We start from the raw sequence: 68568 nt of genomic DNA, 5'->3' as shown, positions 1-68568 counted from the left end.
ACTAAGGATTTGATAAGCTATGGCTTGGTACTAGTTGAGCCTTCTGAGCTACTAGTTTGGCTCACTGAGCATGGTAGCTAACTATGTAACTTTCCAATCAGATTTCTTGTGATGCTGTTAGGCTGACACTACACAGTATGATGGTTCCGGAATTTAGAAATCTAAAACAAATTAGGCGACTTGGAAGTTTGATAAGGCTAAGCTGCGGAAATGGATCCTGCCAGAGTGTCACAGGTGGCATTAGGCTGCTATAGTTTATACAGAATGGGAATTCTACCCCGCTCCTTCTGAGAAGGCCACAGAGGTATCATCCTGGACCAGGCAACCTGGGAAGTATTGGCAGCCATTATTTTCTTCTGGAACATGATGGCAGAGCTAGGCCAATTTTCTAACCATATTGCATTTTTGTTGTTGTTGTTGTTGTTGTTTTTGGACCATACCCGGCGTTGCTCAGGGGTTACTCCTGGCTGTCTGCTCAGAAATAGCTCCTGGCAGGCACGGGGGACCATATGGGACACCGGGATTTGAACCAACCACCTTAGGTCCTGGATTGGGTGCTTGCAAGACAAAACGCCGCTGTGCTATCTCTCCGGGCCCGACATATTGAATTTTTAAAAAGACTTTTTTTTTTCCATCTTAACTGGGTCAAAAGGACATCTCTTTCTTTGGTTTACCAGATATCTGTACCCTGACTAGACTTACTCCCACTACCAGCACTTCTCATGCAACAAAAGTTGGGTCTATCACCCCCGTCTCACAAACAAGAACCTATTTGGGGGTTATGGGAGTCCTTACAGTCGGCTGTGTCCTGGGATCACTCCTGGCAGGGCTCAGGGAACCACAGAGAGTCCTGGAGATCAAACCCAGGTCGTCCATGTGCAAGGCATACCATACCTGCTGTACTCTAACTCCAAACTTGCTATCTTTTAAAATGAAAGTAGTTGCTTCAGCTTGGCTTTTGTCTATTGTTCAAACTTACACCCATGCCTGGCTAGTTCTTATCCATTGTCTACACATGCACTTTTACTGTGCAAGTACCAATACACACACTTTTAAAACACCTGATGGTTCCTGGGAATGAATATCTTCCTTGCAAACGTTTCTATATCAAGATTTAAAGCAACGTTTCCAAAGTGTAGAATACTGTTCCCAGTGGGAATGGTGGGAAATTTACATTTTTATTTTATTAAGACTCCCTGACTTACACCCACCAACCACCTCTGTCAACTTCCCTCCACCAGTCCCCACATTCTCCCTCACTCACCAGCCTAATAATTCGGTTGTTTGGACCCTTTTGCTTACACATTCATTGACTGAGATGCATATACCTCACTGCTAATATGCCTGAGACCTCTGCTACATCTTACCTCCCCTCTAACTTTCCTTCCCTGTCCTCATTTCTACAATCTATTCCCATTTAACATCTTGCATTCCCTCGCCTTACTATTTTATGTCACAAAATTATTGGGTATTTGTCCTGACTTCACTTAACATGATCTCTAGTTCCAAGTTGCAGTGGATTGTAATTTGTTTCTTGCACCTGCATAGTATCCATAGTATGCATATACTGCAGGGTATCTATACCAAACTCCCTTATCTACTGTTTTTTGTTTTTGGTGGTTTTTGGGTCACACCCGGCAGTGTTCAGGGGTTATTCCTGGCTCCAGGCTCAGAAATTGCTCCTGGCAGGCACGGGGGACCATATGGGACGCTGGGATTCGAACCGATGACCTCCTGCATGAAAGGCAAACACCTTACCTCCATGCTCTCTCCGGCCCCTCTACTAATGTTTTTGAACTCTTTGGTTGAGTCTATAATCTAGCTACTGTACCAAGTGTGCAATGGATGCACATCTTTTTGAACTAATATTTTTTTGCCTAGGGGGTTTAATTGATGGGTTATATTAACTCTATTCTCACTTATGAGGTATTGTAGAGTTCTTGCCTTGCACATGTGGACAGATAGGTAGAATTTATAATCAAACTGGAAGCAAGGGTTAAAGCACCTGCGTTGCATGTGGCCAACCCTGGAAGTGATCTGGTCTGATACCTTAGGAACCCCCCACCCCCATGCCCAAGCAGTACCAATAAGAATCCCAGAACTCTTCTCCAAAAAGAAGCAATTTTTATTTTGAAAAGGAAGAAAAAGACTATTCTGGTTTAAAGATTTGCCTCCTTTACAAAAGTCCTTTCTCTAAGTAACCTCTCGTGTCTTTTTAGTATGGCTATTCTCTACCATAATTTCAAACAGCGAATGAAAGATGTCGTTCATCATCTATTGTTTTTCCTCCTTGCTCCCAACAGTCTTAGATTTTTGTTTTTTAAATAAATAACTTAGATATACTTCTCTGTAGGCTGTTAAAAGTTTTCCTTTTTTTTTTTTTTTTTTTTTTTTTTGGCTTTGGGGCCACCAGGGCTACTTCCAGCAGTGATCAGGGGACCATGTGGTCAAACCAAGGTTTTTTTTTTTTCTTCCCCTCCATCCCCTGAACCAAGGTCTCTTTAATGCCAAGTGTGTATATTAAATTTCTGAGCTATCTCCCTTGAATTAAAAGTAATTTTTAGGGTCCAGAGTGATGGTGCAGCGGTAGGGCTTCTGCCTTGCGCGCACAGGATGGACCGCGGTTTGATCCCCCGACGTCCCATATGGTGCCCGGAGCCAGGAGCGATTTCTGAGCATAGCAGGAGTAACCCCTGAGCCTCACAGGATGTGGCCCGAAAACAAAAAAAGTAATTTTTAAACCATAGAACTTCCAACTTCCACTTACATTATCATGGCCCTTAAGGAACATAAAAAGTATCAATGAAGTTATTTTATTTGGAGTCACCCATTATGGCTGAGTGAAATTTAACTCTATACTATTTTTGCCTATCTCACCAATGAGTTATGAGCATCAGGTTGGCAACTAAGTTAACTGATACAGAAACAATGTGAAAACCTGTCTCCATCCTGTCCTTGCTAGAGCATGGAAATGAGGGTGGAGGTGGGCGAGGGAGGCCTCTGGATATGAAACAAAGTTGAGCATGATAGAGTGACTTCAGAGGTCAGATGTATCTAGAAAATAACCTCAATAGCCCCACAGATGACACCCAAGGCAAGCAGAGATTTTAATCATACCAAAAACACAAAGTTGACATTTCATTTATCTCCAAAGATATCTGAAGAGATATTCATTCATTGTGGCTGGGGCCACACTCACCAGTATCTTATCTCAATTCTTGCTTGGCTAGATGGCCAAGTGATCTTCTGGTTTCAGGCAGGGTTGGTGGGAAGTAAAGCAATTGCCTTAACCTTGGTTCAGAGATCTTTTAACAATCGTTTTGCCAAGTGATTATGCTGGCCAGTCTCTCATACAACTGTCTAAAACTAACTAGGTAAGGGACTGAGGCTAATTCCTTTTATGAGACCATTTCTCCAGACATTTCACAAACAACAAAAAACAAGATTAACCAGAAAACTGGGTTAAGATACTTGTGTCTTCAGTGTGAAATAAAAACCTAAGAAGCCAGCCCCAACGATCTTTGATCACAATCCACAAAAATTCTTGAGCAATGCAAAGAAAAGCCTTTTACCACACTTGGAATTTTTCAATGAAAAAACTCTTAATTTCATTACTTCCATACCACTTTTTTCTTTTTTATTTAAAATATTATAACCAATTAACATACCAGGTAACATTGTTTACATTCCAGTGGTGCATATTTGATGATCAGGGCATGAATGATTAAAACCACAATAATTATCTCAGCATTCCCTACAATGCGCCCCATTTTGTTCTGTCTAGAGGGAGAGGGAATGGCACACAGGGGAGAATGAAGAAGGAATGGCATATTATAGGGAGAAAAAGCAAATATTCATTATCATAGGTTTTCAGGTTTTAAAACCTATTGTACAGAATAATCTGTAATGAGAAAATAGATGTCACAGTCCAAGTAGACCGCTAGTTTAGTTTAACTTCATTCAGCTAAAAGATTAAGAGCTTCTCAAAAATATACCAAATATCGGGCCTACAAAAGTAATTTATTTCTTCGTAAAATTTTCTAAGATTTATTCCTTTTGTAAAATGTAGAGAATGGACTGATATCACGAGCAGGTTTCTACTTACAAAAACCAGTAATAATGTCCAACAACACCTAACAATTTCCAAGAAATACAACGAAAAAATCTACATTATCTCTCTTACTGATGGCAAGGTATGTATTATACATACTTACTGGTATTGTGTTGACATTGGTGACAAAGTACTTACATATATAATTCACACTCATTAAAGATCTGACAGGGCAATAGCTTACTTGGGAAAGCATAGAAAATTAGTGTGAGGTAGTTCAATAAAAATCTAATTTGTTATTGTGAGAATTGTGCAAAACTAATCCACAAGTAGTATTTCTCAAAAAGTTCAGTAATAAAGAGAATCTAAACCAGAAATGGCCAAAAATTTACTTACTAGACTCTCATTAAGAGCACTTAACTAAGAGCTGTTAGTTTATAATTAATTAGGACTGGTTTTCCTTACAAATTTTTAAATTATACCCCAAACTATACGCTTCATTTCAATGCCCTTTTCATTTCTTGCTACGGAAAAATCAGTTTCCTCTGATTCAGGAAAAGCCTAAGAGAGATCAAGAAAAACACAGCATATACTAAAATGTAAAGGAATTGGCGGCAACATTTCTAAGGTCCGCTAATGACAGAACTGTTGCTCGGTTTTTACAGTAAGAGAAGTTTACTGGGGTCATGGGGCTTCATGCATTCTCTCTATAGCTACAATGTGACTAATGACCAACACTCACAAACTACAATAGTATTTTTGAAAATAGATTATATTTTAACTTCAAAATGTTGTGCAGGCTTGTGCCCAGGCAACAATTAGTTGGGTCTTCATACGTGTAGCACATACTGGCCAATAGTTATAAATCAAGTTTTATCTGTTATCCCCAAACAGAAATTGCCTGCTGCAATTTCTCAGACATCTTCTTCATCTCTTTAGGTAACACAGCAGGATTAGCATAAAACGTAAGAAAAAGGCATACAGGGAGAAGTTGGCTGCTTTTTCATCTAATGAAGCTTCTGTACTATAAAGTAGTTGGTGTCACTGTAGAGCATTCTTCTCAGTTAAAGAGGCTGGCATTTTCTTAGGAAGTCTGATATGAACACAGTTCCTTTATCAATTTAAAAGAATGCATGCCAAAAACAATCAGGAGCTAAAGGTGGGTGACAAAATGAGAACTGTTGGGCAGAGTTGAGATGCTCTACTTATGTATGTTGTGATAAGCAGTCCCATCAACACAATTGTTTTTACCAATGATCAATATATAGAAGATAAATAACGGAATAGTAAGTAGGAATACACAGAAAGTAGTGTAACCAAAAAAGAATAACCTATAAAAAAGCTGAAAATAAATATTAGTCAAAACAATTTTTTCCTGGGAAGCAAGATAATGGCTATATTTGAGTATTTGAATTACAAAAATTATTTCAACGGTGGATTCTGTAAAGACTATTTGGTAGAAATCTTATTTGTATTTTCTCTTAAAAATAACCCACAAATGGTTATTTTAAAGAGGCAAAAAAGCATCAAAAATAAAAAAAGAACCACTATAGATTTAGCGAACGTATTTAAGAATAGAGAAAAGGATGCATTCACAAAGAAAGTCAGTATACTTAAAACGTATCAAGGCAGGTAACATTTGACAAACATGCTTTGTTTTCAGGAAGTAATTTTACTAATTTAGTCTCCACCCCCAAATTAACTAAAACATATTGATTGGCAAGTGGGAGCTGGCATTTATAACAAGTGATACATAAGAACACCTGGTTTTCTTCACTTAACCAAAATCTGTATCAATAGATGCTTATCTTCAAACATAAAACGTGGGAAGAAATGTCTGATAGCATGTCAGTTGTTAAAGTGCAATAGTGACATAATCTCAACCTAGAGAAAATAAAGCTGCTAAACTTGTATTTCTGAAATGTTTTCTCATCCTGTTCTACAGTTCAAAAGTTATTACCTTCAAAACTGTAATTCACCAAGTTAATTTAATATACCGAATAATAACAGAAAAGGGACTGATTTTCAAGAAAAGGCTGATAGCTTTAAAATGGCTGGAAATCATGACTCTGGACCATTATAAACTATTTCAAAGCATATAAAAGGGCTAATGCATCTTAACTTATATACTGCACATTGACAATGACCAAGATAAAAATCATTACTCAAATGAAAACCTATATTCAATATACCAATAACATACCAAGCACTTTCAGATAATGCTTTCCCAGTTCTTGCTCTGGTTGGTCATTGTTTCTAATGGACTTTCTGCCTAGAACCTTGTCACTTATTTTAAGTATGCATTTCAAGTCATCTGATATCCCTTGTTCCAAAAAAGACAAAAGGTGCCTGGGGCATTTCAGACTGCATTTTTGAGATAAATGAGACTTCAATGATACTTAAGAAAAACTCAGTTGTAAGAAACAATTTGCAAGTATAAAATGTAAACAGTTAACACACTAGTCAGGAGCAGCACCATTCTTACACTACTCAACATCCACATTGCATGTTTTATTGAAAATCAGATATAAAAAAAAAGAAGACTCAGACAAAATAACCACCATTTATGCCTGCTCTGCTCACTGTGAAGAAACAGTCCTTAGAAAATGATATCCTATAATATGGCTGTGTGCTACTATTTTCAGATGAACGGTATATTGCTCATTTGATACATCGCCTACAGAAATCTAAGTAGGTTTTAGAACCTCCCAAGAGCTAGTACAAATATGATTATGCTACACAGGTAGAATTCAAATGGCCAGAAACACCATGAGAATTGGTGCTCAACTGACTGACACTTTAATAGGAAACTCGAAAGGTCCAAGGGCCAAAGGCAGGAAAGGGAAAAAGACCAGACTCCAAATCACTGCTGGGTCCTACAGCCTGAGTAGATTAACTCAGTGTATACAAAAACAGGCTCATAGCTAGGAGAAGTGAACCATCTGTTTATTTGCATTGAAATGTATTATTCATGAAGTATCCTCTTGACTTTATGTGATCATAAGCTTGGAGCATGTCACAAATTTGCAGAAACATCATATTCTCTTATTTTACTTTGTCAGTTGAGGTGGAGGGGAATAGAGGGTGATGGTGGCAGATGCCCAGCATATTCAAAGACATGATGTTCTGAGTTACTCTGCTATTTAGACGATGGGACTTTCTGCCAATACTCATATAGAATCAGGTACCAATAGTTTTGTTATAACTAAATTAAGATTGGCAAGTAGCAAATGTTGGAGGTTTTTAAAACACGTTCACCATTTACAGTAGTTATTCTTGAATATAACTGGCTACAGATTATTTTCCCTCACTCCTCAGGGTGTAATTTCATCGATAAGCACGTAACCCTGAAGGATAGCATCATGAACAAGACATTTAAAATAAATTCTAATAAAAAACTATAACAATCTTAAATAATTCATGATATAGGCAAGTCACAACATAATTGCTTTGATAAACAAAATCTTACAAATTCAGTAAAAAAAATCAGCAGCATAAGATAAAGCAAATATGCAAAAATTTAAACCATGATATAATAATTAGGTTTACATTATACAGTTAATTACAGCAAAACATACAAACAGTTTTGTTGCTGTTTTAAAACACAACTTAAATTTTAAATTACATCACTTGAAATTAAAAAAAATAAACTACTTTACTACAAAATGAAATCTACATTTTTGAAAATAATCACTCAAAAATAAGACCACTGAACTGTTTTCGAAGTAGTTCTATTGATGACTAAATGACTCCCCATCCCTCCCATCTTCCCACCCACCCAAGGCCCAAGTAGTCATCTACAGCAGCCCAGAGATCCAGCTGATGCTTCCAGACTGCTGTCTGTATCCGAGGCCAGAGTCGGATCTGTTGACATTGAAGACACATCATTGACAGATGAAGATGACGATGGATGCTGAGAGCCATTGATCACTGCTGCACCTGTGCTATGAGAAACAAAACAGCAAATCAGTTGCAGACAGAGTCACACACTGAACTACTTGTATAGCACTACCTCTCTCCTGTGTTAAATATTTTGAGTTTAAAAGGCTCACTAAAGATGTTCACAAAACAAAATGAATAGTAATTTACAAGCCACTCTTCACTGCAAGTTATGAGATGAGAATTCAAAGGTCTTGAAATCTAGATAAATTGTTAAGTCCAAGACACATGTTGAAGAAAAGATCTTAAAGGGATGTTACTCAAAAAACTTAATAATCACCTTTCTATAAAAATAATTTATGGTATATTCTTACTGTAAATTCCAAACAAGTCTCTGGTACATCTTTTTTATTTAGTGTTCTCAGTGTTATTTGGAGCACTTGTAGCAATGTAAGCCAATGATGACTTGAGAAATGGCCTGAGACTGTGATTTAGTTTGGGTTTAGCAGTGCTACGGTTCATCACTACCCCAGCAGTGTGTCTGGTGCCAGGGATGATTTGAACCTCGGTGAGTGTGACCCCTAGGCACTCCTCCCCCCTGCTCCCACAGCTGAGCACATCTAAAGTAAAAGTTAAAGCAAAAGTAAAAAGTTTAAAGTAAAAGCTAAAGTCTGGTTCAACCCCTATGAAAAACAGTCTGAAAGGTTCTCAATAAACTCAGAATCGAGCTGCATCCCATTTTTGGGTATTATCACAGGTCAGAAAAACATTCATCAAAAAATAAATAATAAAAGTTTGCACATACTACAATTCATCACAGCTCAGTACAAAAGCTAAGAATTGAAAACAACCTAAATGTCCAATAACAGGTGGATCATATATAGATATGGTACATATATAATTTGTTGCAATATGGATAGAACTGGAAGATATTATGAAGTAATATATATTCAACATATATTAAATGAAGTAAAGCAGAAGAAGGATAAATACAGAATGACACTTAGATGTGGTATTTAGAATAACATGAAGAAATGCAATGGTTTAAATGGCAGTTGTTCAGAACACTGTTGGCTTCTGTACAAAGAAGGAAAGAGAGTAAGTGTAGGAGAAGAAAGAAAAATGTGAAATAATGGGAGACAGGAGCCAAGGGGTCTAAAGTGCACTGGTGGTATTAAGGAAGGACAGAACTAAATATCCAAGCTACAGAGTAAATAACAAAATCATGAGACCCAAACTTTAAAGATTTTCTGTTATGATGGCAGGCTGGGGCAGAGGGTGGCATGATATGGACTCTGGGAACATTGGTGGAGGTTGACACTGCTATGGGATATCCAAGCTACAGAGTAAATAACAAAATCATGAGACCCAAACTTTAAAGATTTTCTGTTATGATAGCAGGCTGGGGCAGAGGGTGGCATGATATGGACTCTGGGAACATTGGTGGAGGTTGACACTGCTATGGGATATCCAAGCTACAGAGTAAATAACAAAATCATGAGACCCAAACTTTAAAGATTTTCTGTTATGATGGCAGGCTGGGGCAGAGGGTGACATGATATGGACTCTGGGAACATTGGTGGAGGTTGACACTGCTATGGGATTGGTGCTGAAACATTGCATGTCAAATACACAACTATAACTTTGTAAATGACAATGCTTAATTTTTGAGTTTTGTTCTATTTTATTTATTTTTAAATAATATCTTTAAGTACCATGATTACAAACATATTTGTAGTTAGGCTTCAGTCAGAAAAAGAATACCACACTTCACCAGTGCAACATTCATACCACCAATGCCCCCCATCCCTTTCCTCCCTCGCCCTTGCCTGTAGTATTTGAGACAGGCATTCTATTTCTCTTATTAACAATGACAATGTTTTAAGTAAAAAAGTTAAAAATATAAAGTAAAATTTAAGACTGCTAATAACTGGGGCCGGAGAGATAGTTAGAGGTGGGGCATTTGCTTTGCAAGCAGCCGACTGGGAAGGGACCCAATTTGACTCCCAGCATCCCATATGGTCTCCCAGCCTGCCAGGGGCAATTTCTGAGAGCCGAGCCAAGAGTAATCCCTGAGCACTGCTGGGTGTGGCCCAAAAACTAATCAATCAACCAATAAATCAATGAAGTTTAAAAAAAATTTTTAAAAGACCGCTTATAACATAATTTACATGACTGCCATATTCACTGGTGTCATGAACTATACTGAAGAAACATAGGAAGAAAGCCTCAAAAAATAATATAGCATGTAGGGCATTTCCCATTCATACATATTCTGTGTTTATCAGATTCAATCCTTGACATCCCATACGGTCCGAGTAGTGCCAATAGTGATTCCTGAATGCAGAGCTAGCAGTAACCTGACCATATAAGGATGTGCCCCCCCCCCAACCAATTAAAAAAAAAACACATAAGCTCATGGCACTGAATTTAGATAGCTTCAACTGGCTATAGAAGTCTCTTGCAAGAGTGTGCCCTCTACCAAAGGTGTGAAGAAACCTCATTTTACAGTCCTAGTATTGTGGCATTCAGTGAAATAAGGAGTTATGAGAAGTCCAATGAACTTCTGATTCACAAATTTCCCTTCCAGCATCTCGTAGGAGAAATTGCTCAAGATTTCAAAAATAGATATGTGCTTTCAGAGAGCAGCTACTGATGATGCCTTGTAGGAGGCAAATACAGCTTAACTGGTTGGCCTTTTGAAGACTATTCATGCATGCCAAATGTCTAACAATTATGCCATAAGATATAAAGCTAACATGCCATATACATGGAGAGCATACATAAGAATCCACTCTAATGAAAATAGTTTCATTCTTTAAAAAATTTTTTTCCCTCTTCTTCCTGTTATTGTTTTTTTTTTTTTTTTTTTTTTTTTTTGTGGTTTTTGGATCACACCCGGCAGTGCTCAGGGGTTATTCCTGGCTCCATGCTCAGAAATTGCTCCTGGCAAGCATGGGGGACCATATGGGATGCCGGGATTCAAACTGATGACCTGCATGAAAGGCAAACGCCTTACCTCCATGCTATCTCTTCAGCCCCTGTTATTGGTATTTTTGAATTTTATACCCCCCCCCCCCAAATGAAGCCGAAGGTACCTATGACTTCAAGTAGAAAAATAGGGTAAAGAAATCAGGGACCAGAGAGATAGCACAGCAGCGTTTGCCTTGCAATCAGTCTACCCAGGACCTAAGATGGTTGGTTCAAATCCCGGAGTCCCACATGGTCCCCCATGCCTGCCAGGAGCTATTTCTGAGCAGACAGTCAGGAGTAACCTCTGAGCACTGCCAGATGTGGTCCAAAAAAAACAAACAAAAGAAAAAAGAAAAGAAATCAGACACTGGCAGTTTTCCCATTTTCGTTTGTGTGTGAAAAAAATAAACCGGGGGGAATGGGAGTTTGGGTCACACTTGGCAGTGCCTTAGGCATTACTTCTGGCTCTGTGCTCAGAAATCACTCCTAGCAGGCTAGGGGACCATATGGGATGCTGAGGATTGATCTTTAGTCAGCCCATGCAAGGCAAATGCCCTATCTGATGTGTGTACATTTTTAATATAAATGCGAGGACATAAAACATTTTTTTGAGGACATAAATCATTAATGGAAGTAAAATGTTTCAGTGAACAAATTTTAGCAGTTCAACTTTGTAACAATTATAAATAAACCTGTTAAATTTTTCTGGACAATGCCAGCATCTGGATTTTTAAAAAATAAGTAAACTTTTTATCGGTAGCAACTATATGAATATTTGTAGATTTTTATCATACAGTAGATTCCACCTATACTTTTTCTGAGTTATCCAACATGCAAGTATATGTTTTAATACTGTTGTCTGTCCTCTGTGCTGTTCCTGTAAGTTTATTATTAAATACATTAAACTATATAAAAAAGAAAAGAAACCATACAATGGAATATTATTAACTTGGGTTTAAGAAGATAAAATCATGCAATTTTTATTATATGGATAGATCTGGAGGATATCATGCTAAATTAAGTTAGGAGAGGGATTAACACAGAATGATTTCTCATATGTGTAATATAAAGGAACATAGTAAAAAATGCACAAAAGCTACAGAAAACTGCTTCTTCAGTAGGGTGGGGATATGGAATGTGTATTTATGTGTGTGTTGGTAGTGGGGGTGGGAAACTGACAGTCGTGGAAGGTGTGATGCTGGAATCTTTTACACACAAAACCCTACATCAACAGTTTTGTAATACCATGTCTATCCAGTGTTAGAGAGAGAAACTAGGCACATAGAGACAGGTAGCAGAACTTCAATTTCTGGTAGTGACAAATAGTAGAATTTAATTTTCTGGTTTGTTAAATATCTTTGGGAAGGGGAAGCTGTCAAAAGTGTATTAAGAATTAAGTTGATGGGCCCAGAGAAATAGCACAGCGGCGTTTGCCTTGCAAGCAGCTGATCCAGGACCAAAGGTGGTTGATTCGAATCCCGGTGTCCCATATGGTCCCTCGTGCCTACCAGGAGCTATTTCTGAGCAGAGAGCCAGGAGTAACCCCTGAGCATAGCCGGGTGTGGCCCAAAAACCAAAAAAAAAAAAAAAAAAAAAAAAAAGAATTAAGTTGCTTAAAGTGTAACAAAAAAGATATCTGAAACTCATTTTATTGAAAATCTTACCTAATAAGATGCCAAATATAATACAGTTTTTGTCTGAGCAGGAGAGGTCTAGAAAAATTATTAAAATATTATAGTCTTACTCACATTTAAGACCTAGCTATCAAAATTATTGACTTTTCAAATATAGTTCAAATTTTATCTAATCCATAAAACATAATACCTCTTAATATCTCTATATGCCTGGTTTCCAGTGTCAGTCAGACACCACTAGGGATACCAGAGGAAACAGCATTCTTTATGCTGTTGTTTCATTTGGGCTACATCCTACAGTATACAGGGCTTACCCCTGGCTCTGTACTCAGGGATTGCTCCTGTGGGCATGGGGGCATCCGGGTACCAGGGAACCTGGATTGGCCAAGTGCAAGGCAAGCAAGCACCATGCCTCCTCTGTTCAATGGCTGATAAACAGCTTCAAATACTAGTTCTACATAAAAAGTTTATTTATAATCTCATGTCATTTAACTTCTCCAAATGTTATCTGTAAAATGTGTATAATATCTTTGTTGGGTCTTAAGACTAGTAGTTCTCAGCTCCAATCATGTGGTACTTATTATGTACCACATGTAAATTATGTACCAACATTTAAATTTTCCCTTCAAGTCATTATACTTTTACAGATACTTAAATATAAAATTAACTATGGCAAAAGAAAAATTTAACTTCTGTATCCAGTTTTATTATGAAAGGATGAATCATTTCTTTTTTTTTTTCTTTTTTTTTTTTGGTTTTTGGGCCACACCCGGCTATGCTCAGGGGTTACTCCTGGCTGTCTGCTCAGAAATAGCTCCTGGCAGGCACGGGGGACCATATGGGACACTGGGATTCGAACCAACCACCTTTGGTCCTGGATCGGCTGCTTGCAAGGCAAACGCCGCTGTGCTATCTCTCCGGGCCTGAATGAATCATTTCTAATGAAGATATTATTACTGCCTTCTATCAACAAATCGAAAAACACCAAAATTAGTAACTTGGCAAGACATGTAAAAATGGTACACCTAAGAGCTTTAGACTATTTAAAAATGAACAAAAGAAATGTAAAAAGAAAGTTAATTGTAGTGTAAAATGTTACTTTTGTAAAGCCAAATTAATAATGCCATCAGAAAAAAGTTTCAAATTTCTGTTATTTAATGAAACCTGGTTATCACAGAAAAAATATTTTTAATGAATTCAGTTACTAATAACAATACTTATGATGAAGTATATCAATGTTTTCAAAGTTAACTACAAATTGTATCTTTCGTACTTATAAAACCTTAATAACAGCAATAAATATGGTAAGAACTGAAGGTTCTTGGCCTGAAGGGCAGAAGACTATAATGTAAGAAGAAATCCTAAACAAGATTATATTGTAACCAACCTAAAGGAGAGGGCTGTCCCCGGATAACTCCATTCTTGGTTCTCTCCTCCAAGTCCATAACTTCTTTGTATATCAATTCTGAAAGAGTAAACAAAAAGAAACTTTCAAAGTCAGAATGCAAACCACAGAAGTTATATATGTTTGCTTGTCTGAAATTTTGGGCCACACCTGGCAGTGCTCAGGACTTACTCCAGGTTCTGCACTCAGAAATTACTCTTGCCTATATTCAGGTAACCATATGGGATGTCAGGGATCGAACCCAGATTGGTCGTGTAAATAGTAAATACCTAATTGCTGATCCAACCCCAGTTATGTATGATTTAAAATGTATGGTAAAATTTTTTCTATTTTTTATTTTATTTTTTTGTTTTTTGGGTCACACCTGGTGATACTCAGGGGTTACTCCTGGCTATACGCTCAGAAATTGCTCCTGGCATGCACAGGGATAGTTGTCCTCTTTCTGACTTATTCTGCTTAATAATGATGTCCATCTATCCAAGCTGCAGCAAACTAAAAGAGTAAATCTTTCTTAAGACAGGACCAGAATACAAGCAAGTGTAAGTACAAGCAAACTATTGCCTTAATCCCTATATTATCACCCTGACCCTCATCTTTTCTTACAGTTTAGTATACATCGTGTTGTGTTATACTAAAGCATCATCCATTCTTCTGTTGGGGATCTTGGTCTTTTACTATGCATCCTGATAGTGGGTAGATTACTATGATACCTAGTCCAACTGAAGAAGACATAGCAGGTGCTATCCTGCTTGTATATGTGTCGTATGTCTGGTATTCGGCAAATCAATGGTTTTCAATCTTATTACATCTGTAAAACTATATTGATCTGTAGATTAGCAGTTAAAAATTCTGTTTAATGGTAATAATCTTTTATTTCAGATTTATGTAAAATTTCTGTGGATCAGAGTAATCCTGATATCAACAGTGATACTGCTTGTGAGTATAAGAAGAATCTTCTAGAGCTGGGGAAAAAGACGTATACCAGAGGATAGGATGAACACTGATAGGGCAACTCCAAAAATACCAAGCTAGAAATAGCCCATAAATATTGCTAGGTGTGGCCCCAAAACTAAAAAATAAAATAAGCATATGCATTTTCTAGTATATGCTATCTTGCCATTATTCATTACCTCTTGGTTATGAACTCTTTTGAAAATTTCATAGATAATGAAATCTTTTCTGAGAAAAATGCACAAGCAAAATATGCTGCAGAATTTTAAGAAGGGTATAATTACTTAAAACTTGTAACAAAGAACAGTTGATTATAGAACATGACATTATGATGGTTATAAGGAAAGGGGGTAAAAGATATGTTAAATAAGAGCTTGAGGTAAAATTTTGCTGGTATAGTATCCTTAGACATGGAAGAAACAGTCATTATAAAATACACAGGAGGAGAGAATTTGCTTTTCCTTTTTTGGTTTATGGGCCACACAGGAATAACAGGGGTTATTCCTGGCTCTTTACTCAGAAATTAATCCTAACAGGCTCAAGGGACCATATGGGGATGCCTGGGATCAAATCCAGGTTGGCCAAGTACAAGGCAAATGCCCTCCCTGTTGTGCTATCACACTAGCCTGGAGAAAATTTTCTTTAAAGAAATAAAAAGGAGTAAGGAATAAGTGAAATCGTATTGGGGGGGGGGTTTAAGGAACATTCCTTTTATGCACCAACCCCCTCACTTCTACCCTGGTTGAATCCCTGTTTACTTGAATCTCATTCTCAAGTCTCCAGCCGGGTTAACCAGGAATCTCAAGACTAATTCCTAAACTCCCTGAGACACCACTGGGATATCCCTGCAGGCATTACAAAATAACAAAAAGAAATAAGCATTCTAGATAGGAGATGAAATAGGAAAAAATAGCACTTTTGTGAAAATAATTTAAGGCTATATAAGTAAACTGCTTTGGCAGTACAATGCATTTTTAATTCTTATGTTTTTCTTTTCTTTCCTTCTTTATGTTTTTCATGCTAGAGATCAAATGTATGGTCCCTATCATTGAACTGTATCTCTGGTCATTGCTAAAACTCTTGGAAAGATCTTGAAAAACTTCACTTGGGAATAAGAGAAAAGACTAAAAACAGATTTTTGGTTTTGGGGCCATACCCGGTTGTACTCAAGGATCAGGAACCACTCCTGGCAAGGCTCAGGAGAATATATGGTATGCCAGGGAACAAACTTGGGTTGGCCATGTGCAAGGCCCTATCAGCAATACTATCTTTCCAGCCCCTGAAAAAACATACTTATAATTGGTGGACAATTAACATCTTAAGTTATACTTTAAGAGCTAATTATATAAAATAATATTTAAATACTCTGGTCCAGTTATAGTATTGTGGGTATATACATATCTATATATATTTTGGGGGTCCTTTTTTAGCCACACCAACAGTATTCAGGGACTACATGGGGTGCTAGAAATAAAACCCAGGCCATATGAGTATAAGGCGACTACTATATCTCTAGCCCATTTATTACATATACAGATGCACTAGGTCTTACCCATTTCTTTAATTCTTGAGTTTAAATAGTCAACTTGGAGGAAACAATATTTTCCCCCAAAATAAATCCCCTTTCCCTTCCCAGGATACAAATAGTTAGCATTTTGTAACATGTCTTCTGTCTTCATTTAAGAATAGGCAAAAACAAAAATACCAAACAGTAGAGTTGAATGATTTGCCCAAGTTACTTAACAACAAAAGTGGCCAAGGCAATAAATGACAATATCACAAATGAAGGTAAAAAGAACTAAAAATTACCTAGCCCAAATGCCTCAGGCAATCTTTTAAAGTTACTTTAGCATGTCCATGCTTATAAAAACATTACTTTTAATAAACCACATTCACAAAATTACTGTAACTAGATTTATAAAGAGGAAAATCACTAACTCACTTTAATAATAACAGTGGGAGAAAAAAAGAAATATTCCTATACAATGGGGCTAGTAAAGTAAATTGCTACGTTTTATAGAGAAAAATTCAGTAGTAACAAATAAAACAAAATCCTTCAAAGATTTTATTTACAGGCAGAAGTGTGTACGTAAGTAGTTTTTAATAAAACTTAAAAAAAAACTTAAATAATCTTCAGGAAGGAGTCTGATACAGAACCTATGGCATATCTATAAAGCATAACAGTAGACAGCTATTAAACCATGTCAGTTAATATCAAGCAAAGCAAGTATATATTATATAACACAGGATACAACCATTTGTGATTCAAACAGAGTGGGTAGGAAGTGAGGTGGGAATGAGTAAAGTATGAAACACATAGAGCTTGCATGTTTGGAAGCTAGAAGATTAAAAAAAGATCCAGGAAGAACTTATAAATATCTGCGTCTAGGTGGGAACTGTAAAATATTAGGATTAAGGGAAAACTTTGCACTTTTGTAAAAATATCAATAGTTGTGCTATAAAATATTAATTATGAATGATAAAAATGTTTTATTTGCCTAGTAAGATGAATATATCAACATAAAAAATTCAGCTACACATCTAAGAACCTGGTGACATTACCTTTCCATTCTTCTATTGTGTGTTCCCTTTCATCTAATTGCTTGTCAGGTATCTTTGGTGGTGGCTAGAAAATAATCACTAAGTCAGCTTATTGGGATTATATAAATTATTTACAGTTACATGAAATATTAATCAAACATAAGATAATGAAAATACATCATTCATTCCACTAAGGCAAATCAATTACTATAACAGCTTGTAGGCATATACAATTATTTATATAAAATATTAATCAGACATAGGTAATGAAAACGTATCATTCAACTAAGACCAATTATTACCAATTATGAGACAATTATGAGCGAGTAGTTTTGGAAGACCCCTCATGGTAAGGTAAATGATGTTTGGAGTCTTTTATTCTTCCCACTTTTGATTTTGTTTTTTCGGGCCACACCCGTTTGATGCTCAGGGGTTACTCCTGGCTAAGCACTCAGAAATTGCCCCTGGCTTGGGGGGACCAAATGGGATGCTGGGGGATCGAACCCCGTCTCGGTCCTTCCTTGGCTAGCACTTGCAAGGCAGACACCTTACCTCTAGAGCCACCTCGCCGGCCCCTCTTCCCACTTTTGAAATGATTTTATTTTATACAATAGTGCTATGCATCTGCTACAGTAATTATTTTTTAAGTAAGTTAGAATTGTTTCCCAAAGTTTTCAATATTATAGTTCCTCAGGTCAAATAACTATTTTTTGGAAGTGCTTGGTTATGCAAATTAACTTAAGGTACTGTTCATGAAAAACCAGAAACTAACAATCATCACTTATCTGTATTTTTATTTAAAATTAAGGTGTTGGGGCCTGAATGATAGTATAATGGGTAGGTGTTTGACTTGCATGCAGCCAACTCTGGCTTGGTCCCCAGACTCCCCTATGGTTCCTCAAACCTAAAGAATTATTCCCTCAATTATTCCTGAGCTCAGAGCCAAGAGTAACCCCTGAGCATCCCTGAGCTTGTGCCTCCCCACCCCCCCCCCAAAAAAAAAACCAAACTGAATTTAATTAAAAGATCTCCTGGGGCCAGAAAAATAATTAAGGTATTTATTTGTCGTGTGGACAGCTGATTCCTGTTCAATCCCCAACATTGCATGGTTCCTTGAAAACTGATAGGAGCAACCTGAACACCCACCAGGTAAGGTACCCCAAATACCAAAGTATTCCTCCCCCAAAAGACCAGGATACCGTCCAAATTAATTCTAAAAGCATATACTTCTTTAAAACATTAAAAAAAAAGGACTTACTGCTTCTGCTTCAGAAGGATCATACCAAACATTGATATATGGGTGCTGAAGAGCTTCATCTACAGAGATCCTTTTAGAGGCATCAATAACCAGCATTTTGGATAACAAATCCCTTGCCTGACTGGCTGCAAAAACAATGTTACTGTACACATATCTTAGAAAATATTTTTAGAACATTAATATATTCCTAAAATGTGAATTATGGTTAAAAGTATATGTTTGGGTCAAAGAGCTCATATACAAATCCAAATTTGATTCCTGCACTCTATGAGCCCCCCCATTCCATATCCATCAAGAGTGCAGTCAGGAGTATGTCCTGAGCACTGCAGAGTGTGATTCAAAATCTTAAAACAAAAAAGTTTACATTTTTAAAAAAGAATAAATTTAAATAAAAAATTTGTTCATAAAAATAAAAACCTGTCTTTCTTAAGAATATGAACACACCCAGAGAATTAAACATTATTTATAAAAAGTACCTTTAAGTTTATTGTGCTCTGAGTCAGCTGGAAAAAGGACATCAGGGAATAGTTTCTCAAAGCTGTATCCAGCATACTTGGGTCTGTTTTCGACGTAAGTCCTTACTGTTGGTTGTAGTTTCTTCATGAATTCAGGACATGGTGTTCCAAGCTGTTCAATAACTTTATTCCACTGATCAATATCTAATATCAAGTAGCTAAGAAAAATACTTCATATCTTTGTTCAAAACAGTCATTTTTTGAAATTTCCACATAAAAATAAGAAAATAAAAATTTAAAAAATCCTAAAGAATGTGGCAGGTATGAATCTTATAATCTTAAAAGACAGTGATTGTAAATCCATTGGACAAAAGTTTAATTCACTGTGTAAATGTGTTTTTTAATACAGACTTTACAATAAAAAAATTGAAATTAAAGTTCACAAACTCTAAATGTTATGTAACTCATAATGTAAATTACTATGTATTAGTAACTCAAATTGTAAACTAAACTATTCTAGAATACAAAATTTGTCTCTTCTACTATCAGAAAATATGGATGCAGGGCTGCATACTAGGTATGCATAATAAGTATGATGCTTGCCTTGCACAAAGCCAATCGGGATTTGATTTTCGGCTTCAGAGCCAGGAGTCAAAACTGAGAATGGCTCAATGTGCTCCACTCTTACACCCACAAGAAAATAGGAATGCAAATCTTAGAGGGTAAGAAATAGTTCTTATATTTAGTCCTGTTTTCTTTGGTATTCTATACTAACAGAGAATAAACAGTAACAGTAAAAATGATGGCTTTGAGAAAAGTCTCATCTTCCTTTGGTAGCTCTCCTCTCGCAAACACCTTTTCGGTTGCATTTGATTTTTACTTTCAGACGCCCAGCAGTACTCAAGTCTGACTCCTGGGTCTGTGCTCAGTGATCACTCCCGATGAGGATGGGGGATCATGTGATGTCAGGGTTTGAATATGGGTCAGGCAAGTGCTTTATCCACTGAACTATCTCTCTAGCCCCTTACTCTTCTTTTAAAGTGTATGTTATTAAATTTGTTCTTATAAAGTTAAGGCTTTTTTGTGACCTTATTCCAGTTTTCATATTATAAATTCCCTACAAAGACATAAAATTTTATTATAATAACCCAATTAATATGGGTTCTCTCTTTCACTAAAATAATCTGAGGTACTACTTAGTTGATAAATATGTAGTAAATCACTATTAAAAGTAGTCAGATAAAAAGCACAAACTCAACTTATTTATCATATAAAACTATTACTGTATAAATTGAGAGGTTAAGATCACTGTTATGTTGAGTAATGAGACAATAACCAACAGGCACAAAACACACAAAACAACAAAAAAAGGGAGGTGGGGGAGACAAAATTAAAAGGATGAACAAAAGGAGTAGACGATCCCCAAACTCATATTAAATATTAAGTACTTCTAAAATGATCCAAGTGTAATTATTAAGAAATTTTAATGCAAGCCATGATTTTTGATTTAGGTTAGATAAATCAACTCAAAGCCAGCAAGTAATTATGGAAAAATACTTAAGATGTTTTCAGAATTAACATAGAAAACAATAAATGAGGGAAAGGAAAATCTATGTCCAAAAGCAGGTGGTATTTTGAAAAAGTAATTTAGCAATACTTTACTAGGGAGAGAAAATACATTATACCTGACCAAGTGTGAGTGCTATCATACATTTTGACCTTTAGAAACTATATTTTAGGCCAAAGATAAGGATACGATCTGTACCTGGGAACAAAACACCACCTTTGATCATTTCTCCCATGATGCACCCAACTGACCAAATGTCAACTGAAAACAAAATGCAATGAAATTAACACAAAGATTTTGGTTAAAATAAAAAAAATAAAAAAATAAAAAACACATACACAATGTATACTTAAAAATTATAAAAAGCAGTATAAAGTAAAAATGAGTGACAGTGAACGTGCTCTAACTACCAGCAGAGACTGTATGTCCTACTGCCAGATGCAGCCTACAGATATTTCAGTTTCTTATCTCAGCAATTTTTTGAACTATAACAGCCACAAACTTAATGTCTTTGTAAAACAAAACAAAACATGTTATATATGACTGTACCATATTTATTTTCATTAGAGACATAAAGAAATTCACCACCTAACTAATTAAACTGCTGCAGCAGCACAAGGATACAGTCCCTTCCTGGAAAGAGGATTTTGTGGCAAACCATTTCTCCCATAATGCACCCCACAGACCATAAATCCACTATATGTATGCAGCACAAAAGGAAAGCAAAGCAAAGGTTGTTAAAATCAAAAAAGCATAATATGACTGCATTATTTAAAAACTGCAAAACACCACAGAAAGAAAGAAGGTGATTTTAATTTTAGCTAACGAAACCATTTAAAACACAAAATAGTTTTCAAAAGGCTTGATTCACAAAAGCAAATGTGAAAGTGTGGCCTTTTACTATATATCTCAATTAAAGTGAGAGTTATGCACAGAAATGACATAAATTAAAACAACCATACATTTTGTCCTTGGAGATTTGTTTATAAAATATGAAACAGAACCAAACACAAATGCTAAACAAGTCTGAAAATGTACAGCAGGTAGTAAAATTAAAAAATTAAGATCTTGATACTATTTGAAGTTCCACTGTGCATTATACTCTCTCTTTAAGTTAAATAAAAGAAAAAAGGATGAGCAAAATAATCTAGTATATTAAAATACTTAACATAAAATATTTCCAAGTATAATTACAATGAACACATTCATTTAGTGCTCTTCAGAATCTTAAACTGGTTCATTAATTTGACTTTAAGAAATCATCAATATGCTACATCTATTCTACATTAACCCAATAAACAAATGCACAACAAATAAACAAATAATCTTGAAAAAGTAGTCAAAAAAGTATTATTTCAAGTTTTAAAAATCAAACTATTTGGCCCATGAAGGTAGTTATGTCAGGATACAGTATGAAAGTTGCAAGAGATTCATTACCTAGTCTTTTAGTTGACTTCCCAATCAATCCTCAAGCTTAATGGCAAATCTACTCAATGCAGAAATTAATCTACTAGACATAAAAGCAGATAACCTGGTTATCTCCACCTGTTTTATTCAAACATCAGAGCCCAGCATTCTTTAGTTGTTGTTTATTTGTTTTTTAATAGGGGTAACACCAGGGGTCTCAAACTCAATTTACCAGGGGGCCGCAGGAGGCAAAGTCAGGGTGAGGCAGGGCCGCAAAAGGGATTTCGCTTACCGAATATTCGCAATAAAAAATCGCATTAGTAAAAAAAAAAATTGCAAAATATCGCATTAAACATTTGCATACCCCGAACGGAACTGCTTGGGGTATGCAAATATTTAATGCAATTTTTTCTTACTAATGCAATTTTTATTGCAATTATTCGGTAAGCGAATAATCGCAAATACTGCGATATCTGAAGGCCGGCTGCGGGCCACAAAATGTACGGAGGGTCGCAAACAGCCCGAGAACCGCGAGTTTGAGACCCCTGGGTTGCACCATCCATTAGTAATGGAAATCCCTGGGTAATTCCTAGAAATCCTCAGCTTATTGTTTCAGGTGAAATGACTCAATGCTTGAATCTGTAAAGGTTGGGGACCAAGAAAACTATATTCAGGAGTACACGGGGAAGAGCATGTGTCAGGACCTTGTATATTGTTCTACTACATAAAGTGTAACTCTGGCTTATAGGTAAACTTTTCAAAAAAGAGGTATTTTTAAACAAACCCCAAATGCTGTAATCATGAAAGTGTCAAAGTCAACCAATTTAAAGGGTATAATTAGTCTATTAAATATATTATATGTGTCACTTCCAAAAAGCTTTTAGCTCTCTTGAAATCAAAGTCAGTGGGCTAAAGAAATTGAAATAAAAACATGGGGCAGTGAGTATTGTAATTTTTTTTTTTTTGTGGTAACTCAGGTTCAAACTCTGACACTCCCCATATTCCTTAGATCACTCCTAATCTCTGGTAAGCACTGAGAATCACCAGATATGGCCTCAAACAAAAGGAAAACAAAAAAGACAAAATGAAAGTAAAGACACAGGGAAACAGCTGAAATGGCTCAAGAACATATGATCCTACTAGGAATCACCCAGGGGTCACCTAGCACTGCTCAGGAGCACAGCTACTTCAAAGAATTTCTTTCAAACAAGCTGTTAAAACAGGCAGTAGGAAGAAGAGTTTCATTAAAGGAAGAAGGGCCTTAAATTTAGCCTTAAAACATAAAATAGTTACCTATTTTTTTTTGTTTGTTTTTGGGTCACACCCGACAGCGCTCAGGGGTTACTCCTGGCTCTAAGTTCAGAAATCGCCCCTGGCAGTCAGAGGGGACCATATGGGATACCAGGATTCGAACTGATGACCTCCTGCATGAAAGGCAAACGCCTTACCTCCATGCTATCTCTCTGGCCCCAAAATAGTTATCTTTTAAGAGTTAATCACCACCATACTATTTTGACTTTTGAGTCAATTTAAAATAAATTTGGGTATTCTTTTTTTTTTTTTTTTTTGATTTTTGGGCCACACCCGGTAATGCTCAGGGGTTACTCCTGGCTATGTGCTCAGAAGTTGCTCCTGGCTTGGGGGACCATATGGGGCACCGGGGGATCGAACCACGGTCCGTCCAAGGCTAGCACAGGCAAGGCAGGCACCTTACCTTTAGCGCCACCGCCTGGTCCCAAATTTGGGTATTCTTAATTTAAGCACATAAGGATGGGAAAAAATCAAGAGAATCTACATTACTACCAAAGGACTGTAAACGTAAACTTTGATAACTGTTTTAGGTATTAATTTGATAGAAAGCTATGTTCTAAAAATAAGCTTATATTGGGCCCGGAGAGATAGCACAGCGGCGTTTGCCTTGCAAGCAGCCAATCCAGGACCAAAGATGGTTGGTTCAAATCCTGGTGTCCCATATGGTCCCCCGTGCCTGCCAGAAGCTATTTCTGAGCGGACCGCGCAACCCCTGAGCACAGCCGGGTGTGGCCCAAAAAAACAAACAAACAAAAAGCTTATATTTATAGGGACTGATATACTGTATGCCACAATGTGACAAAATTCATCTTAAATATAAAATTCTTAAAAAAAGAAAAGAAGAAAAAATTCTGAATCCAAACTTACTGGATTCTACAGGCAAATTTTAGAAAACAAGAAAATAGAATCACATTCTTAAAAACAGTACATGTGGGGCCAGAGTGATAGCACAGCGGTAAGGCGTTTGCCTTGCGCACGACCAATACAGGATGGACCCAGGTTCAAATACCAGCATCCCAGGAGTGATTTCTGAGCGCAGAGCCAGGAGTCCATGCCTGAACATTGCCGGGTGTGACCACCCCCCCAGATACATGGTTTATGTATATGTCTGTAAATAACTCAAAAAAGCAGAAAATTAACCTAAAATCCTCAGTTCAATGCTATCTTTTATTAAAAAGAATCCTTTTCTTCTTTTTTGCTTTTTGGGCCACACCTAGTTATGCTCAAGGTTTATTCCTGGCTATGTGCTTAGAAATTGCTCTGGCTTGCGGGACCATATGGGAAACCGGGGATTAAACTGCGGTATGTACTAGGTTAGCGCATGTAAGGCAAATGCCCTACCGCTTGCGCCACCCCTCCGGCCCAAAGAATTTCTTTCTTTTGGGGCCATACCCAGTACCAACTCAGAAGCAATTCCTAGCAAGTTCCAAAGAAATGGTGCCAGGGATCAAACCTTGGCATATACCTATAGAATATGCACTACATATATATAAATTGGGGCCACAGCAATAGCACAGAGGGTAGGGTGTTTATCTTGCATGCGGACCCAGGTTCAATCTCCGGCATCATAAGGTCCCCCAAGTTTGCCAGGAGTAATTTCTGAGTGCAGAGCCAGGGTTCCCTAGAGCTGCCAGGTGTAGCCCAAACCCAAAACAAAACAAAAAAATTAAGGGTTATCTTAACTGAGTCTTACAGTAGTACCTAAAGTTTATGCTATAACACAGTTTTATGAAGGTAGAAAATAATGTACAAATATTACTAAAGCAAACTAGGATTTCCACTAAAGATAAAAGCTATACTTTGTTGAGATAAGTAAGAAATGCTTATTTTCCAGTTACAAGCAATGACCTATATTCTGCTTTGTTTGGAGGTCATGGCAAAAATTTTTTTATCAATGTTTTGTATTTTCTACCTCTAAATAATGGCCCATGCTTTTTCTGGACATTTATAAGAACTTACCTTAAAAAACTCTTGACAATGTTTTAACTACATACTTTTAACTCAGTGTACTTCAGCTTCAATATTCATGTAAGAAACATGACAACCAAAAGCAAATCAGTAAGAATAGTTCAAGTAAATAATATTTGCTGACCGTTTTCTTTGTAGCCCATCCCTAGGATGACCTCTGGTGCTCTGTAGTAGCGGGTCACTACATAAGGTGTCATCATAAAACTGGTCCCTGCAGTCCTGGCCAGTCCAAAGTCAAGAATCTTCAAAGTGCAGTCTGATTTTACAACTATATTACTGGGCTTTAAGTCCTTCAAAAAAAAATAAATAGGGGCTGGTGAGGTGGCGCTAGAGGTAAGGTGTCTGTGTTGCAAGCGCTAGCCAAGGAAGGACCACAGTTTGATCCCCCGGCATCCCATATGGTTCCCCCAAACCAGGGGCAATTTTTGAGCTCTTAGCCAGGAGTAACCCCTGAGCATCAAACGGGTGCAGCCCGAAAAACCAAGAAAGGGAGGGAGGGAGGGAGGGAGGGAGGGAAGGAGGGAGGGAGGGAGGGAGGGAGGGAGGAAGGAAGGAAGGAAGGAAGGAAGGAAGGAAGGAAGGAAGGAAGGAAGGAAGGAAGGAAGGAAGGAAGGAAGGAAGGAAGGAAGGAAGGAAGACTAAGAAATATACAAGTATTTTATATAATTCATATATCACAGAACAATTCCTCCTTATTGTTCATTTCTCTTACTATAACTGACAATAACAATAGTATAAGATCCTAATAGAAAACTTGAGAAATAAGCTAGATGGCATTGGTGGTGCTTGGGGAACCATGAGATTCCGGGGATTGAACCTGGGTCAGCTGCATACCAACTATATTATCTCTCTGGTCCCAAAAGTATTTGACTTTTTATCAGTTTGATTATAATAACTTCAAGTTCAGAATTTCTTTTATAATTAACAAAGTGTGCTATTAGTACACCTCTGTACCTGTGTTTCTTGTACCTACTATTACAAGAAATACTAAGTAAAGTCATTCAAGTAGAAATAAAAGTACTAGGCAGAAACTTGTAACCAAATTAATCTGTGCTAAAAGTTAACACAGTTAACTATTAAGTCCACCAGAACTTAATTTTTAGTTTCTAACTCCTATTTGTCTCCTAGTCTGAATTAAAAAACAAACTAAATGGGCATACAGAGTCTAAATATGTAACTTTTAACAAAAAATATAAAGGGAGGACATATTGAAGCTACAGTGTATTTGTTTTGTTTTGTTTTGTGTCACACCCAGCAGTGCTCAGGGGTTACTTGTGGCTCTGTGCTCAGAAATTGATCCTGGCAGGCATGGGGGACCATATGGGATGCCAGGATTCGAACCACCCTCTGTCCTGGATCAGCTGCGTGCATGGCAAACGCCCTACTGCTGTGCTATCTCTCCAGCCCCTGATTCTACAGAGTATTCACTCAAAATATAATGTATTATGGTGAAGGTTAACTGTAACCCCAAGGTAATCTTTAAGTAAATGAATACAAATATAAAGAAAATGAGAATCAATGGCACATGAGAAGAAAAAATTCAAACACACACACACACACATCCGAAAAAACAAAAAACCGAATGAATTTATATTAGATGAATAAGTTTTCTAGTTAATAGGGAATGGCATTGTTAGACCTAAAGCTGGCTATTTAGAGAGACTTACTTGAATTAAAAACTAAACATGTTTGAAAACTGAAAGAATGACAAAAATTATTTAATATAAATAAAAACCAACAGGGTAGCTATACTCATACCGAAGAAAAATTATAATTCAGAAATTATTACAAAGGACAAAGGAGGACTCTCTCTACCCATATAAGACATATATCCATAATATATACATCTATTAGAAAAAGATATACATTATAAACATATATAATATATATTAAAAATATATATATAATACATATAGAAAATAAAGTCCCCAAGAAGCCCAAAACTGATATAACTGGGAGTTAAAATACTAACAGCTAAAGAATTTTACATCTTACTTTCACTAATAGATAATTAGAATCAATATATAACTGAATAACAGTAAAGGAAGTAGAGAATGTGAACACTCTAAATCAGAGGTGGTGAACAAGTTCGACACAAAGAGCCAAAATTTTAAACTGTGAGAGTCAGAGAGCCACACCACACAGTGACCTGCCAAAACAAACACTCACACAAAAGCATCTAATTTTAACAATAATCTATTAAACACATATTGCATTTTGCCATTTTGAGTGAGGGTCAAAATCCTGCAGTGATGGTGAGGGTGTGCTGTGTCCTCCACACTAATAAGAATTAATGACCAGATGTGACACAACATGTGACACATGGGTCCCCTGTCCCCATCGTCGTGTGTTCCCCGTCCGTGTCCCCCCGCCCCCCCCCCCCCCGCTGGCTGGCCCGAGTCGTTGTTTCCAGGGATGGGAGCCAGGATGACGATGCCTGGGGGCGGGACTGCGTGCTCAGAGGCAGCAGAACAAAATCCAAACTTGGCAAAGAGCCACAGTATACAAAATAATGATAAGAGGCAAAAAGCCGCATTCATTTTGGCTGGGAGCCGCATGTGGCTCCAGAGCTTCGTGTTCGCCAACCCTGCTCTAAATCAAAATAGAAGTAGCAGTGGTTCAGAGCAATAGCACAGCACGGAGGGAGTTTGCCTTGCAGGCAGCTGAACGGGATTTGATCTGCTGCATCCCATATAGTCCCCCCCTTAGCCTGCAGGAGTGATTCTGAGCACAGAGCCAGGAGTGGCCCAAAATAAACAAACAAATAAAACAGTCTCTTCTAAAACAGCAGAATATGTATTTTCCTAAAGTGCACATGATACATTCTCCAGGACAGACTTTACAGGCAGATTATATCAGGTCATAGAACAAGTCCCAATAAATTGTAAAGAACTTTGGAATCATGCAAAGCATCTTCTCTGATCACAATATTATAAAACTAAAAAATCCAAAATTTTGAGAAATTAAACATACTCTTAAATAATTTAGTAAGTTATAAAGCAACTTATCAAGGAAATCAGAAAATACTTTGAGATGAGTTAAAAAAAAATAACTAAAATTTAGGGATGCAGAAAAAGTGGAACTTGAAGCAGCATCAAACTAATCCCTGAACAAGGTTGATGTAGGATCATAAAGGTTAAAACAGGGGCTGGAGTGATAGCACAGCAGTAGGGCATTTCCCTTGCATGCAGCTGACCCTGGCTAACCCCGGGTTCGATTCCTGGCACTCCATATGGTCCCTGCCACATGAAACTGCCAGGAACGATTTTTGAGTGCAGCGCCAGGAGTAACCCCTGAGCACCACCAAATGTGGCTCAAAAACAAACAAACTACAGTTAAGAAGAGAACAGAATGAAGAAAATCAACAATGTCAAAAGTTGGAAGTTAGTGTTTTAAAAAGGTAACAATGGTACCAGGAAAAGAGTTCTTACTGTAGGAAAAATCTGAGATAAGATAGTTAGTTTTAATGGTAGTCTATCACTAATTAAGATAAATAACAATCCTCAAACTCTTCAAAAAAAGCAAAAGCATTTAACTCATTCTAAAACCAACATTGATATAAAATCCAAAGATATCAGAATAAAAGTACATATCAGTATTTTTATTTATGAATACAGATGCAAACATTCTCATGAACAAACCAATTTCATTAGCATGCTCAAGGAGTTTTATCTACTATTACCAAATGGAATGTTTCAAGAGTATAGGAGTAGGACTCTATATAACAATTCATCAATGTGTTAATTATCTCAATTTATGCAAATATATTTTATAAAATCCTTTAAAAAACAAAACCCATTAATTACTGCATCCCTCCACCCCTACCATCACATCGAAGATCCAAAAATCATTTGGTCTAGTCCAACATGCCATGTGGCCCCCATTTCAACCTGGTAACCTTAAAATGGTTTCAGTGAATAAATTTTTTTTACCTTTATAATGAATAAAAGTATAGTTTTTCTACTAACCCGATGAATAATTCCAGCAGAATGAAGGTGCTTGATTCCACACAGCATCTGATAGAGAAGGTAGGACATCCTTTCGTGATCTAGTTCCATCTGAATCACTTGGCAAAGATTTGCATCCATGAGCTCCATGACTATGTAACTTCACAGATGAAAAAAGATTATAGCTAAAGTGTATAGCAATAATAAATTTAAAAATAATACACTAATGTAACAAAACACAAAAACCCACTTACACATCTTGAAATTCTTCGAGAGATTTCTGCGGTGTGAAAACATTCAAAAGTCCAATTATCTGTGATAAAAGCAAATAGAAAAATTAGATATTGGTTCATACTGTTTTCATTTGGCTGCAGTGAAAACTTGAGTTTTTTAAAAATTCATTAGTAGATGGGGCCAGAGTGGTAACACAGTGGTAGGGCGTTTGCCTTGCACATGGCTGACCCAGGACAGATGCAGGTTTGATCCCCCGAATCCCATATGGTTCCCCAAGCCAGGAACGATTTCTGAGGGCAAAGCCAGGAGTAGTCCCTGAGGACAGCTTGGTGTGCCCCCAAAAAACAAACAAACAAACAAATTTGTTATTAGGGCCTGAGTGATAGCACAGCGGGTAGGGTGTTTGCCTTGCACATGGCTGACCAGAGTTTGATCCCATATGGTCCCCCGAACACCACCAGAAATGGCACCTGAGCACAGAGCCAGGAGTAATCCCTGAGCATTAATTGTGTGGCCCCAAACAAAAACAAAACAAAACAAAATCGCTATTAGTTAAAAATCTTTCAAACCTTAGATTGAACACTCATTATTTTATATATGAATATTTTTGGTAAGATGGAGGGAAAGATATTATGGAGGCTCACTTAAGTAATACTATTACTCAGTATGCTACAAATAGACATGTAATAGTAGTTATGCCAGCATACATTTATTTAAAACCATAAAATCTAAGTCAACTAAAGACTTTGGATGATTATAATATGCTAATGTAGCTTCACTGAAAGTAACAAATGTGACATTTATTATGGGTGAGGCTCTGTACATAGGGGTGTGGCAGTAGTTAAACATGATTATCTCTTCATCTTAGATCTCTAAATTTTGCTGTAAGAATAAAATTGTTCTGAAAAAGTCAGGTTTTAACAAAACCCTATAGTAACAAAAAACGTTTCACATAACCCATTCCATTTATTAATATCCAATTATGAGAATCTAACTTTATGTCATCCTCTACATAATGTGGAAGCTTACCTTTAATATCTTATCTAATGCAATATCTATATCATCTTAGTCTTCCTCCAGCTTTTTTTTTTTATAATAATGTTCTTTTCCAGTATTCCTCATTCCCAGTTCATTCCACGACTTCATCCACAGGCATGCTGCTCTTCTGACATTAATTTCTGTCACATTTTCCCTGGTGATATTATTGGTCTATCATGCCATACATCTTATGCAGATGATTTCCTAATGTTCACTCAAAGTCCTTGCTCAAATACATACTGATAAAATGGAAGTTTCATAAATGACATGAAGTTACTAACCTCTTTATCATCCCTACTCAAATCCTTTATTTTCCAGAGTATCTTCTTTTGCACTAGAAGGCTGATTTTTAAATTCCTTTTGAGCCACAATATTTATAAGAATGCTTATTTATTCTATTATTAGTCTGAACTTGAATGTCTTCTTTCTAATGTGTTATTATGTAAGCCAAAGGTTCTAACATCTCATCTACAATGTTTATGCTATGATTACTTCTAACACTAGGTAACCTAACAATGACATTCTGCAAAATCAGCTACCATTTTACTGACAGTCATAAAGTAAAAGAACTGATTCTAATACTCAACTCATTAAAAACTTAATACCAACAAATTCTAACCAACATTTACAATGAGGACATTACAAATCCTCCATGTTAAGATGTAAACATATTTCATGTCCAGGTAAGCTCTCTAATAAACTTGACACTTCAGTCATCCTAAAATTAGTTTAAAGAATGATTTATATTGTTCTGTTTTTTGTTGGGTTTTTGGGCCACATCTGGCTGTGCTCAGGACTTCTTTCTGGCTCTGCACTCAGGAATCACTCCCTGTGTTTCCTTAGAGGACCATATGGGGATCAAATCCAGATTGGCCATGTCCTAGGTAAGTGCCCTAGCCACTGAACTATCTCTCCAACTGCCAAAGAATATTAAATAAATTAAAAAAAAAAAAAACCTCCAATGTCGTTAAGTATGTTGTTTTCTAAATTTGTCATTTATTTATCCACAGAACTTAGTTACCTTCAAAATAATGTCTGTTTTGTAGAGTCTGAAAACTTAGTCCTCAAATTAACAGAACTAAAGTCATTCTTTGTCTCACAATAGCTTATATTGTTAAAATAGAAGTTAAGTTTCTATAGAATAATCATATTAAAAATAAAATAAACGAGCTGGAGCGATGGCACAGTGGTAGGGCGTTTTTCTTTTGTTGTGTTTTGTTTTGTTTTTTTGTTTTTGGACCACACCCGGCGGTGCTCAGGGGTTATTCCTGGCTGTCTGCTCAGAAATCGCTCCTGGCAGGCACGGGGGACCATATGGGACACCGGGATTTGAACCAACCACCTTAGATCCTGGATTGGCTGCTTGCAAGGCAAACACCGCTGTGCTATCTCTCCGGGCCCAGGGCGTTTTTCTTGCACGCAGCTGACCCAGGACAGATCTCAGTTTGATCCCCAGAGTCCCATATGGTCCCCCAAGCCAGGAGCAACTTTTGAGCGCATAACCAGGAGTAACCCCTGAGCATCACCAGGTGTGGCCCAAAAACCAAACAAACAAAAGAAAAAACCAACGCAAAAACAAAACAAAAACCCAGAATCCCTATTTGTTTTTATTTTATTTTTGTTATCGTTTTATCTATTTTTGTTTATAACCCAATGATGCTCAATGGTTACGCTGGCTCTGCACTCAGAAATTACGCCTGAAGGTTGTGCTTGGGGGACAATATGGAATGCTGGGGATCAAACACAGACTGGTCACAAGGAATGAAAATGGCCTATCCACTGTACTATTACTCCAGCCCCCCAAATCAGAATCTTTAAAAGAAAGAACTGTAGGGCCAGAGTGATGGTGCAGTGGCAGGGCATTTGCCTTGTATGCGGCAGATCCAGGACAAACCGAAGTTTGATTCCCCAGTATCCCATATAATTTCTCAAACTAGGAGCAATTTCTGAGTGCGTAGTCAGGAATAATTCCTGAGCGTCACTGGGTATTGCCCAATAATTAAAAAAATTTTTTTAATTAAAAAAAAGAAAAGAAAAGAACTGTCTTATTTTTTTTGACAGCCCCAGCACATATATTCAGATATTTAGAAAATGTATATTGGTAATTATACTGAACCTTAGGGATAGAAATTTTTCTATATTCAGATTTCTTGATGAATCTGTTATTCATTTAGGCAGTTTTGCTTATAAGAGTCACGTATTTGTTCATTAATATATTTATAATTATTAAGCAAAACTAAATCAATTCTCCCAGATCCATCTAAATATTACTTTAAAATTAAAATTACCACTAAGCTGATATTAATCACTATTTTCAACAGAAAATGACCAGTATGATTACTGACACAACTTGAGTGGAACCAGAGAGAGAGTATAGTGAGTAGGGTAGTTGCCCTGAATGCCGCTGACCTAGGAGTGATCCCTGAGCATAGAGGGTATGAGCAATTAAAAAGATAAAAGTGGGGTGAATTAAGAGAAATGATTTGGATATTATATCTAGTATTAGTAAAGTCTCAGTGTAAAAGTATAATAGGTACAATTTCATTTCTGTATCAAGGCTCCAGTTTTCTGACATATCAATAAGATTTAAAAAAAGTTATGGAGCCGAGTGACAGCACAGCCAGTAGGGCTCTTGCCTTCCATGTGGCTGATCTGTGTTTGATCCCTAGCATCCCATATATTTCCCCCCAAGACTGCCAAGAGTGATTATTGAGTACAGAGCTGGAGTAACCCCTCAGCAGCACAGTGAGTGGCTCAAAAACCAAAAAAGTTGAGACTGAGCCCAAGTTTTCCATAGAATATTTGCCCCTTTAAAGCTTATTTGGTGGGCCATAGAGACTGTTCAGGGATAAAATTTTGCTTTGCACGTTGCAGACCCGGTTTGAATCCTGGCACCACATGGTCATCTTTGAGCATCATTAAGAATGATCTCAAATGGGGCTGGAGAGATAGCATGGAGGTAAGGTGTTTGCCTTTCATGCAGAAAGTCATCGGTTTGAATCCCGGCATCCCAAATGGTCCCCAGTGCCTGCCAGGAGCAATTTCTGAGCTTGGAGCCAGGAATAACCCCTGAGCACTGTCGGGTGTGACCCCAAAAAAACCACACAAAAAAGAATGATCTCAAGCACAGAGCTATGCTAGATGTGGTTTGACATAGTAGCTTCTATGTCAGGTATGACCCTCTCTCAGTTAAATAAAAACAAAGTTATTGGGAAAAATTCAGTGTCAGAAAATTGCAATCTGAAACATGTATTTTTTTTTTTTTGGTTTTTGGGCCACACCCAGCAGTGCTCAGGGGTTACTCCTGGCTGTCTACTCAGAAATAGCTCCTGGCAGGTACAGGGGACCATATGGGACACCAGGATTCGAACCAACCACCTTTGGTCCTGGATCAGCTGCTTGCAAGGCAAACGCCGCTGTGCTATCTCTCCGGGCCCTGAAACATGTATTTTTTATTTCATAAAAAATAAGTTGAGACAAAATTCACAGTGAAGATAAAATAGTCTTTAAAAGTTTCAAGCCAAAGCAATCTAAAGCAGAATATTTTAAGTTTTTTATAACTGTATTCATGAGCAAATCATGATTTTATTTATACTTACATATTTAAATGTTCACTTACATTTTTGTGATTAACACATTTCATAAGAACTAGTTCTCTGTAAGCCCGCTTAGCATGTGTCTGATTCTGAAAAGGCCGACTTAGCTTCTTGATTGCAACGTTTCTTTCAAGAATGGCATCATAAGCTGCACTGTAACAACATTTAGAAAATCAAAACTATGAAAATTGATTTATGAAAAATTTGTAAGTGGATTCTTCACTTTCTCCAAAGATAAATGCAACTGGATCAACTTCCAGTCTTTGACACTCAATTTCTTCTATACTCAATTACAAAATATGCTAACAATATATATAGAGTAGTTCTGTTAACTTCCTTAACATGTTAATGTCAATTTAAAAATTTAAGAGAGATACTGGAGGGGCCGGAGAGATAGCATAGAGATAAGGCATTTGCCTCACATGCAGAAGGTCGGTGTTTCAAATCCCGATGTCCCATATGGTTCCCTGAGCCTGCCAGGAGTGATTTCTGAGCGTAGAGCCAGGAGGAACCTCTGAGCGCTGCCGGGTGTGACCCAAAAACCAATAAAAAAATAAATAAAGAAGAGACACTGAAGGGGTCAGAGTGATGGCACAGCGATAAGGTGTGTTTGCCTTGCACATAGCTGACCCAGGATGGACCACGGTTTGATCTCCAGGCATCCCATATGATCCTTCAAGCAGGAGTGATTTCTGAGTGCATAGCCAGGAGTGTGGGCCAAAATCCAAAAATATAAATAAATAGACACTGGATTTCAAAAATAAAGATTCTCCTTATTCACTATATGCCCACTAGCATTGGAATTTAATGTAAAAATGTTTGAGTGTTTGGTCCAATATGCACCTTCTTATGCACTAGAAAAAAGGATAATATAGGAAGAAATATAGGAATAAATTCTACCCAAAATATATGCTAAAGAGTTCTATAGTTTTTTGAGCAGAACAAAATGAAGGAGGTATATACAGAGGTGTCTATGAAAGATTATTTAGCATATAAAATTAGTTTTTGAAGAGAAATAAAAAAAATAGTGCTTATTTTGGAGCCCCTAATCCCAGGCTGACAAATCCCCGGGAAGGCGCACTAACAACCCAGTCATCACGACACCAATAGCTCAACATTATGGCTCTACCATTAATCTCAGAGACACCTAACCTACAAAAATTACAGATATTCTGGGTCTTTCGGGAGTGGGGCAATCAGCTTCCCCCCTGCCTCTCCATACTGTGGAATCTCAGGCAGTCAAAATCAGATCCCACAGCTGCCGCCTGACATGTAACTTTATCTATAGGCTCTATGAATTCAGCCCAGCTCCATAGATTCTAGAATTCCTGAATCATATGCAGTCAAGCAATACCTTCAAATTCCTTAATACTGATACTTTTGTAAGAATACATCAAATTAGATATGAAAGTAGCACAGAGGTCATCTAAACCAAAATAAAAACAGAATGGACAACTAGCAAAAAAAAAAATGTTCAGTTAAACCTTCAGACAACAATTTAGTGTCCCCATTATGAAATACAACAATTTTCACAAATATTCTGTTATAAAAACCTTTTCAAAAATTCCATTGTCATTTAAATATTAAAAACAACATATAGTAAATTATATACTCCCTACCAAGGAAGCATGGATGGGGGTGAATAGAAAACTGAGACAATGGTGACGGGAATGTTATACTGGTGGTGAAAAATTAAAGGACAAAAACAACTCTATTATGAATAATTTTGTTATTCATAACACGTTTAAATACAATAATTAAATCACCTGGAGTTTAAAACTATGAACACTGGTTTATAAGCTATCAGAAAGTACTTTAGAAACAGCCATGATTCTGGAAAATATAGCAAGCTTAGTACTGTCTACCTTCACTCTGCTGACAATGACAAAATGGCACCTTTCACAGATAACAGCTCAGAGAAACTAAACGACAGTCTTTTAAGATATTGTAAGCATAAAATATTATGACTGAAAGAAACTGTATAAATCTTTGGATTTTTAAATGTATAGCTGAGAACTGGAGCAATAGTACAGTGAGTAGGGCGCTTGTCTACTGACTAGGGTGCTTGACTGACCTAGCTTTGAACCCAGCACTCAATCTGACCTGATTGAGTCACAAGGCCAGAGGGGGGATACCTGAGTGTAAATCCAAGAGTAAGCACAGGAAGTTATACAAAATAAATTAAAAAATAATATTAAAATAAATGCACAGCCTGATATAGGGTAATAAGCTAAGAAATGAGCCTACGGTTAGCTATACAGTTAAAAAGCAAAACTCAAATTTTAATGGGAATGTTGCACTGGTGATGGGTGGTGTTCTTTACATGACTGAAACCCAAACACAATCATGTATGTAAAAAAGTTGTTTAAATAAAAATTAAAAAACTAAAACAATTAAGAGGCTGGAGAGATGGATTGGTGGTTTTTTGGGTGTCTGCTTTGCACCCTGGGTGCACCTTGAATTCAACCTCCAGTATCCCGTTATAGTACCCCAAGTCTGCCAGGAGTAATCTCTGAATGCAGTCAGGAATAAGAACTGAGCATCACCATTGGGGTGTGTGTGTGGGGGGGGTGATGGCTCAAAACAGGTAAATACTAAAAGATTATTAAAATATTAAAAGATCATGATTTTTACACAAGACCACCTTCACACACTGTAAAAGTGTTTCTGTAATCTTCAGAAAGTCAGCATGATACTGATAAAAATTATTCTTTTGGGGCTCGAGTGATAGCACAGCAGTAGGGCAAAGTTTGTCTTGCCTGTGGCCGACCCTGGACTGACTTGGGTTTGATCCCCAGAATCCCATATGGTCCCAGAACCTGTCTAGAGTGATTTCTGAGCACAGAGCAAGGAATAACCCAAGCACAGCTAGCTGAGTGTGGCCCAACACCCCCAAATCATTCTTTCACCTAACTGGAAAAATAAAAAAACTTTCAGTTATCTAAGATAATAATAAAAAAGAATATGTACATGTTAAATTCTTGAGGCCAGAATGATAGCACAGTGGGTAGGGCATTTGCACACAGACAACCCAGATTCAATCCTGGCATCTCCTATGGTCCCCAAAGAACTGCCAGGAATAACCCCTGAGCACAGAGCCATGGGTAATCTCTGAGCATCCCTGGGTATGGCTCCCAAAACAAACAAATAAACAAAGCACTATTGGGCTGTGGTGATGACGTAAAGGGTGATTTTGCATGTGTAAGACCTAGATTTGATCCTTGGCATTGTGTGGTATCCCAGCACTATCAAGAATGGCCTAAATTTAAGCAAAAAAAAAAAAAAAAGATAAAAGAAAAGGGAAAGAAGAAAATGAAATTGAACACACTTATGCATTTTATATGTAATATAAATATTTCCTATATACATATATAAGCACACATACTAAAAGGTATAATTTAACCTTTACTTAATAAGTGCCATTTTTTACAGATTTAATCTTTAAGAAAAAATCATTAGGGGTAATGTAAAAAAAGAAGATAATTTTTGTTTTACTATTTCAAATTAAGTTTTACTTTTAACCATTAATTCATGCCTACTAATTTTTTTTATTTAAATCAATGTAAGCTTCAAGCTCTAAAAGTCAAAACAATAAAGTATGTTGCCCTACTGTATAGGCAAAGAAATAAAATTCTCACCAGCTAACTCTCAAATGAATCAAACTAATTCAGAGGCCTAAATCCAAATGGGCCTAAACAATGCCTTGAGAAAACAAACAACAAAGGGTTTCAGGTGATTACAGAAAACAGTAGAGTATTTCATTTTTTGTCTTGGTTGAAATATTTAATAAAAACATAAGTAAAATTTTAATATCTGTAGAAAAGGGGCTCAATAAGAGAGTGACAGTTCTTTAAAAAATACCTGCATGGAAATTAAAAAAAAAATAGCACAGGATAACAGAAGGCACAGAAATATTAGCGAGTATTTAAACACTAGTAACTATTTTAGAATATATTCCTCACAAAAACTATAAATAGGTGAGAAAATAGGTGAGTCACAAAACTCAAAATCACAGGTAGAATTTAAACCAAGAATTGATTTTCAAAATTATTCTTATATTTTCTTTACACTACACATATTTTTCTTTTAAATTTAATCAGCAATAGGTTTGTCACTATAAAATAACCAACTTCAGGAATAGGAAAGATAATAGAGCATTAAGTTAAGGCACTTGCCTTTATTTGATCTGGATTTGATTCCTGGTATGCCAATTGTCTCCCCCAATTCCTGCCAGGATAGATCCTTCAACAGAGTAAAGCACTAAGACCTACCTAACTTCTGTAATTTTTTTCTTATAAAAATTAAAAATATAAAAAAGGAAAATAACACCATTCTTATCATTACAAAAATTTGTTGTTTATTTTTTCCTACAGTTACTCAGGATTTTATAAAGAGGGACCAGAAAGAAAAAGAGTAAAATGATGAGCAGGTAGGACAGTTGCCTAGCCTATGGCTGGCCTGGGATGGCCACTCCATATAGTTCCCCTGAACATGTCAGAGTGTTCGCTGATTACTGCTGGGCCTGGCCAAAAACACCAAAAGAAATAGAGTATTTTAGATTTAAGACTTTTATTTTAACACGCTATCTGGTTTACATTTTTCTTTCACGTATTTTCAACTATATATATAATGTATGAATAATCTGCATCTGACTTTTTTAAGCTAAGTAAAATTCTTGGTAACACATTAATTCCTGTTTCTTTTAAATGTATCATGATTTTGTTATATTGACAGATCAAATGCAGATACTCCATTTTGGTTATTACAAATGATGTCACGAAGAATAGCTCTAGATGTCTCCTTGTGTATAAAAGCGTTTTTCCCCCCAGGACTTAGATGAACAGTAGAGTTTTAAAATGTTATTTACATGATTTTTAAATATATATCAAAATCAAATCTGATTTAAGAAAATGTAATACAAATACAATTATGTTGGGATAGGACTTGGAATCTCCCCTCAATACTAGATTATAATAAAGTAACGTAGTGATCCAAAATAATTAGCAGAAATGTCCCAGAGTATTTTGAATTTCAGTTAACAAGAACATATGATGATCTACATACAATAACTATGCCTTTTATAGAAATTAGACAAATCAATTTTAAAGACACATGAGTCTGAAACTCATTCAGTGAGATATTAGTGGGCTTTATCCCCCAAAATAAAATAAGATTTCTGAGATTCCAGAGCTTCAGAGTGGTATAAAGTGAAGCTTCCAATTAAGCAATTAGTTATGGGAATAGATGTAAATACATAGACTTAACAAGCAGGCCAATTATTCTTTCCTGATAAGGAAAGCCTCTACATGCTTATAACCAAGTTTCATAACCCTCATTTATTGTCATACTTTATGAATAATTCAAGAGCATTCATACCTGAACAATACTATAGTGTCAATAAGCTTTAGGGAAAATTCTTATAGTTTCGATTTTATTTATTTATTTATTTACTTATTTATTTATTTTGTGGTTTTTGGGTCACACCTGGCAGTACTCAGGGGTTATTCCTGGCTCCAGGCTCAGAAATTGCTCCTGGCAGGCACAAGGGACCATATGGGATGCCAGGATTCGAACCGATGACCTCCTGCATGAAAGGCAAACGCCCTACCTCCATGCTATCTCTCCGGCCCCTTGATTTTATTTTTTGAGGCAAGTTAAGTATTTTTCTAGGTTATCTACAATTTAAGAGAAGAAATAACAGTACTTGATACATCTGGAGGTAAAAACTTACCATACTATTCCTTGAGCTCCTGAGCCTATAGGTTTTAAGTTTTGATAACGTTTCAGAACTGTGAAAGTAGAATCTCCAATTTCTACACTATAAAAGTTGCTGTCACGCTTGCTTCTGCTCATGATGACAGCAATTAATTTAATGGCTTCATCCAAATATTCACCGAGAAGCTGCAAAATAAAATGTGATGTTAAAAAAAATTCATGTTATATAAATTTTTTTTTTTCTGGTATTTGTGCCACACCCAGCGTACTCAGGGATTACTCCTAGCTTTGTGTGCAGAAATCGCTCCAGGCAGGCTTGGGGACCATATGGGATGCTGGGAATCAAACCTGGGTCTGTCTCAGGTTGGCCACCTGCAAGGCAAATGCCAAACTGCTGTGCTATATAGCTCCAGCCCCATGTTTTATGATTTTAAAAATAAAACCTTCACCCCATTCTATTGACAATTACAGATTGCTAGAAAAGTGGTTTGATTTAAAAATAATTTACAAACAATTTAAAAATTAACATAGATCCTTGATAGCAATAGTTATAAGTACAAAAATGACCTTATTTAAAAAAACAAAACAAAAATCAGAATAGTTTCTTCAATCTACAAGTTACTGATATTAGATACTGGAAGATGACTGGCATTTCATATGGTCCTCCTAAGCACCAACAGGAGTAATTCCTGAGTATAAAGACAAGAGTCACTCTTGAGCAAAAAAAAATTTTTCTTATGATAAATAAATCTACTGAAATTATCAAGACATAATTTACTGGAAGACTTTTTTTAAAAAAGCAAATAATATAAACATGTTATAGGCATAGTTATACAGATTTAAAATATAAAATCAGGGCCAGAGTGATAGTAGGGCGCTTGCCTAGCATGCAGTCAACTTGAGTTTGATCCCCTAGACCCCATATGATCCCCTCGTCTGCCAGGAGTTATCCTGGAGTGCAATGCCAGGAGTAAGCCCTAAGGATTACTGGTGTGGCCTACCCCACCCCACTAATATATATTAAATTGTACTTTTATGGCTTAAAAGTACTGAAAACTAATTTTTGTGATAAGTTGATATAATAGTTTAAAAATGTATGCAATGCCAAGAGGAAGAATAACAAATCAAAAGGCTAGTAAGCTGACTAGTGGTTATCATCTCTATGTATCACTCAGTCCATGTAAAAAAGGTACTAACCCCATATGTGGGTATAATGAATATTTTGAGTCATGTAAACAGTTGAAAAGATAAGCAGGGTAAGGATAAGAAAGTAAAATAACATATAAATATATAAAAACTGGGGCTGAAGTGATAGCCCAGTAGGTGGGGTGTTTGCCTTACATGTGAGCAAACTGGGTTCCATACCGGCATTCCATAATGGTTCCCCAAGCACTGCCAGGAATGACCCCAATCATCGCTGGGTGTGGCCCCAAAATTTAAATATTTATATCTATATATGTGTACACACACTACTAAAAAAGATGTAAACAAAATATAAGAGAAGCATTTAGTATGCTAAGATATGAAACAAGATATTGTTGTAAAATATTTGAGACATCAAAAGCATAACTCAAATTGTGCTACAGTTCCATAGTCCTTTATCATCTACTACACTGTTAAAAAGTTGCTTGTTTTTTTGTGTTCTTTTTTTTTTTTTTTTTGCGGGGGGGGGGGGGGTTTGGGTCACACCCAGCAGTGCTCAGGGATTACTCCTAGCTCTACACTCAGAAGTCACTCCTGGCAGGCTCAGAGAATCATATGGGATGCTGGAATTCGAACCACCGACCTTCTGCATGCAAGGCAAACGCCTTACCTTCATGCTATCTCTCCAGCCTCTAAAAAGTTGTTTTTAACTCCACTGTTCTAAAAGCCAAGACCATCTTTTTTTTAAAAGCCATTTAAGTGCTAGTTATTAATATAATTCTTACATATTAAATTGGCCAATTCTAAAATACATAAGTTAAGATAGTTGCAACATATTACCCATATCCTACTATAAACCTTCACTATACTTTAAAAAATATATGGAGTAACAATTTGTCATTTTTTTTGACTAGGGCTGCTTTCATAAGAGCTAAATAGTAACCTTTAAAAATCACAGCTCTGGGGCTAGAGAGATAGAAGGGCTAAGCACATGTTTTCAGGTGAGAGGCTCAGGTCCGATTCCCCACCCAGCCTTAGGAATTCTCAACCATAGTGTCTGAAGCAACATTCAAGTACTGCCTCTTAAGAGTTAAAAATAACTTTAAAAAAAGAGCATTGTAAGGTTGGACTTAACTGAGTCTGATGTCTTGGCCTTGAACCTAGATAAAGTCACTATGTATGTTAAATTCAGCCTATATTTAATATCACTTGCATTAAGTCCTCACATTGGTGTATAGAGCAGATTTTAGCTGCCATCTTATTTACATTCCATTTATTTTTTAAAGAATATATTTCAGGGCCCGGAAAGATAGCACAGCAGTGTTTGCCTTGCAAGCAGCCGATCCAGGACCTAAGGTGGTTGGGTCAAATCCCGGTGTCCCATATGGTCCCCTGTGCCTGCCAGGAGCTATTTCTGAGCAGACAGCCAGGAGTAACCCCTGAGCACCACCGGGTGTGGCCCAAAAACCAAAAACCAAAAAAAAAAAAAAAAAAGAATATACTTCAATTATGTTTGAAGTAATTACCAGGATATAAATATCTCTATCTACTCCAACATTAGTTTATAATTTAACTCAGAGAAGTTGAAGGGTATGTTCTAACAGTGATAGCTAACCTTTTTGAGCCCAAGTGCCCAAACTGCCACACAAAACCAAAGAATTTCCTCAAAAGTGCCAGCAAGTCAATTAAACCTTAATAACAAGATTTTAGTATCTAAAAACCATGCAGCATGCGCTGCATATCTTAATTGCGGACCTTCCCACATGCCAGCTGCAAGGCCTTCGAGTGCCACCACTGGCACTTTGCGGTTCTAGAATAAATTCTCTTTAAATAAGAGCTTAAGAAAGAATATCTCTATAGTTAAGAAAATTACATGGGGCCGGCGAGGTGGCGCTAGAGGTAAGGTGTATGTCTTGCAAGTGCTAGCCAAGAAAGGATGGCGGTTCGATCCCCCAGCATCCCATATGGTCCCCCACGCCAGGGACAATTTCTGAGCGCTTAGCCAGAAGTAACCCCTGAGCATCAAATGGGTGCGGCCCAAAATAAACACACACACAAATTACCAACTACTGCCATACATGTTTGCCCTCTTAATGGGAGTATGCAGACTGGTTCCCATGGCAACCATAAACCTAAAGGGCTGTGATATTTTCCTTCTTCCCATTTAAATTCAGAGAAGAAGCTGGTATATTCCTTCTTTTGCTTTCTTTCACGGGTGCAAAAAGTAGGACTTCTCAAAAGTGATGTTATTAAAAAAAAAAAAAAAAGAATATATTTCTAAGAGGCAACAAAGAATGAGATTCCTTGCTTTGTATTCTTCAGAAGAGAAACAACTAACTGCTGGGGAAAAGAGACAGCACTGAAAGAACCCTACAGCAGAAAGATAACGGTGATGCCTGCATCTCAAAATCCAACATACATTATATTAGAAGAGATGCTACGGAGACCCAAGCATTTCTTTTGTGGGTAGTGAAGAATTTGACTTGCAGAAATGACTGTTTTGAGGGACTGCAAGGAGAATGGCAGCCTAAAAGTCTATTTGGCTAATGAGGTCAAGTCCAAGGAGAAGCTGAAGTCCTCCACACATGCTGTGACTCACATAATAAGGGCAAAGAGAGAGCACTTTAGATTATAATCATCTCACATGATTCTTCAAAACTAGTGCTAACAGTGAAATGTTCCAACAACTGATAGACAGTTGAGTGTCAGAACTGGATTACTTAAAGAAGAGGTAAAGTGGGTCCCGCACCAACTATGCAAACCAATTATACAAACTATGCAGGTCTCTCTCACCATGCCTGCAAGTTAATTGGTTTTCTCTGTGCATCTCATCTTCCCCACGGACAAAGCAACTATTCCTCTAGTGTGCCTTGTTTGCTTGGGGTACCTAGAGTAGTCTGCAGAGAAATTAGCATTACCTGTGTGGGGCAACACACCAGTAACAAGTGAGCCCTACATCATTAACCTAGATTTCAAAATGTGAAGATAATTCGAAAGGAGCAAGAGAGGGAAAAAAAACATCATTACCAAAATCTTGAAATTTTAAATGGAGCAACTCTCTAGAAATCAATCCGAAAGACATTACAAATCAATCCTAAAGACATTTATTCCTAAATAATTATAAGACTAGGGCAGGAGTGGTAGCACAGTTAGTAAGGCATTTGCCTTGCACATGGCTGACCCAGGTTCGATCCTCAGCATCCCATATAGTCCTGAGTCTGCCAGGAATACTTTCTGAGTAGTCAGGAGGCTCAAAACTGGAGACATCACACTTCTTGACTTTCAGAGTAATAAACTCCCTGAGAGCTGACAGAAGTGACCCCCCTCCCCAAAAAAAAGACCAAATGAAGATATTGGATTGGAAGGCATTTCAAAACCTATCTAGAGAAACTTGAAGTATCAGAAAAGCAATTTAATGATCTCAGTAATAAAATGAGCAAAAGAAATTAAAATTATAAATAAAAAACTAACAAAAATAAATATAAAAAATTTAGTAAAATGAGTTAAGAGTCATATAAAGACCTAATAAAGATATGAATCAGAGAAATATATATGTACTTGAAGCATATCTCACTAATAGTATTTTATACGTCAAGAGCATAATATACCTTAAGATGGATATACCTCAAGTATATAAGTAATTCAAGTATATAGTAAATATAGATATGCAATCTTGAGTATACCTTAAGCATACATACCTAAAGGTGTGTATAAGAGAAAATATCAAGAATCCAACAAAAAATATTAAAAGACGCTAGGGAAAACAATAACATCAAGAACAGATAACCTATGCAGGTACATGTTATGTATAAACTTCTTAGCAGGAATTCTACAGGACCAAAGGAAATGGAATAACATACTCCAAAACTGCCCATCAAGAATATTTTAAACTATAAATTTTGTAGTTTAAATGTACAAATGATGAAGAGATTAAAACACTCTGGTGGTGGGCAAGGTGTAGCAGCATTGCAAGTATAAGAGGGTATTATTGTACTATGGTTAAGGTGGGTGGGGGATATAATTAAAAGGTAAATAATACTTAAAATAAAAACTACAAAATTAGGGTTGGAGAGCTAGGTTCAACAGCTGAGCAAATGCCTTGCATAAAGGTATCCCCCATGCATACAACTGTAAGTAGATCTTGAGCACCTCTGGGTATGCTCACACCAATGAATAAACAAATTAATGAATTTTTAAAAAGAGTAGTCTATTTCATAAAACACAAAGATAGAAGGGAGAAATAAAGGCTTACCTACATAAACAAAAGCTGAAGAAATTCATCACCATTAGATCTCCCTTATTGGAAATGCTGAAAGGAACTCTTCTATCTACAAACAAAACAAAAAAACCAAAAATTCACCAAAATGAAAAAACAAATACAATTAGAAATTAAAATAAAATGGTAGTAACACGACCTTTATAAATAACTCTAAATGTAAACTGAATAAACTGACAAATCGAAAGACTAGAATGGTTGGACTGAAAAACACAACCACCAGGCCCGAAGAGATAGCACAGCGGCGTTTGCCTTGCAAGCAGCCGATCAGGACCAAAGGTGGTTGGTTCGAATCCCGGTGTCCCATATGGTCCCCCGTGCCTGCCAGGAGCTATTTCTGAGCAGACAGCCAGGAGTAACCCCTGAGCAACACCAGGTGTGCACCCCCCCAAAAAAAAAGAAAAAAAAGAAAAAAGAAAAACACAACCACCTTCAAAAGACAGAAAACGAAGGACAGAAGAAAGTGTTATAAGCCAATGGAAAATAATTTAAAAAGATAAAGTAGCTAAATGTGGGGCTGGAAAGTACAGTAAGGTACTGTCAATGTGGGTTCAATCCCATATGATCCCCTTGTCTTGCCAGGAGTGATTCCCAAGTGCAGGGCCAGGGAATCGACATAGTAGGCTGTGGTCCAAAAACAAAAACAAAATTGTTAAATATGTGCCAGAAAAAAATAAAATTCCAGCCACAAAAATAACTAAGGCAAAGGAAAACTTTATATACTAAAGGAAAAAATAAAAATTATTACTATACATATAACCAACAGACACTAAACAACATGTATTAACAAACCTTAGAGTCAATGACAGTGAGTAGTAGCACAACAGCAAATAGCAGGGAACAAAAATGGAGGTATCACACTTCTTGACTTTCAACAGTAATAATCAAAACAGCATGCTGTTGGAATAAAAGATATGCAAATCATCAAAACAGAAATATCTCCACTCATTTATGAACAAGTAATTCACGACAAAGAAGCCACTGCTCTAACAATGGAGAACAAATTTTTCAATGATGGTGTGGGGAAACTGTCAAATGCAAAGCAATAATAAAATCAAACAGTATCATATATAAAAATTAAAAATAGAATAAGTAAACTCTCACAACCATAAAATACATGAAAAAAAATAAGGTAATATGCTCCCTGATACTGGCTTTAGAGATGTCTGGAAATTTCCTATGGCAAGGAAAGCAAAAGTAAAGAAAAATGAATGGGACTACATTAAACAAGCTTCTGCATAGCAAAAGCTATCCTCAAAATGAAAGGCATCTTCTACTGAATAGAAGATATTCATAAATTATAAATCTAGTGAGAAGTAACATCCAAATATAAAATGTAAATTTCGGGGCCGGGCGGTGGCGCTGGAGGTAAGGTGCCTGCCTTGCCTGCGCTAGCCTAGGACGGACCTCGGTTCGATCCCCCGGCATCCCATATGGTCCCCCAAGAAGCCAGGAGCAACTTCTGAGCGCATAGCCAGGAGTAACCCCTGAGCGTCACAGGGTGTGGCCCAAAAACCAAAAACCAAAAAAAAAAAAAAAAAAAGTAAATTTCTACAACTCAATAAGGCTATTAGAAATAAGAAAATTGAGTGGGGACAGAGAATTCACATGGCCAAGTGCGTACTTTGCATGTGGTAGGGTCAATTCCTGATTTCAGGCATTACATGGCCACCCCTCCCCCAAGCACTGCTGGGAGCAATCCCTGGTATACAGAAACAAGAATAGCCTATGAGCATTGTCAAGCATACCCTCCCCCTATATCATAGACAAAAGGGGGAAAAGACATTAAGTGTCAGAAGGCAGAAAGAAAACCTGTACACTGTTGATGGAAATTAAAATTGTGCAGCCATATGGCCAACAGTTCATAATCCTCAAATGAACAAATGAACTATTAATAAATATTTAGATTTAGGCTTGTTCATTTAACAAAACAAAGCCAGGAGACAAACAATTCTGAGTGGGATAAATGTATATACATCTAGACACTTTCCTTTTGCTATTTTCTAATTTAGTGTTTCTCCAATTTGGATATGCAAAAGAATAGTATGTAAACAGGGGGCCAGTTCACTGTCCCTCAGACCATTGGAGGGTCTGACTATAGTAAAAACAAAACTTATGAACGAATTTTCATGCACACTGCTTATATCTTATTTTGCAATGAAGAAACAAAACAGGTACAAATACAATATGTGGCCCGCGGGCCACAGTTTGAGGACCACTGCCCTAAAGAATGTCTACAAGCTGCAGTCAGAATCATCCCTGAAAATAGGGAATGTGTGTGTGTGTGTGTGTGTGTGTGTGTATATATATATATATATATATATATATATATATATATATATATATATATTTTTTTTTGTTTTGTTTTTTTTTGTTTTTGGGTCACACCTGGCAGTGCTCAGGGGCTATTCCTGGCTCCATGCTCAGAAATTGCTCCTGGCAGGCACAGGGGACCATATGGGACGCAGGGATTTGAACCGATGGCCTTCTGCATGAAAGGCAAACGCCTTACCTCCATGCTATCTCTCCGGCCCCAGGGAATGTATATATTTAAACTAGCATCATACTAAATAATATACTAACAATATAAAAGCCATGTAGAAATTAGTAAAATAGAGAACAGATTCTTAACATGAGCAAACACTAACTAGAATAAGCAGGATTATATATACTGTTTAAAGTGGCTTTTTACTTTTATCTACAATACATGCATACATGGATATTTAAAAGTTAAATTCACAAATGAGACATAGTACTAAACTAATGATACTCCAGAAAGAGGTCAGACTCTTACAAATATTATCTCAGCTAGACATTACTAGTTAAGAACTCATGGAGAGAAAGTGCGGGATATCAATCTTGCAAAATATACCCTACATATAACAAAAGAGATTCTAGGGGCTAGTGCAATAGCGCAGTGGACAGGGCGTTTGCCTTGCACGCTGCTGGCCCAGGTTAGATCCTGGCATTCCATATGATCTACCAAGAGTGATTTCTGAGTGTAGAGCCAAGAATAACCCCTGAGCGCCTCCGGATGTGACCCCCCAAAACCAAAAGAATAAGAGAGAGAGAGATTCTTGTCTAGAGCGTGCTCAGTGTCATACTGGAGAAGGGAGGCAAACACAAGATTGGGCTAAATCTTCATGTATGGTCTCTTTTTAAAAGATAGGTCAGGCCTCAGGATTCTCTTACACTGAAACCAAGAGATTAAAAAAAAAAAAAAAAAGAATAAAGGAGCGAGGACACACCGAATGAGTTTTTAGAGAATCCCAAGAACTACATACCTGGAATAAAAAATGAACTTCACTGGTATTAAGAAGAGTGAAAGTACAGAGTTGAGTTTACCTCAAAAAGTTTACTAACAAGTGGCACAGACTTCTTTATACAAATGTCTCATGACATTTTTATGTGTACCATATCTAAAATCGTCTCCTTTGCCAAAATTCAGGTCATATATAGCTAAGAGAATATTTTGGCTGAATATCCTGAGTTAAGGAAGACTGGTTTGTGTTGAAACGAGTATGATCAGTTTTTTGAATTTTGATCATTCCAGATCAGCAAATGTAGTCACCACTGCCTTCTCAAGGTAAGATACAAATACTCTCAACTTGTCTAGGCACCTTGCCAAGAGATGGGGTTTGCCATCTCATACCTATGGGAGAGTAATATATATAACTGAGTATATTAGTGTGTCTAAAGATTGAGAAAATTCCTGTTTTCTAGAGCAGAGGAAGACTTAACTAACATTTAAAGTTAGCCTGGTAAAGATAAAGCTGTTAAGCTGACACTGACTCCTTTATCTTTCTGTTCTTAATTATGCCAATTTAATTAAAAATTGTCTGTATCTAAAATGTTACCTTTTACTTAATAAAAAGCATTTTACTGTGACTTTTCTATATTCTTTCTGAACTGTACTTATATAAGGTCAAGTACCTTGCACAGGTACTTTTATATAGAGGGCAATCCTTAGTATCATCATCATTGGAATGGTTCTTAACTTGCTGTGAGTGCAGAAAAACAAATTGTCCCAGCAAACAGATAAGTTGGTGTCTGGGCCACTACTAATTCTTTCCACTACTAAGAGAAAGCATATCAAACTCTTTGAAGAGAAATGTAACCCTATCACACAAGGAAGTGAAAGGACTGATTTGTTCTGCAATTAGGATTTTTAAAGATTTATTTACAAAACACATTTCTTTTGTTTGTTTGTTTGTTGGGGGGGAAATCACACTTGGAGGTGCTCAGGGTTTACTCCTGGCTCTGCACTCCGAAATTGCTCCTGGCAGGCACAGGGGACCATATGGGATGCTGGGATTTGAACCACCATCTGTCCTGAATCTGCTGCATGCAGAGCAAACACTCTACCATTGTTATCTCTCTGACCCCATTTATTTCTTTTTAATACATAAATTACTTTATTTAAAGACCATGCATTCCCAGTTGATCATAATACATTTGATTACAGGTAAATGGGAGTAAAACTACTAAAAAAAAAAAAAAAGAAGAAAAGGGAAAAGATTTAAAAAAGTACAGCAACAGAAATCTTGTGAAAATTATTACATCTTGCAGTGAAGTCAATAAGTTATTGTCAGAAAGTTTACTAAGCTCTCGTTGCTAGTTGATCTTTCTGTTATTCTTTTGTTTCTGAACATTAAGTGGCTTTACACACATGCTGGCATATAAAACGATGTGTGACTACTGGGATGATAGTAATAAAAATTTGGAATTGTATAGCATGAAGCAAACAATATTTATTTCTAACTGAAATTACTTAAACAGGTTTATTATATTCCAACCAAAGAATAATGCTAAGACTGGTTTTCCTTCATAGTTTCTGTACTTTGGGATGTCTTTAATTCTTAATTAAGTCAATTAAATAAAAAATCTCCATGTTCTAAGAAGGTTGCTTTTAATTAAAACAGTATAGCTTTTTATGAAATCACTAAGTCTCAGAATTAATTTCTCGCTCTTCACTCAAGCAATCAAACCATTACTAAAGATCAAGACTTTATAGCAATATCCCGCGTAATAAAAGATGTTTTTGATCACTTTTTTTGTTTGTTTGTTTGTTAATTTGTTGGTTTGGGGGCACATATGGTTGTGTTCAGAATTTACCCTTGGCTCTTCAACTCAGGGTCCGAGTCTGGCCTTGTACAAAGCAAGCGCCCAATTTACTCTTATTATTTCTCCAGTCCTCAATCACCACTGGATATGGTCCAGAAGCCAAGTAAATAAATAAATGAGCATAAATAATAACAAACTTTAATTAGTGAGACATTTTACAGGTATAAAATTTTTATTTAACATTTTGTTTAGTTGAAATCTAAGATTCTAAAATAGGCTTGCACTCAAAATACTAGAAAGCTGACTTTGAGTACTTAACTCTATCTATATATTACAATGTTAGTGGCTAAAATGCAAGGCAAGGAGGGAAATGGACACTCTAGTGGAGGGTGTGATGTTGAAACATTATATGTATGAAACATTGACAGTACGTAAATCACAGTACTTCAAGCAATTTCTTGGGGTCGGGGAAGGCAGAGAAATGATAGTGTGGGTAAGACATCTGTGCTGCATACAATCAACCTGTTTTTGCTCTTCTGCTACATGATCCTCCCTAAACTCTACCAGGAAAGGCCGAGAGATAGCATGGAGGTGAGGTGTTTGTCTTGCATGCAGAAGGATGGTGGTTCGAATCCCGGCATCCCATATGGTCCCCCTAGCCTGCCAGGAGTAATTTCTGAGCTCAGAGCCAGGAGTAACTCCTGAGCGCTGCCAGGTGTGACCTGTCCCCCCACCAAGAGTCTCCTGAGTAGAAAATTTAAAATCTTGGGGCTAGAGCAATAGCACAATGGGTAGGGTGTTTATCTTGTATTCAGCAGACCCAGGTTCGATTCCCAGCATCCCATATGTCTGCCAGGAGTGATTTCTGAGTGCAGAGTCAGGAGTTAAGCCCTGAGCGACACCAGCTGTGCGCCCCCCCCAAAAAAAAGGATATCTAACTTTTATAAGACTATATTTTTCCAAAGATACTTGAAATATACTTTTGTTTGAAAGCTAAAAGAAATTCACACTTGAAGATTCTTAAGAGAATTTTTGTGAGTTCTTACCAAAAAATAAATATCTACACATACTTGTTATAATATATTGGTTCGAGTTAATTTACACAATATCAAAATTTGAAGTTCTAGGATAACTCAATCCTAGATAGAGATTCAATGAAAACTGTTTCCTAATAACTTTCTACCAAGTTTTCTTGATAATATGATTCTTGGGTTCAAATGGAAAGAAGATATTTGTTCATCTAACCAGAGACACTTCTAAGACCACAAATTAGTAACAGCAAATGAGAACTGTCCCAGATGCATCTTATAAGGAATTTCAATCACATTAGTTAATTCAACATGTAATCATCACTAGTCTACGTCTTGCCAACAATGTAATTATGACAGAATGTTTTTGAAGTGCTAGATAGGTGTTAGAAGAACGATTCCATGACAAATAACTTATTAAACATGTCTGATTCCAGCAAGGAAAGAAAAAATAAAATACTGAATTTCAGGATAAATGTTATCATTTCAAAATCTGAAGGCTCTGCAAGATGGGAGAAAATAGCATCCCCAAATGTATGTAATAACTACCTCTGACAAATCAACTTTACAAGTAAAATGACTTAATTATCCATCTAAAAATATCTATATTCAAAGTTCTTCTCATCTTACAGTTGCCTATCACAGGATAAGCCATATAGTTGATACCATTAAATTACAAATAAATAACCTTTGTTTCACTAAAAAAAAAAAAAGACAAAAATAAACACTGTCGGATTGCTATTGCTAGGACTTCTAAGGTTATATTGAATAAGAGTGGAGAGAGTGGACATCCTTGCCTAGTTCCTGATCTTAGTGGGAATGCTTCTAGTTTCTCACCATTAAGAATAATGTTGGCTGTCGGTTTTTCATAGATAGCTGTAACTATCTTGAGGAAGGATCCTTCTAACCCTATTTTGCTGAGTGTCTTTAACATGAAAGGGTGTTGGATTTTGTCAAACGCCTTCTCTGCATCGATTGATATGATCATGTGGTTTTTGTCTTTCTTGTTGATGTGATGTATAATGTTGATTGATTTGCGTATATTGAACCAACCTTGCATTCCTTGTATAAATCCCACTTGGTCATGATGTATGATCTTTTTGATGAAGTGCTGGATTCGGTTTGCTAAGATTTTGTTGAGTATCTTTGCATCTATGTTCATTAGTGAGATTGGTCTGTTTTCTTTTTTGGTGGTGTCTTTGCCATCTTTGGGAATGAGTGTGATATTGGCCTCATAAAAGTGTGATATTGGCCTCATAAAAGGAATTGGGGAGGATTCCATTCCAGTTTTCTCTATGGTTTGGAAGAGCCTATGGAAAAGTGGTAGTAGGTCTTCTCGAAATGTTTTGTAGAATTCACCTGTAAATCCATCTGGGCCTGGACTTTTGTTCTTGGGGAGTTTCTTAATTACATCTTCAATTTCCTCTGAGGTGATTGGTCTATTTAGGCTTTCTATTTCTTCCTTCTCCAGTCTTAGAAGATGGTATTTTTCTAGGAATCATGTTTAAATGCCTTATCTTACTATATTTAAAATAACCTCTCAGCTTTTCTGTCCACAGACATCCTCGGATACAAAGGGTGGATAAACCAAGATGGCAGCTCGGGATACCACACGAGATACCATTCCTAGCTGGCACTACGAGATGGTCCCGAGAAAACTCTTTAACATACATTTTTTTTTCAAGGTTATACCTTCTTTTAGGAATCGAAGCACGTGGCCAGTCAGACCACCGAAGCAGTACCCGTGACATACGGACTTAAACTACAGACTATACTCATCGAACACACTCAAACAAACTAACATTCCCTTGCTATTCTCCCCTCTCTTCTCACTACTTTCTCTTTTTATCATTTCTTCTCCACTCTTCTATTTTTTTCTTTCCTCTTTTCCCTTCCTTTCCAATGTATTTTCTCGTTTCTCCCTTCCTACCCCTACCATATACCTTCCCCTTTCCCCCCTTTGGAAATCCAAATACCCCCTCATCCCTCATTCCCATCAAAAAAAAAAAACAAAAACAAAAACAAAAAAAAACACTGATTTTTTTGGGTGGGGCCACCACAGGTGAAATATGATCTAAAATACTAAAGAGTTCGGTTTCATGAATTTAGGGCTATTTGGGAACCAGCAAAAAAAATTCACTTTGTTTCTTTCTGACTTCTTTTTTTTTTAATTATCTTTATTTAAACACCGTGACTACAAATATGATTGTAGTTGTATGATTTCAGTCATATAAAGAGCACCCCCCCCCTTCACCAATGCAACATTCCCACCACCAATGTCCCAAATCTCCCTCCTCCCCACCCCACCCCCATACCTGTACTTCCTGTTTTATGCAGCTTAAAAATAGGGCCTTAGATAGAATACAACTTAGAAGCAAGTCTAGTATAGATCCAAAGTTTGCCTTCCCATTAAATGTAACTGCTAGATCCTGGACAACTTACTAAATATGATTTCTTCATTTTTTTTTACTATATGACAGTATTATTTGGTTTTCTGAGAATAACATAAGAAACTGGCACTATACAGTCAATTGTAGTTTCCTTTCTTTTCTACTTAGCAACTCAAGACAACCATGAAACCTAACTAAAGAGTAGAATTTTTCAGATAGCATCAACAAAAACAAGATGAATACGAGACCAAATTCTTCTATTATTGAACACATGATTCATTATAAATAATTTCATTTAACTATTACTCTTTAGAAATTTAAGAGAATTAATGCAGTGGACTCAATACTGATAAACATCTTATTTACCCATCAATATCCTTGACTGCCTAGTGTACATCATAAATATTACTATAAAGTGAAAACAATTCCAATGTGCCATTATAATATGCAAAATAAAAATGACTAAGAAAAAAGGATGAGTTAACCTTTTTGCCTATCTTGAGGGAATCTACAGATAATTGGCCAATGAATTAGTGTAAAACAGCTCTTTAAAAAGAATCTCTGAAGAACTGTAGTGTACTCTTTAGAAGTACACTTCAGCGACTTCTCAGATGTCTGAAATAATCAGAAAATGCAGAGATCTCTCACTCTCCACTTTACTGCCCCCTTTCAAAAATCACCGGAAGCAAGCAATTTCAAAAAGTAGAAATCACAGGCAAGCTGGATGTCAAAACGGTGCACTTGAGCCATCTACTGGAGAAGAAAAGAGGGAGCGATTTTTAGTTCTGTAAGAAAAATGTCCTATCATCTCAATTCCTTCTGTAAAAGCAATACAGTACACAACCTTGGGAGCACTAATTTTTTTTTTTTTTTGGGCCACACCCGGCGGTGCTCAGGGATTACTCCTGGCTGTCTGCTCAGAAGTAGCTCCTGGCAGGCACGGGGGACCATATGGGACACCAGGATTCAAACCAACCACCTTTGGTCCTGGATTGGCTGCTTGCAAGGCAAACACTGCTGTGCTATCTCTCCGGGCCTGGGAGCACTAAATTTAAGACTATTAAAGAAACCTAACAAACTGGTGCAATGAGGCAAAATAAAGGTCAAGTAAAGAGATTTTTCTAAAAATCATATCATAGAGAGAATTAAAGATGAATGCTAAAACAAACACCTTCGTGGCATTTTTCTCAATCTATATAGCTATCAGTGTGTCCAAGTGTAAAAGACATTAAAGAAAGAAGTTCTACCATCCAAAAACAAGAACCGAGGAAGTAAAAATAAGGGAACTGTCCCTTGCTAGTAAGAAAAAGGAAATATGAGCAGAGTGAATTTCTAAAGAATAAAATGAAGAAAATGATTCCACTTTTTTTTTTTCCCCCAGGGACTCCTAATCACTTATGTTATTTTTATTTGTTTGTTTGAGGGTCACAACCAGAGGTTCTCGGGGCTTACTCCTGACTCTGTGCTGAGCAGTCATTCTAGATAGGGTGCCAAGGATTGATCCCAGGCACAAGGCACAGGGTAAGCATCCTACCCTCTGTACTATCTATCGCCCATCCCCACTTAGTTATGGCAACTCTAGCTCCTTCAGAACACATTGCTACTGCTTCCATGTGTTCACAACAAACTCTCCCATCTTACTTTAAATTTTTTAATGATTATTTTTTTTGTTGTGCTTTGTTTGTTTGTTTTGAGGCCACACCAGGAGTGCTTACATCTGGCTCTTTGCTCAGGGGAACCAAATGGGTGCTGGGGATTAAACTCAGGCCAGCTGTGTGCAAAAAAGGCAGAAGGGAAAAGGCCCAAGAGAAGAAAGTCAAAAATAAACTCTTCAAAAGTAATCAATAGCACAGCTTCTCAAAGTCAGAAAGTGAAATTTAAGTTTCAAAGGATACAAATTGAACTTGTAGTACTGAGCAATAAATTCACTACAATTTTAAAGGCACATTTTTTTCCTTATCCATAAACTAATGATCTATAAGTTGGTGGGCAAGATCAATTTTGCTTTAAAAGCTAATAATGTTAAATGTCCCTTCATCATACTCTCCAGGTAAAGACTTAAAGGAAAAGACATTTGGTTTACATTTTTCTCTCAATTCTCAAAATAATACCAGGTTCTAAGTTCCAAAGAAGAAATAAAGATGACACTTGTGACCCTCCAAAAAGGACACAAATTAGTAGAAAAAAAGACATTTAAATTCATTTTTATTTCATTTGGTTTTCGAGCCATACCAGGCAAGACTTGGGGTTTACTCCTGGCTGTGCTGTGCACTCCTGATGGAGCTCAGGGGACCAGATGGGTCACTGAGGATCAAACCCGGGTCCGCCATGTATAAGGCAGGTTTTTTTTGTTGTTGTTTTTTTTGTTTTTGTGGTTTTTGGGTCACACCCCGCAGTGCTCAGGGGTTTTTCCTGGCTCCGTGCTCAGAAATTGCTCTGGCATGCACAGGGGACCATATGGGACGCCGGGATTCGAACTGATGACCTTCTGCATGAAAGGTAAATAAATGCCTTACCTCCATGCTATCTCTCCGGCCCCAATATAAGACAGGTTTAGTACCACTGTTTTATCTTTGAAGCCCTTCTGTAGTTCCTTACCCTTGGATTATATTTTGAACATCTTTCCTTAAAGAAGTTATTTTATACCCTATGATATACTCCTATTTTCTAGCAGGTCTGCTTACCTGACTTCTAACAATTCTGTTTCCTTATGCTAGTTTTTAATTTTAATTTCCTTATGTTTGCTTTTAAATTTATTTTGTTTGGGGACCATGACAGCAGTCTGTAGTGCTTACTTCTGGCTATTTGCTCAAGGGAACAAAATAGGGTAATGGGGATCGAACTTGGGCCAGCTATGTGCAAGGCATATGCCCTGACATACCACTGCTCAGGTCCCTTGTTTTTACTTTTGAAACACTGTTGCTATACTACGTTCATTTCTCTTGCTTTTATGAAGAGCTGGCGAATCTCATCTTCATAATATGATCATGATCATTAAGGGAATAAATCTGAGTCAAATTATGGACTCAGAAGATGGCCAGTGGCTTAAGCAGTTTGTTTAGCCAGTGCAAGACAAAGAATCCAAATGCCAGTACTGCTTATAAGCACTGAGGCAATCTCACTAGATTGTTAACAGTGAAGCTCTGTTAGAAGGGACTTAAACGGCTTAAGCAACAGTCAGTGAAAGTGTGAGGCCATGAACTTAATTAATCTGTGGAGCAACATTTGTGCTAACGCAATTCTGATCACCTCTTTCAATGAGGGGGGAAAATTACCTTAGGGCATCATCTAAATGGAGTTAAGGTTAGATCCAAATGGTAGATCATGGGTACCCAATGGTTGCTTAAAGCTCAATTGTGGTATTACTTTCATATATCTATAGTAATGGTTCTTGAAGTATGATCCCAACCAGGAAAATCAGTATTACAGGAATATTTCTTAAAAATTTAAATCCTGAGGCCCGAGTGATAGCACAGAAGGTAGGGAATTTGCCTTGCATACATACAGCTGTTCTGGGTTCAATTCCCGGCATCCCATAGGGTCTCCTGCACACCACCAGGAGTAATTCCTGAGTGCAGAGCCAGGAGTAACTTCTGAGCACCACCAGTGTGCCCAAGAAACAAAAACAAAAACAAACAAACAAAAAGTCTAGGTGCAGGCCGGAGAGATAGCATGGAGGTAGGGTATTTGCCTTGCATACAGAAGGATGGTGGTTCGAATCCCAGCATCCCATGTGGTCCCCCAAGCCTGCCAGGAGCGATTTCTGAACGTAGAGCCAGGAGTAACCCCTGAGCACTGCCAGGTGTGGACTCCCCCCAACCCAAAATAGTCTAGGTGCATCACCCAGAGCTTGAACAAGTCCCACACTCTGGTAGTGATGCGGGGCAGTAACTGTTCATCAGGATCTCTATTATAAACATGTTACCTAAAATGTAACAACAATAAAAATATTTTAAGCGAAAAATATAAAGAAAATTAATTTCTCTTACAGTCATGAATGATGTAGGTTGGCGAGGGTTTCCAGTTTAGCCCTCTGAGGCTCAGCTTTAAAAGGAAGAGGAAGACTTCTTAGACACATCTCAGGAAGACTGTTATTTCAAGTTCCTCAACGCTCCCTAAGGCTGAGGAAAGGAAACTTGAGTTTACTAGGTTTTGCAAATGCCCTCTCCATAAGACATACACTATTAAGTGTCACAGACTTAAATTATCAGAAATTCTGTAATTTTTTTCCAAATTAATGTCTCCCTTGACATTTTACCTAGGATTTAAAAATCTTTTTAAATCTTCTATTTCAAAAGAACTGTAGATTTACAGAAATTTATCAAGGTAGTACAAAGAGGTAGTACAGAGGTATCTATCATATATCCTATACCAATGCTGCAAACAATGTTTTAGCCTGACATCTAATGTATCTAGTTCTTGCATTAGCTCCTTTTCTTTTTGGTCCACACTCAGCTGTCCTCAGGGTTTACTCCTGGCTATGCTCAGTAATCATTTCTAACCATGATGAGGTGAACATATGGAGTAATGGGGATCCAACCTGGTCAGCAGTGTACAAGTGCCCTTTTTATTTTTTGAATTTCATTTTATACCAATACCATTTTATTACATAAGTAGATTTGTATAACTATAAAGACCACAATCATCTAATTAATATTCTATCATCACAAAATCATCTCTTTATAGTCAAATTCATTTTCACTTCTCCTACCACTCCTAATTTTCAGGTAACAATTTACTGGGTTTTGTTCATTTCTATATTTTGTCATTCATTTCAAGAATATGTTATGAACAGAACTACAATTTATAATACTGTCATTTTTTTCATTCAGCATATAAGCCAGTAAGATCTTAACAAATTGCTACAATTACCTCCCCCCTTTTTTGGGGTCTCCCTGAAGGTGGCATGGGAAATATCTATTAGGCCCCAAAAGACTTTTACACACAAAGCATATGCTTCAGCTCTTTGAGCCATCTCTCTGAGCCTCACCTTCCTTTTATTACTATTAACTAGAACTTCATAGTTTTGTTATCCACCTATTACATCACATATTAGTTAATAAAGTTTCCGGATGGGTCCAAAGAGATAGACCAGATTAAGGAACTTTCTTACATTCTTCTGAGTACCACAACATGTGGTTCCCCTGGAAACACTCTTGAGCCTTATGGGTGTGGTTCATTAATCAATAAATACATGTTTCCAGTTGTTATAAATATAGCTGCTTTAACAAAGTACATACATGTTCTTATGTGGACATTCTGCTTTCTCTGGAATGAACTGGCCAGGAGTTTATTCCTGGTGAGAGTTGGTTCTCTGATTAAAATCTCTCATTTAAATATTTGTGAATAAAAGTTTATCCAGAGTAGCTGGTACCATTTAGAAATAATATGAGCTCCAGTTTCCCCATATTCTTGCTAGGGTTTGGTATTATCACTTTTAAATTTTAATTGTTCTAAACATCTCGGACACATATATAGGTTGCAAGAGACAATTCAAGGCTGAAAGACGTTTTGAAACCCAACACTCCATGATCCCTTAAGGACCAAGAGGAGGGATGCTCAAACATGGAACTGGGAGTAACCCTGAGCAATAATAGGTATTTCTGGGTTTCTAGCATATTCCACTGGCATATATAGATCTGACTTTTAGTGCTGGCAAACAGCACAAGGGTTAAGGTTCTTGCCTTGCATGCAGACTAACCTAGTTAGATTCTCAGCACGCAGGAAAGAGAAAAAGAATTTGTTTGTTTCAGGGGATCACTTTTAATGGGATTGGTAGACATATAAGATGCTGGGGTTCAAACCCAGGTGGGCCATATGCAATGCAAACAAACAAGGCTCACTGTACTACTGCACCTGCCCCTATACTGCGAATTCAAGCACTTGGTAGAATTATTCAATGAACCATTTGGATTATCTTCATATTGTGGAGTTGTAGAATCTTTGTTTTCTGAGAGACTGGTTCTTGGTTCAACCAAAGCTTCTAAATTTCTCTTTATTATTATTTTTAATTTGCTTCGAGTGTTCTTATAACTGCACATTGGAACATTTCTAATGTTTAAAATCCCCTTTAGTTATCCTGGCATTAGTATTAAAATGGCATGTATTGTATTTTCTAATTCAAGATAAAACATTCCAGTTCTTGATAGAAGACATTTTCTACTAAAATCTGACTCTGTGTGTGTGTGTGTGTGTGTGTGTGTGTGTACACACACATACCGTATATACACAAATCTGACTGCTTGGTGTGTGTGTATATACACATACTGTATATACACAAGTGTAAGCCGAGTTTTTCCAACACAAAATTTGTGCCGAAAACCCCGAACTCGGCTTATACTCAGGTCATACAGGTTATTTGATTTGGTGCACACACATGGAATCACCGAGGACTGAGCTGAAGAGATATACGGCTGAACTGAACTGGATGTCACTGAACTATTTAGCCCACATATTCTGCGCTTTGTATGAGACCAATAGCAGTGATGATGACAATGTCTATGCTGATACCCTCACATCAGATAAAACTGAAGCTCTGTTTGGACATACAGATGAGGAGGAATCCAGTTTTGAAGGATTTTAACCTTTGTTATTTAGCTTGATTACCTGTTAAGCTACGGTTTTCTACACGTTATTTAAAGTTTTAAAGTTATTATTGCTAGTTTGCATTTTTCTTTAGCAATAAATATTGAAAAACATTTAACCTACTGATTCCTCAATTATTATAATTGTTTTGAGTATATATTTTTATTTTTGAAATTTACCAGTGGCTGCTGCATTTTCCACCTAAAAATGCCTGGTAAGGGTCAAAGTACAATTTCCTAATAAGGTTTTTTTCTGACAAGAGGTGTTAGAGAAGAGGGAGGGAGGAACTGAGTTATATGAGGTGAAGGTAGAATTCACTATCCTCACCAATATAGTTCTATTAAAGATGAGGACCTTATTATTACAACATCTTTATACAAAATTAAGAAAGCACCTGAGATTTGGGGAAGAAAAAAATGAAAGATAAGACATCTTACTTCAAATTCCTAAACTCCTAGATTTTTAACCTTACTTGTCTTGTAGCAATCATAATATGATTTTGATGTATTTACAAGAATGTTTTCTTACCATGGGTAGTAAGACTTAAAAGTGGTAGAAAAAAATGGGGCCGGAGCAATAGCACAGCAGTAGGGCGTTTGCCTTGCACACGGCTGACCCAACATGGACCTCAGTTCGATCCCTGGTGTCCTATATGGTCCCCCTAGCCAGGAGTGATTTCTGAGTGGATAGTCACGTTTAACCCCTGAATGTCACCAGGTGTGGGCCAAAACCCAAAGAAAAAGAATGGTGGAAAAAAATGATTACCTCTAAATAAACTTTTCCTGAAGTTTATTACCTTGTTTATAGATGTTTAACAAGTATAACTGAGATTTTAAATAATCAGGATTTCTCTTGCAGCATAATTAAGATTAGAATATATATCAATGAGCTTCAATTGATAAGCAAATAAATAATCTGTGAAATCTATGCTGAAACAGACATAACCCATCACTTTCATAAGGTTGCTAATGTGAAATTTTCCAAAGCAAGTATGAACAGAGCTTTAGTTTAAGTATATGAAAACATATTAGTGATTAGTAGGAAATAACAGCAGATGGTCAACCTGGCAACAATTTAGACAAGGATAGAATAAAGACAAGAAGTTATAAATAGGATTAGAATCTGTACACTAAAAAAGTAGCAAAAATATCTGGGCAATTTTAATTCTAGGAGGATCAAACCCAAGTCAGCCGCATACAAGGCAAATGCCATACCAGCTGCAAATCACTGGCCCCGAAAATTAAGCTTTAAAAAAACCTTAGAATGGAAATCTAGGGGGCTGGAGAGATAGCATAGAGGTAAGGATGGTGGTTCAAATCCCAACATCCCATATGGTCCCCCAAGCCCACCAGGAGCGATTTCTGAGCGTAGAGCCAGGAGTAACCTCTGTGCGCTGTCGGGCGTAACCCAAAAACCAAAAAATAAAAAAAATAAAAAAGAATGGAAATCTAGGAAAAGAGCAATAGCACAGCAAGCAGGATATTTGCCTTGCATGCAGTCAGCCCAGAGCCTTCCAGGAGTTATTTCTGAGTGCAGAGCCAAGAGTAACCTGAGTGCCAAATGGTGTGGCCCCAAAACAAAACAAACCCAAAAAACCTCACTGTTTGTGTGGGGCTATCCAGAAACAATAGAGATGAGGATTAGGAAGATCTCCATGGTAGGAAGCTTGCCACAAAGAGCAAAGAGTGCAGTTAGGAGTGGAGAAGTGTCTACTATGAAAGGGACATGCATGGCAACCTTTTATCAACAGTAATGCAAGTCACAGTAGGGGGGACATGCAGGGGAGGGTGAGAGGGAAACTGCTGACATTGGTGACCAGAAATGTGTACTGCTGAAAGTTGCTGTACATTGTATAACTGTAACTCAATCATGAGCAACTTTATCTGTGGAAAATTAACTGTAGTATGATATAACTTTGTGACCCTGGTGTTTAAATAAAATAATGATAATAAAACTTACTGTTTTTAATTTGGGGAGTGGGGAAGAGAGTTAGTAGGGTAGGGGCAAGACTTGCCTTGCATACAACTGACCCAGGTTCAATCCCTGACATTCCATATTCTTCCCTTGCCTAACCAGTAGTCATCCCTATATGTGGGGCAGAAGTCAATCCTAAGCACCACTGTCTGTGACCCTAAAACCAAACAAATGTAATTTGGGGCAGAAGGTACTCCCAAATGGCTTTCAAGAGGCCATGACAATTCTCAGTCAGGTAGTTCAATATGGGAATCTGAGGGTGTGGTGTTGTGCCAGGGAATAAAAATTAAAACAGTTAACCCAACAATGCAAAGGACCTCTACTGACATACCCACTGGTGCTTGGGGGAACCATGTGATGCTAGAAATTAAATCTGTGGTGTGTGGTGTTGTGCCAGGGAATAAAAGTTAAAACAGTTAACCCAACAATGCAAAGGACCTCTACTGACATACCCACTGGTGCTTGGGGGAACCATGTGATGCTAGAAATTAAATCAGTCAACCACCTGTAGGGAATGTGACTCAGTCACCTATACTCTCTCATACAATCTTTAAAAAAATTTACAAGAAAGGAACATGACAAAACACTATCTCTAACAAATGTAGATTCAAAAATTCTCAATAATATATTAGCTATCAACTCCAGAAAAGTATAAAAAGATTTTTACATTATACCACAGACTTACCACAGGAATAAAAGGCTGATTCTATAATCTACTAATATATCACATCAAAAGGCTAAAGAAAAATTATTATCATATAAATATAAAAAAGAAAAACATTCAGTAAGATTTACTTCTTGTTCATGAAACAAGGTCTACAAAACCAGAAGAATTACCTCAAATCTGGGGGGGGGGTTGGTTTTTGGATCAAACCCGGTGGCGCTCAGGGGTTACTCCTGGCTCTGTGCTCAGAAATCACTCAAGGCATGGGGGACCATATGGGATGCCGGGATTCGAACCACCAGACCACCATCTGTCCTGGATCAGCTGTGTGCAAGGCAAATGCCCCACTGCTGTGCTATCTCCGGCCCTGAATTTCCTCAATTTAATAAAGAATATATATAAGCAAGAGTATGGAAGGATGTAGGACGACATATTTTACCAATGAAGTTTCGTCTTTTTTTTTTTTTGCAAGAAAGTGGGGGGCAATCATTATGTGAAACATTTTTTTTGTATTAGCAGTACTTAAAAACAGTATAACTATTATAAAATGGCAATGATTATACAGTAAAATATTATCTAAAGCAAACAAAACCACCACTGTCAACAGCATACCTGAGGATAAGAACTGGGTATTTTTTAAACTCAAAAATAAGTCAGAGTGATGGGCAACAGGTATGACATCCAACCCAGCTTTGATCCCATTTGACCCCAAATGGCACTGAGTCAAGGAGTGACCTTTGAGCACAAAACCTACAAGTAAGCATTACGTAGCAAAATCTACCAGCAACCCAGACCAAAAACAAAACAAGGGAAGGTTGTCTTCCTTCACACTTCCTACTTAATATCAAAGTCTATTACAATAAGACAACAACAACAAAAAAATAAAATCATACAGATTCATAAATAAAACTGGATATCTCTTCAGTAACAGTGTTACAAACAAGAACTGTCTAAAACAATACTACTTTAAAGAAAAAGGAGGAAAAGGGAGGGAGAGGTAGAGAGAGGGAGGGAGAGGAAGAGAGAAAGAGAACGCAAGAGAGAGAGAACTCGAGAGAGAGCGCAAGAGAGAGAGCACACGAGAGAGAGAGAGAGAGAGAGAGAGAGAGAGAGAGAGAGAGAGAGAGAGAGAGAGAGAGAGAGAGAGAGAGAGAGAGAGAGAGAGAGAGAGAGAGAGAGAGAGAGAGAGATTGTCACAGGGCAAGCCATGGAACGAACGGTAACTAGGAATACTGGTGGCAGAAAAAGAACACTGGTGTGCTCGCTTCGGCAGCACATATACTAAAATTGGAACGATACAGAGAATAGCATGGCCCCAGCGCAAGGATGACACACAAATTCGTGAAGCGTTCCATATTTTTATGGAAAAAAATATGTTTTTAATCAGAAACTTTCTTTGACTTACATGTATTATCATTATATCAATTATATGTTATGTTATGTTATGTCACTAGATTATATTATGTTAGTTTACCTCATTATGTTAATCAATTTTGTCTCTTGAATAAATTCTTACAATATAAAAAAAGATATATGTTATCCTTAAAAAAAAAAAAAGAAAAAGAAAAAGAACACTGGTGAAGGGTTGGGTGTTGGAACATTGCCTAAAACTCAACTAGCAATGGCTTTTTGTGTATCTCACAGTGATTTAATTAGAAAAAATAGTCACTGCAAAAAAAATGAAAATAAAACTGGGTTTACAGACAAATTAAGTACTCACAAATTTTTTTAAAAACTGACAAGCTACTTCCATTTGAATATTAATTGATAATTATGACACAGGGGTCTGAGGACAGCTCAGTGGCAGAGTTCCTGCCTTAAAAACAAGTTCAGGGGCCGGAGAGATAGCATGGAGGTAAGGCGTTTGCCTTTCATGCAGGAGGTCATCGGTTCGAATCCCAGCGTCCCATATGGTCCCCTGTGCCTACCAGGAGCAATTTCTGAGCCTGGAGCCAGGAATAACTCCTGAGCACTGCTGGGTGTGACCCCCAAACCACAAACAAACAAACAAAAATGTTCAGTGACCATGCAGCTGCAAGTTTGGAGCCCAGCACAGATCCAGATTCGTTGAGCATGATTCTGAAGTCACTGCCATTTAGGATCCCAGGGTCACAATGAAGTATGAGATCCTTGGAACATTGTAGCCATGTATGCAAGTACTGCAAATGAAAGGAGGCCAGGGGTAAAATGCCAAAATTAAAATGTGTTCAAATTGAAGAGCCTGGCCCCAGCAAGAACCAACCACAAGCAAGAACCACTGCCAAGAGTGAAAACAATGAGAACCTCTTGTTCTCACAATAACAAAAAAAGGGAAGAAAAAAATATTGATCCTACTAGACATGACTACATGTGCATATAAGGTGGAAGGCAAGTTTCTTTGCTGTTGGAAAAAGGAAGATGCCACAACATTCCAGGTGGCAATGCATTAGAATTAAAGTAGTAAAAATAGGAAGAACTCATGTTCCGCTTCATACAGATATAGAAAAGGTTATACATGAAATATCCTATCATGAATATAGACACATCATTTATCTATAAGTTAACATATACACATTCTTTTCTTATTCAATTTAATTTTTAAAAAACTTAATGAAAAATATAACAAAATCAAAACATTTAAAATAAGTATACTCACTACCCATTCCAGTAAGTCATTTAAGTCATATCAACTATAGAATAGGAAAAATAAATTCAGGACTAAAAATACGAACGCTTTACGAATTTGCGTGTCATCCTTGCACAGGATATACACATTCTTTTGTTCTATCTACTGGGTGTCTAAAAACCATATCCCATTTCAAACATCACATCTTCTAACACCACTCTCTAATAAAAAGAAATATGGGATCCTCAGAAAAGTTCATTTTTAGGACTGGGCAGAAAATAAACAAAACGTGTTTAGGTTTGTCAAAGGGGCACGGAATCCACTGAAAGCTCTCAATAGTCAAAGCTCAAACAATTTCAGCAATAAAATCTAGTAGAGTCTAATCCAAAGTATAAAATATTTATCTTTACTGATGTAAAATGAACAGATTAATAAATGAAATGACAAATATGGAATCTATTCTACTCTCAAAGAGGAGCAATACTTTTCACTCTGTGCTCCTTACTCTTCAAAATGATGGCTGCATGTGGTGACTTCTTCCAAAGTAATGCAGTGGGAAAAGGGGCAGGGGGGAGGAGAGCAGTAACTTTAAACTGGGTAAATTTCACAAGCTTTACTACAGAAAGAATATCATGACCAACGTCAACAGCCATAAGGTATGTTAACTTTAGTAGAATGCTCTTAAAATGTACTCTTGTTTCTTTCATCTCTTTCCAAGCCTATAAAACTAATCTAAAGAAGAGAAAAACATCAAAACTGTCCATGGTTGTCTGAGAAAGGCAAGGCCAAGAAGATCCTAAGGAGAGACACACACACAGTAAATGCAATGTGGTATATCCATGAACAGCAGAAGGACACTTGGTTAAAAAAAAAAAAAATCCAGGCCAGAGCAATAGCACAATGGTAGGGTGTTTGCCTTGTACACAGCCAACCCAGAAGGACCCAGGTTCGATCCCCAGCATCCCATATGGTCCCCAAAGTCTGCTAGGGGCGATTTCTGAGAGCAGAGCCAGGAGTAACCTCTCTGTGTGCTGATGGGTGTGACCTAAACCCACCCAAAACACCCTAACAAAAGCTGAATAAACTATGTGTAATCATAATTCACTATTAGTAATAAATAAACCATCATATCAAGAACACTAATAGAAAGAGAAGCTGGGTACAGAGTATATCGGAACTCACTATGTCCTGACCTGCAGAACTCAGTAATTCATGGGTACGTGAGGGGGTCCCAGCCTGAAAATAAAGAGAGAGAAACAAAGAATGTTCTGATCAAGGGTCAAATTTATTGAAGCAGATGACCAGCTTATATACTCCGGCAGAGCAAGGGGAGAAGACAGGGAATATAAGAACAGCCTTTGTCTTACAGGTGACTTCATTTACAAGGTACAATTTGATATTTTCTCAAGAACATTTTGTGGTCAACTTAGACAGGTCAACTTAGACAGGTCAAACCTGGAACATTTGTGTACATTCTATTCATACATTCTGTAGCCAACATCTGTTTCTCATAACTTTTGACAGGACAATGTGCTGTTTTCATACTTAATTTCTATAGATGCATTCAACTGTCACAAGTTCTCAGAACTTGTAGATCTCAGAACTATTGTAGATCTGTGCTGTTTCCTGTGACTTTGGAACTGGGCAAAATCCTCTTGTAAAAGGTTAGGCACATATGCATGCCACACAAAAGAAAAGTTCATGCTGTGGGAAACGAAGGCAAGCCATACAGACTCCATCTTGAGTCTGCCCCTGACATCACTGCTGACATTTTTGTCTGTAAAACTAAAATTCCTAAATAAGGGAGAGCATGGGGCCAGAGAATGTGTATAGCTGGTAGGAAACTTGCTTTGCATGCTACTGGCCAGCATTATTCCTGACACATCACATGGGCCCTAGCACCACCAAAAGTAATCCTTAAGTACCACTTGGTATGGCCCCAAAACAAAACAAAGTAAAGCAAAAAAAAAAAAAAAAAAAAAAAGAAATACTAACTGAAATTATTATAAAACAGTGGGGAAAAAGTTATGCTAAGAAAGTTATTTGCCACAAGATTACCAAACAATTGGAAGGATAAAGAAAAATTTAAGAGTTTTATTTATCCACCCCATTTCCCTTATTGTAAAAAGCATATTTTAACCCCAATTAACCAAGTAAGTAAAGTGATATGAATGATACCCCTTCAGTAGCAGTACTGCAAACCATAGTGCTTAAAAAGGAGAAAGGATGAGCAAAAGACAGAGAGAGACAGAGCCTACCATAGGGACAGGTTGGGGTGGGATAGGAGGGTAACTGGGAAACTAAATTGAGAAATGAACACTGGTGGAGATATGAGTGTTGGAACATTTTATGATGGGAACTCAACTATTAACAACTTTTTAACTCTCATGGTGATTTAATTAATTTAAAATTTAAAAGTAACATTGTTTGAGTCCAAATAAAATAATTTAGCATTAATAGATGCTAATCAGGTAAAGGACTACTGGAAAATAGAATATTTGCAAGAAATCAAACATTACTAATTGTAGAAAGGGGGCAGAAACCTTATCTTTAATATTAGAGACAATACCATTCTGATCAAATGACCACTTCTGATAGCATTTGGTTATGATTTGGTGCACTGGAAATCTAAGTAAACAAAAACAAAATAAACAAAAAATAAACTTAATATGAGAGCCTTTAAACCTGACCTGCTTTGGGGAAATAAAGAGGTTACATGTAAAAGTTAAGCACGCCAATTAAACAAATTCAAAATAGGAGAATCTGTAAGATGAATGGCCTAATCTCTATAAGAAGTCAAAACTGAGGTTGGGGAGAACTGTACCTTAAAAGTAATCATGGGGCCAGAGAGATAGCATGGAGATAAGGCATTTGCCTTTCATGCAGAAGGTCACTGGTTCGAATCCCAG

At 37.1% G+C, this 68568-nt stretch overlaps 1 protein-coding gene and 1 non-coding gene across 6 annotated transcripts; one reads left to right on the top strand and one right to left on the bottom strand.

The window, feature by feature from the left end:
• Nucleotides 1-7835: 7835 nt before the first annotated feature.
• MAPK8 (mitogen-activated protein kinase 8) lies at nucleotides 7836-57944 on the bottom strand. 5 transcript variants are annotated; one of them, XM_049790697.1, is made up of 14 exons: nucleotides 57821-57944; nucleotides 46142-46246; nucleotides 45326-45401; nucleotides 39947-40116; nucleotides 34239-34368; nucleotides 29602-29660; nucleotides 29369-29507; nucleotides 25525-25690; nucleotides 21339-21410; nucleotides 19169-19351; nucleotides 18693-18817; nucleotides 17456-17519; nucleotides 13925-14002; nucleotides 7836-7990 (listed from the first exon to the last, which is right to left on the bottom strand). In XM_049790697.1, the coding sequence occupies exons 4-14, from the start codon at nucleotides 40066-40068 to the stop codon at nucleotides 7845-7847; spliced, it is 1284 nt and encodes a 427-aa protein (XP_049646654.1). In that variant the 5' UTR covers nucleotides 40069-40116; nucleotides 45326-45401; nucleotides 46142-46246; nucleotides 57821-57944; the 3' UTR covers nucleotides 7836-7844. The 5 variants fall into 5 exon arrangements, with proteins under 5 accessions (XP_049646654.1, XP_049646655.1, XP_049646652.1 ...); XM_049790698.1 differs by having other exon boundaries at nucleotides 45330-45401; XM_049790695.1 differs by lacking the exons at nucleotides 45326-45401; nucleotides 46142-46246 and having other exon boundaries at nucleotides 57821-57941.
• Nucleotides 57945-64311: 6367 nt separating this feature from the next.
• On the top strand, nucleotides 64312-64415 carry LOC125995366 (U6 spliceosomal RNA). The gene has a single exon (XR_007490905.1). It is a non-coding gene; the product is annotated as a U6 spliceosomal RNA (small nuclear RNA).
• Nucleotides 64416-68568: the final 4153 nt, after the last annotated feature.

This window comes from Suncus etruscus, chromosome 17 (genome assembly GCF_024139225.1).
Source record: "Suncus etruscus isolate mSunEtr1 chromosome 17, mSunEtr1.pri.cur, whole genome shotgun sequence".
In the NCBI taxonomy this organism is placed as follows: Eukaryota; Metazoa; Chordata; class Mammalia; order Eulipotyphla; family Soricidae; genus Suncus; species Suncus etruscus.
This window is presented reverse-complemented; position numbering and strand designations above follow the sequence as displayed.

What these genes read in the sequence shown, in the direction of transcription:
- MAPK8 (XM_049790695.1), bottom strand. An exon ending in CTCGAAGAATTTCAAGATGT is followed by an intron (nt 29,508 to 29,601) that starts GTAAGTGGGTTT and finishes TCATCTGTGAAG; the next exon opens with TTACATAGTCATGGAGCTCA. An exon ending in GATGGGCTACAAAGAAAACG is followed by an intron (nt 21,411 to 25,524) that starts GTCAGCAAATAT and finishes GCATACATATAG; the next exon opens with TGGATTTATGGTCTGTGGGG.